This window comes from Hippopotamus amphibius, chromosome 9 (genome assembly GCF_030028045.1).
Source record: "Hippopotamus amphibius kiboko isolate mHipAmp2 chromosome 9, mHipAmp2.hap2, whole genome shotgun sequence".
NCBI lineage: Eukaryota > Metazoa > Chordata > Mammalia > Artiodactyla > Hippopotamidae > Hippopotamus > Hippopotamus amphibius.
In genome coordinates this window covers 54,343,820-54,415,908 of record NC_080194.1, presented here as the reverse complement: position 1 = coordinate 54,415,908, position 72,089 = coordinate 54,343,820, and positions in this window count along the sequence as shown.

The following is a 72,089-nucleotide window of genomic DNA, read 5'->3' as shown; positions in this document are numbered from 1 at the left end:
TATCCCAGGAAAATCAGGATGGTTGATCACTCTAATATTTCACTATAATTAGAAGTAACTGTTAGCATCTAGTATGGAATTGGTCATTTTAATTTATAGTTATAAATGACTTAAGGTATGCCCAGCCACTCTCAGATTAATCAAATTAGAGGCTTTAAATTCAGTTACCCTACTTTTCAACTATCAGTTACAGCCAAGACCTAGGGCATGTTTTAAAATCTGTCAAAAATAAATATGATGTTTGCTATTTTAAGCATGTATGTACATTATTTACCCTATTATTTTAACTCACGTATCAACATAACCAATGTAATCTGTGTTTTTTACAACATAGCAGAGTCTAGGAAACAGAATTCTACCTGATGCCCAATTCTAAAAAAGAAAAGGTCTCCTTTTTTAAATTGGGGAGTAATTCTAAGAAATCAATATTTAAAAAGTTGAAATGAACCCAGCATTTTGACACAAATAGTCTATGCCTTGCAATGCAGCACTTTCACATACATCTTAATGTAAAAACAGACATTGTTCTCATTGAAGTGATGGTATAACTTAAAAGCAACCCATTGTCATAAAAAAAGCCATAGCATATGGAACACAGAGCATGCATTCACACACACACACACACACACACACACACACACACACACACCCTACTCTCTTTTTTGGAAGTGCAACAAGACCCAGGTAAGCTGCTCCAAAATAACTACACAATGTAGCAAGTCTCTCTCCAGAAGATGTCTTCTCCCTTGTCTAGTGAAAGGAAATATAGTTTCTTTTTAAATATTTTTTTTGGAGATTTATTAAAGAGCAGGGCGAGTCAGACTTCCTTCACCAAGTGATACTATGCGTAGGTGACTGCCCTTGGCTAGCAATCCAGCTGGACTACCATAGGTAGTTTGTCTGCATCTTAGGTGGCATTCTGGCTCCATTCTTTTCTCTCTGTGTTCCCCCTCTTTCTAAACCACCTAAAATAGAACATTATCTTAACATATGCACAAAATTAAGAGATTACTTTTAATTAATGATCTAAGGATTATGTACATTAAGTGAATTTTTGAAGTTCATGTTCTATAAGAAATTCTAATTACTACAATAGAAATGAGTGGGAATAACATGGGGAGTTGAGGAATACTTCTCTCACAAGGCATATCACACAAGCAAAATTAAGTTCATAGCCAAAGCAAGCTCATTAAATCAGTTTTTGAGTGAAAAGTAGCTTCTGTTCTCTACTGCCAGTGCCAACTTCCTGAGCCATATTGGGGTATTAATATGCAAATATAGTTTTCAATTAGCTAGGTATTTATTAATAGGGAAACCTTATGAAAGACTGAGAAAAACACAGATACCAGCAAATTTTTAAAATAATATACATAATACACACAAGAAAATTGCTCTGGGTCATGATTTTTCTTCTATTGTGAACTAATCGTGTGACCTTGAGGAAACTCAGTTGAATTCTACACACATGTGTACTTATGAAGCTAAAACAAGTGTGCTTTAAGGTCTTTCCCAGGTTAAAAAAATATTTAGGGTTTATAACTTCTCTTGTCTTGGTCAGTTACTCTTTATTTATACTTCTTTGGCTTGCAAAAAGGAAAGCAAAAATCCTAGCAAGTTAGCCTCTCTTATGGGCACCTGTATAGTCCTGACAGAGTTCCTAGCACATTTTGTGTCAGAGCATATTCAGGTTTATTTCAGATGCACCTTATAAAATCACAGGTTCATTTCTTTGATATTGCAGTAAGTCCATATTTTAAAATATTCTCTCTGATTTCCTACCAGAGTTCAGTGATTTTTAGTTCTCTTGCTACCATTTATTCTGTAACAAAATAAAATGTAAAAATACATATATTTTTACTTCACACATTTAATGGGAGACTGATACAAATGCAAGATTTTAATTGTTTTTACTTTTCTTTTCCTACAGCTGTTTTTCTCTCCCTACCTCCATATGAATAATGTCAACTTCCTCAACCTACACCAGGTTACCCATGTCAAGAATCTGAGCAATAAACCTGTAACTGGTTTGCTTTCATGTTTTCACATTTCCCTTCAAGTTAACAAAATAAAACATTCATGTCTTTAGTTACTAGATTAAATATATGTGTAATTATGTACATATATATATAGAGAAAAATGTGTTAATGAACATGTTTATAGAAAGTTATACATATTAAATCTCCTCTTTATAGAAGGATGCCAACAAAGAAATATAATACATATAGAAGGACAAAAGAAATCACCATTTTGCATCCAATAATTCATTCAGACAGGTTCCATCATTACTTTCACAAACAATTAGAGGTAAAGTCATTGGGAAACATATTCACAGTATTATTTCATAGATTACTAGGCAATAGCAAAAGGAAAAACAAAAATTTACAATGGTGAGTCATCACTTTAACCAAATGTTCAAATTGTGGTTGCCTTCAGACAATGGATAAAAGTGGACATTACTGGATATGATTCTACACTAAGTAAACAACATTGCATATAAAGTTGTCTTGTCAAAAATTCTTAATCTGAATCTAAATTAAATCTCTATCCCAAACTAACTTCTAATTCAGAGAAAATTTGGAGGAACAAGTTAAATGAAATCATGAGGAAACAGACAAATCCAGAATAGGAGGCGTTCTTAAAGAAAGCTTGTCTGGACATTTGTCAAAATCAATGTCAGAAACCCCACGTAACTGGGAATACCTATTTATCTTAAAGGAGAGTAAAAGAGCATAAAAACCAAAAAGCAATATGTAAATTGTTGATTGGATCTTTGTTCAAAAATTGCAATAGAAGGTATATTTTGGGGACAATGGGGGAAAATTACATATAATCAAGATATTAGAGGTTTTTAAAATTTTAAGTGGTATTTATGGCTTAAAATTTATGTTATGTTGGTTATATATATGTACATATACACATATTAGGTATATGTGTATATATACATATATACATCCATGCATAAATATAAATATTTTTATATACGTATAATGTTACAGTTATGTCAGGAAATGTCTTTAAACTTCAGAGATGCCTGCTGAAATATTTAAGGGAAAAATATGTAACTTGCTTTCAAATGGTCAGCATATATAAACATGCTTTTCTGTTTGTGTGTCTGTGGAGAGAGAAAGTTTATTAAAAGTATATATTTAACTCTGTCTAACCTGCTAATTATTATTTATTGAAATTTAGATCTCAATTTGTATTTTAGAATGTCAATTTTGGTTCTTTTTTAATCCACTTGTTAACTTTTATCATCTCTCTTCATTTAGTCATAATTTTATTAATTTATTTTATCACTAAGCATATTAGAATACCTATTTATTAGTCTGTATCTCAGCAAATGCCCTTAGTTAGGTTGTATCCATGGCTTCTTAACTTTCCTCTCCTTTCTTTCCGTTCTGCTTGTGGCTTGACTATTGGGATTTCTCTTAATTTCTTGAATGTGTATATGTATGTACTATGTATTATATTTGGAGGTTAATTTCAGAATATGTATTTGGTCATATTGACAGACATAAGAGTCCAAGCTTTATTTTCAAAATCATCATCTCTTTCTTCATAATCACCCAACTCTTGCAATTGTACTGAAATTTTATACTAATAGTCTCATTCACCAGTAAAAATAAAGCAAAGAAACAAATGAGTATCTAATGAGGACCAGGCCCTATTGGTAAATGTGTAGATGGACTCTTTTGTTACATAACCCTGTGGGGTGCCAAACACAGGCCCACATGCATGGAGTAGGTAGTAAGTAATCTATAAAACCTTAAAACAGGCTACTATATGGGGAGTATAGACATGAAAATAATCGAAGTAAATACTTAAAGTTGGAAGAATGTTTTGCTTAATTCAAATCAATTTGTTTGTGTACATCTGTTCTGGTATTTTTCAGAGGAATTAATGTGATAGTATCTTTGGTAAATTGTCTACTCATAGGTGGTAGTAGATAATCCTTTATGGTTACTATAACAATTTGGTTAATACTAACCACATGCCTTAAATTTAACCTGCTTAGAATTTTATTTCTGGAAATATGATCTTAAGTTACATTCTTTGGTTGTTCAAATTTAAAATAATTTCTTATGCAGTAGAAGTCTATGATTATTAACAAGTTTTACACTAACTATATTATGTGGGTTTGGTGTGATATCACACAGAAAATGTAACTAGAACAGATGTCTCTGTAATACTTTTATATTTTCCTTTGATTTAATGTAAAGTCTCAAGCAGAAACAGAAAATAGAAAAATATAAATAGAACTCTTGAGACAATTCAAAACAATAGTATTTGTAATTAGTCTTTTACCTAATGACCTCAATGACTTTTTCGAGATTACTAATACATAAGTCAAGGTTTCATTTCATTTTTGAGTCTTCTCAAATAAAAAGTGAGATAACTAGTTTTTTTCCCTGTTAGATAATTGTGGCACTTATTTCTTTTTTAATTTTCATTTTAAATCAAATACATATAAGTTTGTGTCACCAATAAACGTGAGTTCCCCTGCAAATGTATCCATGATCTGATTAGAAAATCTTTCTTTTCATGTTATTAATTTAACATATATTTCAACCCAATTATAAATTTTTAAAAATGACTGAATTCCGCATAAAACTAGTGTGTGTGTGCATGTATGTGTATGTGTGTGTGTTTTCCAGTGCCTATCACAGTTTATAGTGTATGGTAAGGCACTCAATGAATATTTGATTAATGAAAATATGAAAAACATTTAAACGATTGACTGCTCTTACCTTCAGACACTCTTCCTATGGCTTCCATGATATCATCCTCTTCTTATTTTTCTCTTTCCTCACTGGTACTCTCCATCCCATTTCCTAGCTTACGTACCAGTGGAATACTATGTAGTTTTAGCTTGTCAAGCACAATGATATTCATGTACATTAATTTAAGTGTAACTAAGTCAATGATTTAAATCATAAGTTTTCAAATTGCTTTCTATATAGCAGTAAAAATTTTCACAGGTGCATTGGGGGTTTCCAAGGGACTCAGACCAGAACCTCTGTGCCTCTACTAAAACTCTAACATCTCTAATTTGGCTTACTTTATAGTTGACCGGGATGCCCCATGTTTGAATATAGCATATAAATAATCCAAGACCAATTTCCTCAACTATCCCAGGTTAACACTCACACATGAATGTCCAGATCAGCAGAAGGTCCCTCTGTTTCTCAGGCAAACACTTCCCCAGAACAAAAGCATGCTATCAGAGAGACTGCTACTATTTCACTGATATAGGTTGAATAATCCTCCTTGACAGCTCAATTCAGTTCTGAAATCAGTGCTGTTATTCTTTCCTTTCTCTATTCTCCTTTTCTTTTCCTTCCACCTCCCTTCCCGACCTCCTTCTTCTTTATATTACTGGATTGATTATTTTTATATGAAGAACTTCATTGTCCTTTCCTATTATATCTGTTAGTGCTACACTAATGCATCCCCCAAAGTTCCAGTAATCTGTTCAATGAAAAAAATTTGTAGTCTTAATACCTCTGTACTCAAGTTAGTTATGCAAATTTGTATATCCCTTCAGCTACAAATCCAAGTTCTATATATCAAAAGTTTTCCAAATGTAAAGAAGGAAAGGGGAAAGTGGGGAGAGTGGGGAAAAATATAAGAAGCAGAGATTGCAGACCCACAATATTAGATATCTATTTAGTTATCTTTCTCATTACTTTTTTGGGACACCATAAGAGACATTTATTTGAACAAAATGTCCTTCTATTAGGAAAATTTGAAAGCTTATGATCTAAATTCAATACCTTCAAATTTGATGACTTTATTCTATCTAACTACAATATCCACCTTAGAGTTTCACATATATAACTATACTTTGTCTGTTTCATCATTTTCTCTTATTTTCAGCTTAAAAAATACCCTCTTTGTAAGACATTGAAAAATATAGATGCCTATAACAAAAGAAAAATATGCCTAGCCTCACTATGAAGATAAATAGGAATTTTTATGATAGTTTATTTCAACATTAAATCAGAATGCAGCCTTTTAACTTACTATTTCTTCATTTTCTTTTCATAAAAGTTACTCTTGAAAACAAAATTTGAAAATGTTTTATATTATTCCATTATGTAACTAGCCGTATTTTAGTTATTCAAGCTTGTGAGAAAAATTCACAATCTCAAATATGTTTGCTTATGCATGATTAGTTGAAGTCCTAAAACTTGAAAAGGAAATGATAGATAAAATAATACACATTTTTAAGGTTCTAGGTATTTTAAAGGTTTAGGATTTCCTACAAAGTTTACATAATATAGTCATAATCCTTGGGCTTAAATTTCCAGTTTCTTGATAAGTCCAATACCACAGAATATACTTTTCTTGGGCTTATATAGAGCAATCATTTTCTTCATAACACAAAACAAAAGGTAATTTTTTTGAACTTATTCAAAATTTATCTGCTTACCAAAACTGAGAACTAAATTTCTGCCTTGTCACTAACCCACATTACTGTTTCTCATTCCCTTTTTTTCTGTGACACCTAATGAAATATAGGAAATAACAAGATCAGCTTGAAAAATCCAAAGCAAGTAGAACTCTAAGTTTGTTATACATTGATATACCAGCAGATAACCCCTTAAGGGTGATCTTTGCTCTTGTGGAGACTAGATCACAACATTTTGGACATTTTCTTTCTGGAATTTCAACTGACATAATTTAAGCTATATTTGCTCTATTATTAAGATTACTTCTTTCCCTTTAGTGACTCCACCCATACACTCTTGCCATCCCAAATTAAAACAACAGCAGCAACAAAAAACAACTTTCTTGAAGAGAATGCCGAAAACAGAAATCCCATACAATGTTTGCTTAGGAGCTGAAAATATGAGCAATGAAAACTTTACAGCTTAGGGAAAAATAGAAAGTAAATTTTGGAGAGCATATTTCTGTAGTCCACCTGCTCACTGAATAGGAAAGAAGGACATTCATCTTGAAAGCTGTCAGTCCCAGTCTTTTCCCAAACATGACATTCACTCACTTATTTTTTTTCATTGTCCAGATACTTGAAGACCCCACTATGTTTTTTTTTTTTTTCCCCCTAGGAAACTGACCTCTACTTTTTTTTTTTTTAATTAGGATATAATTGCTTTATGCTGTAGTGCCAGTTTTTGCTATACAAAAAAGTGAATCATCTGTATTTATACATATACCCCCATATCCCCTTCCTCCCATGACTCCCTTTCACCTTCCCTATCCCAGCCCTCTAAATTATCACCCATCAACTTGATCTCCCTGTGTTATGCAGCAGCTTCCCACTAGCTATCTGTTTTACATTTGGTAGTGTATATATGTCAGTGCTACTCTCTCACACTCACTCTTCTAAATGAACAACAGCCAAAACAGCTCCACTGAGCAATATGCATATTAGTTTCTGCATTGTAACTCACTAAATAACAGGCAATAAAGGATTTCATTACTTGCCATTTTAGTAGTCTTCTTTGATATTAGGCACTGCTTTATTTCTTGAGTCATGGTGAACAGGTTAAAATATTTACGAGAAAAAAAGCTAAGCCCTCAATTAGGAGTAAAACATATAATTAATGAACAAGACATACAATAATTCTGATTGTAAATTCAAGGAGCTTGAATTATAAACTTGAGTTATGAAAACTTTTCATAGTGATTTTGTGCTCAGCACCAAAGCATCAAGGTGTCCTGAAAGAACACTACTGAAGTATTTAGAATATTTTAGCTTATCTTTCTGATTACAGCCAAAAATTTTCCTTTCTGCAAAATTATTTTTAATCAAACAGCAAATATGCTATAATTTCTACAATCTTAACACAAGTCTTCTCTTTCTATATGGTATCCCTCTCCAACAACTGTCTGCTTTTCTGTTCCTTTCATAGCAAAATTCCTTGAAGGAATGTCTCTACCCTTTATCTCTATGCCCTCATCTATCCTTTTGAAACATTGCAATTAGGTTTTAACCTACAATTCTCCATTGAAACTGCTTTTGACAAGGTCCTCAAAGATCTCCACACTATAAAACCCTATAGCCAATTCATAATTATCATATTTCTTTTCTGTTAGCAGCATTTAATCCAGTTGATCCTCATTCCTCCTTAGAGATCTTACTTGCCTGAGTTTTCTCCCTACCCTATCTGGTCATTCTTTCTCTCTTCTTCTGTTCATTAATTCTCATTAATATTGAGATTTAATGAGGACCCAGGGTCTACCTTTGAACTCTTCTCCCTTTGTGATCGCATTCAGTCTCATGGTCATCTACATGGTTATAGGTCCAAAGGGTGTGCCTGATATGGAATGTTCCCCTGAACATCAAATTCATGTAATCAACTACTGACTCAATATCTTAACTTAGATGTCTAGAAACATTTCAAAATTAATATCTCTGATGAGAGCTTCTGATCTTCCTCATCATTGTCCAAATCTGCTCTTCCTACAGTCTTCACTTCATCAGAAAATGGCAAAGTATTCCAGTTGCTCAGACAAAACCAAACACAACTTTTTAAAAATTTTTTTTATATTTAATATAGTTTTTAAAGGTCACATTTCATTTACAGTTATTACAAAATATAGGCTATATTCCTTGTGTTGAAGAACACATTTTGCAGCATATCTTACACCCACTAGTTTGTACCTCCCACTCTGTCACCCCTATATTGCCCTCCTTCCCACTGGTAATCACTGGTTCTCTGTATCTGTGAGTCTGATTATTTGTTATATTCATTAATTTGTTGTATTTCTTAGATTCCACATATAAGTGACATGATACAGTGTTTGTCTTTCTCTGTCTGACTTATTTTACTTAGCACAATGCTGTCTCAGTCCATCCATGTTGCTGCAAATGGCAAAATGTCATTCTTTTTTATGGCTTAGTAGTATTCCATTGCATATATATATCACATGTTCCTTATCCAGCCAGCTGATAATGGACATTTAGGTTGCTTCCCTGTCTTGGCAATTGTAAATAATGCTTCTATGAATATTGGGATGCATGTATCTTTTCTAATTAGTGGTTTTTTTTGGTTTGCTTTTAGATGTATAACCAAGAGTGGAATTGCTGGGTCATGTGGTAGTTCTACTTTTAGTTTTTTGAGAAATCCCCATACTATTTTCCAAAGTGGCTGCACCAATTTATATTCCTACCAACAGTGTAGGAGGGTTCTCTTTTCTCTACATCCTTGCCAACATTTATTATCTGTATTCTTTTTGATGATAGCCAATCTGACAGGTGGGTTGGTAATATCTCATTGTGGTTTTGTTTTGCATTTCCCTGATGATTAGTGATGTTGAGTATCTTTTCATGTACCTATTGGCCATCTTCATTTTCTCTTTGGAAAAATGTCTATTCAGTCCTTCTGCCCATTTTTCAGTCATTTGTTTGTTTTGTTTTTGTTTTGTTTTGTTTTATATGTTGAGTTGTATGTGCTATTTCTATATGTTGGATATTAACCCCTTATTGGTCATATCATTCATACTTTCTCCCATTCAATAGGTTGTCTTTTCATTTTGTTGATAGTTTCCTTGCTGTGCAAAAAATTCTAAGTTTAATTAGATCTCTTTTGTTTATTTTTGTTTTTACTTCCTTTACTTTAGGAGATGGATCCAAAAAAATGTTGCTGAAATTTATATCAAAGAGTGTTCTGCCTAAGTTTTCCTCTAGGCCAGTCTTACATTTATATCTTTAATCCATTTTGAGTTTATTCTTGTATGCAGTGTTAAAGAATGTTCTAATTTCATTCTCTTCCATGAAGTTGTCCAGTTTTTCCAGTATTGCTTATTGTAGAGACTATCCTTTCTCATTGTATATTCTTGCCCCTTTTGTCATAGATTAATTGACCATAAGTGTGTGGATTTATTTCTGGACTCTGTATCTTGTTCCATTGATCTATGTGTCTGTTTCTGTTCCAGAACTATACTGTTTTGATTACTATATCTTTGTAGCACAGTATGAATTCAGAAAGCCTGATTCCTCCAGCTCTGTTCTTTCTCAAGATTGTTTTGCCTACTCAGGGACTTTTGTGTTTCCATACAAATTTTAAAAAAAATTTGTTCTAGTTCTGTGAAAAATGCCTTTTGTATTTTGATAGAGATTGCTTTGAATTTGCATATTTTCTTGGGTAGTATGGTTACATTAATAATTTTGATTCTTCCAATCTAAGAACATAGTATATCTTTCCATCTGTTTGTGCAATCTTAAATTTCTTTCATTAGTATCTTATGATTTTCAGAGTACAGGTATTTTGCCTCCTTAGGTAGGTTTATTCCTAGGTATTTTATTCTTTTTGACATGAAGCTAAATGGACTCTTTAATACTATACCTCCAATCCATCAGCAAGTGTCAATTAGTCCAAACCACTGTCATTTTTCCAATGAAGAAATAGCTTCCTACCTGCTCTTTTGCTTTTGCTTTTGTCTCCACAGAGTAGCCAGAGTGTTTTGTTTTTTTTTTTAATCTTATCATGTTTCTACTTAAAGAAAAATTTTCTCCAGTGGTTCCCATCTAATTCAAAGAAAAAGAAATTCCCTTAAGTTCACTGCAAGTTCCTTGAAGAACTGTCCCCTCATTCTCACTTTCTTTGTTAATTCTTTGATTTCATCTCTACTAGTCACCTCCTGAGTCACTTAGCTGGATGCAAACAGATCAGTTACTGTTCTGGAAAAGGTTAGAAATTTCTATCTTTTTTTGTTTTCTGCCATATCCGCAGCTCTCAGAATAGTGCCTGGGATATAGCAGATGCTAGTAAATATTTGCTAATTATAGAATAAATGAATGAATGCATGTTGGATGGATAAATAAATTCAATTTCACAGTGAATTTCTGCTTTTAGTAATGACATTTTTTCAGATATAGCTAACATATGTGAATGTCATAAAAATAGTGATGTCTCTAACCTAAAAGGATAAATTTTGATAAATTCCAGCAGAATTTCCATTTAAAGTTCTAGGTTCAGTCTACAAATAAAGCCTGAATACCTGCGGCTATCTATGTATGTCAAAGGAAATTATTACTCATTACATTTGTTCCAAGTCTTTGGATATTTCAAACAATGCATTGAAGAAACCAACACATGGACACTTGCTTGAATTATCTGCTTTTTATATGACGATAGCATCAAAACTATATTAGTTAAAATATCTTAATTTGCATATGCTCTCAAATCCCTATGTGAGTGGGTAAACTAAAAAATTGTGAACCCATTGTCCCTAAGTAGCTTAGAGCAAGGCAATTCATTGTGATCAACAGAAATATAATGAAATGTTGAGGCTAATGTGTTTTACAAAAAGTTAAAATTTAAATTTCCAGTGAATACTTATTATTTTTGTTTTGTTTTGTTTTGTTTTATGAAAGCATTGCAATAAAAAATGGAACTGGGAAATATGTAATGGAGAATCTCATGCATGCACCCTTGGAAGAATGGAACTTAAAAAGTAAGAGACATATTTCTTGTAAATACATGATTTACAGAAGAATGGGCCTTATCCTTATGTACTGATCGATAAACATTTACCAAGAATTTCTCCCCATCCTCAAGCCAATAAACTTATTGCTTGGACTCTGGCTGGATTTCCCCCTCTTTTCATTCCTTGCCCATAAATACAGTCTGCCCCAGACACTCAATGGACTCATTTATAGCTTGGGAGAACATGGGTTTCCTAAATTGCCATTCTTCTGCTATTTTCAAATAAACTTAATTTCTGGTCATTTGAACTTGCTGCTGTTTACTTCTTTATTTAGGTGGACAGTTTATTTATTTATTTTAAAATTTAAATGTTCTTTGTTTCTCTCCTCTCACCTACTGATATATTTCCACTCTTTCTAGTGGAAGATTTGACTATTTCTCATGCTATTTATTCCATTGCCTTACATAACAAAAATCTCAGATTATAGTGGCCTCTTTCTTCCACAGACAATCTTGCAGGTAAATACAAATTTTTACAGAACTAAAAGGAAAGCATTTCACACTCTCTCATTGTTAACAATAGGATGGTATAGTAGATATGGGGAAGCATGTGTATCAGGTTAAATACATGTCTTCCTTGATTATACTAAGCCAAACCAAGTAGTAAACAAAGCTAACCCAAGAACAGCAAATGCACCAATATTTCAATTTTGTGTGTGTGTGGTAGCACCAGAAGTCAAAAATATCTAGATAATGTATCCCAGTACAGAGTCCACTTTTAGGTCCACTTTCCCTATCCCACTGTTTTGTTTATGATCCATTAAATACTGACTATAACATTCCTTCTGGATTTTTAATAAAGGCACTCTTGCTAACTTGTTTACCCATGTGACTCTTAAGAATCTGCCTACATCACCCCACCAACCTTCCTGATCAGCTTTAGAAGCTACTCCCAGTTCACACCAATCTGGCCAATATCAAAATTCCCTCAAATCCTCTCCAAAGGTCTAGTGTCTGTGCTATATGACTACTTAAAAAGACAGGTTCTTTCAAAGTGGGATGGCACTGATTGTTGCTGGAAAGTTTTTTTTTTTTTTTAATCCCTAATGGAATGTATGTATTATTCCCCAAAGGAATATATGTATTATGATGTATAGCACATCATAATAGCATACAATTTTACATAATGTTCACTGCAGCACTATTTACAACAGCCAGGGCATGGAAGCAACCTAAATGCCCATCAACAGATGAATGGATAAAGAAGATGTGGCACATATATACAATAGAATATTACTCAGCCATAAAAAGGATTGAAATGGAGCTCTATGTAATGAAATGGATAGACCTAGAGTCTGTCATACAGAGTGAAGTAAGCCAGAAAGATAAAAACAAATACTGTATGCTAACTCATATATATGAAATCTAAAAAAAAAAAAAAAAAGTATTGATGAACCCAGTGACAGGGCAAGAATAAGGATGCAGATGCAGAGAATGGACTGGAGGACACGGGGTTGGGGGGGTGGGGGGCGAAGGGGAAGCTGGGACAAAGTGAGAGAGTAGCATAGACATATATAGGCTACCAACTGTAAAAGAGATAGCTAGTGGGAAGTTGTTGTATAACAAAGGGAGATCAACTCGATGATGGATGATGCCTTAGAGGGCCAGGACAGGGAGGGTGGGAGGGAGTCATGGGAGGCAGGGAGTATGGGGATATATGTATAAATACAGCTGATTCACTTTGGTGTACCTCAAAAGCTGGTAAAAAAAAAAGGTTGTTATAGTGATCAAAAGATTACACACAAACACACCTATGCACACTCTACTTGGTACATTCTAGAAACTCAATAATCAAAGTATTTTTGGATGTGGTGATCATAAGGGAGCAGATCATAATTATACATACAGAGGCAGCAGTCCACTAACTGCATACCTAAGTAAACTGGCCCAATATAAATATAACTGGTGTCCTTCTAGAACATGCAATGTATGGCAACTTTCCACCAGCTAGGATAGACTGTTGGCCTTGATTAATCAGAGTATCTCCTTTTTTTCAAGCTACTGATATATTAGGTAATGTTTTCATAAATGCTCATCATGGTTTTAGATATACAGATTTTTGCTATACAGTATTAAAAGTTTTTAATTTTAAAGTTAATTTTTAATTTTAAAGTTTTTATATTATTATTCAGAGGAAATGATGGCTGATTATGCTAAGGGAAATTCTCTCTGACATTTTACCATCAATCAGGATGTGAATCTTACTTGATATTAGTGGGCTTATCTGAAGAACAAATAAGCTGATGACTGTATAGTAATAATTAATATAGAACTTAATAAGATGTGTGACTTAGAAAATAAGCAAATTGGAATGTTTACACCATGGAAACTGCAATTTTATTAGAAATACGTTCATAATTTAAACAAGCAATATCCTGTTTCATACTGTTATAGCATATTGCTAGCTTCTGTATGAGATGAGGATAACTCCAATTTATCCCAGACTGAGCCACACATTTTCTTTTTCTTCCTTGCTTTTGTCTCTCTTACTTTTTTTTTTTTTTTTTCTTAAGTGTACATATTCCCTACACTATGACACAAATAGGAGCTGACACTATTGATCTCCTGGTAACAGACTTCTCTGGGCCTGAATTATTTCTTCTAACTTTACTTAACAAGAAAAAGGAAAAAAAAAAATGCCTCAGTCTTCTTTATGTGCTCAACTTCTCTCTTCTGGGGTTCATTTGTTTGCATTCTTCCTGTAGTTTCTTAACGTGTTGGGGATTGCTTAAAATCACAGAACAGAGTTTTGCTTCTGGCCACCCCTGGACATTCAAAATGGAGTATAAACACTATCCATCCCAAGCATAAGGGAAAGAGCTAAGTTGGTCCAAAGCCTCGGAAGAAGAAGAAAAAAATTATTCCCTAGTGAGATTCTTACTCTGTTTGTAGATATCTTGCTTATTTTTAAAGGAGAGAATCCTGGATTGAGTCAGCAGTAAATTTATATGTCCTTTAATAACTTTTATACTTAACCAATAGAAAATTCGTAGAGCAGCCATGTTAATTAAGTATTTCTTAATCACTGACCATTCTTACACAATTACACCTAGTTCTAAAATGTGGAATTAAAGTGTGTACCTGAAAAAAATGTGTGTAGTATGTATTTTCTTAATAGGATGTATGTTTCATGTAAATTATATGTAAGGGTGATATTATACTTAATTTAGTGTTTACACTAAATCTGCTTTAGCTGAGACCAAATTTTTAAAAATGAACAAATTATAAGGACATTCGATTATAGTTTCATGTTGAATTGAAGATACATGCATCTCCTTTCTTGACAGGTCAGTTTTACAGAGCAAAGATATAGTTTTAAGTCTCTTTTGGATTATGTTCTATTAGTGTAATATTGTATATTGCTCAAAATAGTTCTGCTCAAAATAGATACTGCTCAAAATAGTCTCTATTGAATGAACTAATGACTATATGAATTAATAGCAAGCAAACAATATCATAACACACGTCATAGATGTATTAATGTGAGATATATGAGCATATAAGCATAATTTGTATAAATTTAGCTGTGAAACCAAGTCATATAAAACACATCTTATTCAAAATATTTTTAATAGGTTGCATCCTACACATTGTACTACAATTAAATATGATTGGCTCTAGCATGAAGTTATTAGCTACATGGACTATGGATTGAGATAGGAGGCCTGATTTCAAAATTTGCTCTCTGGTAATTTTGGTTAGGTTATCCACTCTTATATACTTCATTCATAAAACAGTGATAACAAGCTACACTTCGATAATGTTGATGATTTAAATAAATATCATGTGAAAAATGCCTAACACTACATTTAGTACAATAGGCCCTAATAAATAATAAATGATAGCTCTTAGTGCTAATTGCAGACAAAAAAAAAAAAAAAAACAACAAAAAAAAAACAAAACCTGAGGCTCATTGAACTTTAGTTATTTTCTCATGATTATTATATAAGTAATAGGAATGAATGTGGATCAAGAACTGGGTCTAATGAATTGTAATTCAGTCATCCTCTGACTTCACATCACTATCTCTCTCTGGCTTATCCAGAAGCTCAATATTCCACAGCAACACTTATGTTAAGCAGACTTTCTAATATCCCTCAACATAAAATTCCAATTTGTTTTTATTAGTGAGTTATTTAAGTTTTCATTAATAATTCACTAGTAATAATAGTATCCTAATTAAAAACAGTATGTCCCAATCCATGTTTAATTTAAGCAAGTATTTTCTATCTCATATTTGACATACAACACAGTTATCTATTGTTGCTCAAAAACAAACTGAGACATCTTTAAATAAACTGTTTAGGATAATATGCCATCCTTATAGAAAAATAGGAAATTGGACTCCAACCTCATTCTATCCCCAAATTAATTGCAGTTGGATTAGAAATATTCATGTAAACCACAAAACCATGAAGATTTTTAAAATATATATTATAAAATGATATATTGCTTACCTTGAGTAAGAGAAGGTTTCTTAAGCAAGACACACAAAATGCTTACCCAATTAAAATTCCTTTTTGTTCAAAAGACATTTTAAAGAAAGGAAAAAGGCAAGGCACAGATGAGAGAAAGATATTAACAATACATATTACTGAATAAAACTTCAGAATATATTAAAAATTTCTGCATATCAATAAGAAAATTTCATAAAAGCTGAAAGAAAAAAATATAGGCACATGACTTTTGTAGGTACCCTATAAATGACTAGAACATATATAAAACAATATTAATCAGGAAAGTAAATTAAAAATCACAAAGAGATGCTACTACACAAATCAGGTTGACAAAAATGGAAATGATAAGGATTATCAAGATGGAGAACTTTTCTACATTTCTAGATACAGTATAAATAGGGAAAGAGCTTGGCTCATCTAATGAAGTTGAAAGTGGATGTCTCCTACAACCTAGAGAGACTTGTGTACAGATAGTCAAGTAAACGTATCCAAGAATGTTTTTGGCAGCATCATTTATAACAGTTAAAAATAGAATAACCCAAGAGTTCATTTAAAAAAGCATGAATAAGAAAATTGTGGTATAGTCTTCCAATAGAATTTCTTATATAAATAGAAATAATATAGATAATGCCACACAAAACAAAATGACCACATCTGTAATAAAATGTCAAATGAATTAAACAAATTAAAAAAGAATACATACAGTATGGTTCTAAGTAAAAATAAATCACAATAGAGAAAATTAAGTTATATTGTTTAGAGTTCTATTAATAATTGATGAAACTACAAAGTAAGGACAGTAAATGGGGTTAAATAATCAGCAATGGAGAGAAAGGAATGGGAAATAGGCTTGGTGGAAAGCAATAGGGTTAGGTTACCTCTGTTTGGGTATTTATTTCAATTACTTAGTATACTTTATTTCAACAAATATTTAAAATTCTGTGCTCAGAATAAGAATTAGATACTGGATATCTACAGAGAAATAAATTCTTAATGAATTTGAAAACTGATAAAAGTAGAGAAATGAGGAGAGTAAAAGACAGTCTTTCATAATGAAAGATCTGATAAGAAATGCAAAGAATTATGTATATAAGGTAGGAAAGCATTAACATGACTGGGAGGAAATTCACTAACCCATTACATTCAGTCATAGATAAATTTACTCAACAAACACTTGTTAAGCTTCTATTCTGAGACTTTGGATTAGGGAGGAGACAGTAGAGAAGCAGACAATAGATAGGCCTGTAACATTTTGGATATAAAATTAATGGGAAAAAATTTAAAAAAATAAAATTAATGGAGATTTGGTGGTGGTCTGATGTGTAGCTGGAAAGAAGGTGATAGTAAGGATGATGCTCAGGCTTTCTCTCTGCACATTCCTAAGAGTGGGGGCCATTCATGGGGATAGGATGATTGATGAAGAGGCAGATTTGGCTGAGGAGAATGAGGGAGGGGGCAGGGTTGTAGAAAAAATAGAAAACTGTGTGGTTTACCTGCAAAAACTGAAAAATACAGAAATTGATTGTCCTGTTGTACATGTGTGTGTGGAGTCCTTATGAGAGGAGCAGCCTGGAAATATATATTTAAGGGTTATCAATATAGAAATTCCATAAAATACATAAGAATGGATAAATCACATAAGTAAAAGAGTTTCCATTTTGCCAAGTTCTGAAGAAATCCAATATTTAGATGTGAGATTAAGGAAGAAGATCTGGCAAAGGAGATGGAAGAGATAGAAAGCTAGGAGAGTGTAATTTCATCGAAGGCAATAATATTTCAGGAAGAAGGGATTAAGGGGAGTTACCTGAAAATTTCTTTGAAAATTTGATATTTAAATATTGCCTAAATCACAAATGGGATTCTGAATGGTTGATGTGGTAGCAAATGGCTCTTTCTGGAGAGGAAACACTGAGAAGGGGGACAGAAGTGGAAACTCACATAACCTGTCTCATAAATATTTGAACTTGGATGAATGTTATCTGAACTAGAGGGAGGCATTCTACATACATTCAGGTGAAAAAACAAATAAATAAATTTATACTTTGTATGTTTAACTATTTTTTATGATTTTTCTTTTATTTTTAAAACTACACAGCTAAGAAAGGGGGAAGTCAGAAATTAGAGTAAAGAAGAATGGAAGCTGTGATAAGAAATTACAAATTTCAGATAATGCAATACTGCACTGTAATCACTATGCATTCATGACAGTGTTTGATGAACCTCAGGACTCAGATATTTTAAAGGACTGAATACATCTGAGTGCAAAATAAATACTGATCAATGGATTGATTTTTCTACATTTTTCTGAATTTAATAGGGTCTTGCTCAGTGATACCAGATTTCCTCTCACAGTTTCGCAATCTATCTGAATAGACATACTAGCAGTGCCTCTATTAATAAACAATAAAACTTCCAGTAGTAATTTAGTGTTTGAAACAAAAATGTTGTACTTAGCTATAAAGAAAAACCTGTTCATAATATTTTAGGTTATACATAAAATCCTCAAATTATGTTTGTCAACATCAGATATAAAGTGTATTTGAGAATGTTCATATTTAAGTGCATTTGTGATTCTTCTTCATTTGCCAGATAGATTTGGGGGGAACTTGGAGCTTTTCATCACCCAAAAATAGTAAAAAGAAAAGCTTTTAGGACTCAAAGAACTGTGAAAAAATGTTTTCTGCATTTTTATCAAAATGTGTCTACAAAATATCTCTTTAAATATCCTTCTCCAGGTTTATAAAAGACAGGATAGTGTGATTTAAAGATCAAACCTTGCTGGCCAGCTAGGAAATACATTGATAATGTTCCTGTCATTTTGGAAATTGCTCAAGAATTATTACATTTTTTGACAGATTGCTCTATGAGTTTGAAAAATTATTTTTCTGAGTGCTTTGTATTCTCACTCTACGTAGTTTTAGGAATTATAAATGTTGGCTTGATTTTTGCTGCAGGATACCAGAGAGAATTCTTTGGATGATGAACCAGGTTTCTTTTCCAAATGTGTTTACAGAATATTTTTTTCTGTAAACAGAATTATAATTTTGTTAGACTTACCCCTTGACGAAGGTTTCATCTGCTGACAATAATGTGGTCAGAGATGCTAAAAGCAGTAGATGTTTCTATTACCCAGTAGGTGGTGCTTTCAACCAGAGATCGACAATTCTGGCTTCATTTCCATTCTCTAGATCCTCATCTTAATAACTGCCCTTCAAAGACACATTTGAAGCCAATTGATTTGAAAAAGTACTTGGCTTTCCATGGGGAATCTCAAAAAGTACATCAATGATAAGGAAATAAGTTTAAAAATAACATCTAACTAAACACTTTTAAAAAGAAATAAAATACAAAGCAACAAGACAATAAAAGTAAGAGTCTCCCTTCCTTGTTTCTGTGTTTTAACTTTTATCTTAATTTCTTTTGTATGACCATTATAACTACAATGAAGAAGAAAAGTCCTTTTTCATGGCATTTATTTTACCTGTTCCTGATGTATTTATCAAATTTTCCTTCACAAAAACAGATTCTTGGTGCTTTGGCAAAAACAAAGAAAACTTTACCCATTTCCCACTCAAAATTATTCTTTCTGAGAACCGAAGGTTCACCTCCTCTGGTGAGCCATTCTAATCGCTTTCCCCCTCATTATAGGAGTATGTGGAAGAATTCATTTTAAAAATAAAAGTATGGGAGAGAAGATAGGAAGAAGTTGGATGGCTTTCATTTATCTTGTATTATGAAATACCACATATAGTTTAGATTAGAGAAATTAGAATGGACAATGAGTGGTAACTTTTATTTACATTTGATCTCAAGTCTCCTCTATATCTAATCAATATTAAGAAAGACAAGTATGATTTACACTCTTAATTTCAGCCTGAAACCATTGATGCCTAATTTTTTTCCTACAAATTTGGAACTTACTAATTATAAACATGTGCGTGTGTTCCCTGGTGATTCTCAAACTTGGCTCTGTCTGAGAAAGACCTCTGCTTTCTCCTTCACCCCTTGCAATCCAAATTTTGAAGCTGCAAACTCAGAATGCTTATTCAGTAGATCTGATATGGAACCAGATTGAGGGGTAATTTTGAAAACTGTATTTTGTGAACTGAATGCTCATCATGTCATTTTTCACCAATATTCTCAGAAAATCAGATTTGTAAGATATTAATAGAACAACACACTTTTCTCCAGTCTTTCCAGGAAGCATCTGTTTTGTTTCTGCAATTGCATTTCCATGTTTTCCAGTAAACTTTTACAATTATTTCCTTCAGGTTTTGGACGCACTTGAAGAAACTCAATTAATAGCAACACCTCCACTCCAAGTGGCTAAACTAATTTACAAAACAGAGAGGTTAAGCTATCAATACACAAATATCAACTACTATTCATAAAATTTGATTGAAAAATATGTATTATACTGCTGGACAAGTGGTATTATAACATTGGATCCCAAATTAGTCACAATTATCCACCCAGTAATAAGCAAGGCTAGAAAATTGCAGGCTTTCTCAAGTGAGGAGCCCACTCCTGTCATTGAAGGCACAAACCAGAATACATGTTCAGTGTAAGCAAAAGTGCGAAAAATGAGCCAGACGATAAGTTTCAAATTTACCAATCAGATTAAGTAACTCTTCCATTATTAGGGAAGAATGAGTTAAAGGCAAAGAGAAGCAAGGAACTCTACCCAATTGAAAAACAAAAACAAAAAACACAGCAGGAATGGGGGAAAAGCCTCTCTTTATGGTACACTACATATTTGTTCTTATAATTATTTGTGTACAACAAATTCAACAAATTAGGTCGTGATTCAACCAGTCTAAGGAGATGAGCAGTTTATCAGGATATTTCTGGAAACTTTGCTTCAGTAGTTTAATTTTCTCCAATGAGGAATCTGAAATAAGTCAGAAGAGAATATTAATCAAATCATTCTGTATCCAAGGTTAAAAATTCACTCTATATTCTGTTTTCTATCAAAAATTATGTCCAACCATATCATCCTAGACAGGCTACCAGAAATTCTCCAGCAAGATTAAATCTTAACTAGATACTTTAATAATAAAATGCCAAAGCAAAGATGGTCCAAATTTGAGTATAATTCCTTTTCCATTATCAAAATCTCAAGGAAAATTCAAATTCAAATATTATATATTCTTGCAAATCAAATGTCTGAGACATAAAATTGCAAAAGAATGAAATTCTAAATCAAAGTATCTTGACCTTGAGAGTAAAAAAAAAATCTAAACAAAATTGTTTCTTTATATTTTATTATCTTTAGTCTCTGATAGAAGTACTGGCAATGTCTGAATTCAGTGGGAATCTATTCAACAGTTTCAGCCTTTTTTTTTTTTTTTCTGTAGTGGACTGAATATAATTTTTTCAAGGTTCTAAAGTTCTATTATTTCAGTACTAAGCTTCTACATCAACTTTAAGAAAAATTTCCCTCTGTGCCCTAAATGTGCTTTTCTACAACATTCCACTCCCAATGCATGACACTATAATGTACTCAAATGTCCAAAGAAAACTGCCTTTTCTATAATTTACTTAACCCTCTACAGCCACTCACTAATAATTGTGACATTATTCACTCCCCAGTTCCAGTCAAGAACTCAATCTTGTTAGCTGATTTACTCCCTATATCCAATCACTAATTTAAATTCACCTACTTCTCAAATCTCCAAATTTCTCTTTTTATCATGAATGGATGTTGAATTTTGTGAAAGGTTTTTCCTGCATCTATTGAGGTGGTTGTGTGATTTTTTTTCCTTCCTTTTGTTAATGTGCTGTATCACATCGATTGATTTGCAGATGTTCAACCATTCTTGCATCACTGGAATAAACCCCATTTGATCATGGTGTATGATCCTTTTTATATATTGTTGAATTTGATTTGCTAATACGTTGTTGATGATTTTTGCACTTATGTTCATCAGAGATATTGGTCTGTAATTTTCTTTTTTTGTAGTATCTTTATCTGGTTTTGATATCAGAGTAATGGTGGCCTTGTAGAATGAATTTGGGAATGTCCCATCCTCTGTAGTCTTTTGGAATAGTTTGAGAAGGATAGGTATTAGCTTGCTTTATTATCTTTCTCTGTCTCTATGAAATTAAGTGAAACAGTTACTGTTAGTGGTCTTGTATGGGTGTCCTTATATGGGAGCATCCTTATGTGGTCTGTGCCCAGTGGCTTTGTTGGGTGAGTTGGATTTGATGTGAACACAAGTCATGTCTTTCCTCAGGGTGTGCTAGTAGCTATCACCTTTGTAGGAGGTGGGGATTAAGATGGAGAGGCTAGGGCCAGGGCCAGATGTGAGGTGGGGCTTTCCCTGTCCTCTGTAGCTGTCACTGCCCTATTATGGTTGAAATCAGTTCCCAAGTTGCTGAAGCAAAAGCCCTGAGGGTTGGTTTCAGGCTGGCTCCATTCCCTTTTAGTGTGTGCTCTACCACTTCCCAGTACTGGTACCCTCACCACAGGGAAGGAGCAGTGCTGGAGCAAGAGGGACAGGTGTGGGTGTTCAGCAAGGGTCTGGACCTGAACTGTGATGGTTTGGTTGCTGTCAGAGATCTGGACTGCCTCCATTTCTCCCCTGTGCAATTGCTAGTAATGGCTTCCATCTCCATGTTCAGATGCTATTCAGGGTTTGATCCACCTCAGCACCTCAGGGCCAAGATTTTCCTTGATTGTGGCAGCCTCAGCTCCAATATGGAGTTGTGACATGAGGCAGGTAATGCTAGAACATTCTCTTGGCTCAGGCTAATGCATGTTCCTAGATGGTCACAAGAAACCAGTCAACCACTCATGAGGTTTCAGTTTCAATCTGCTCTCTCTGCCCTGCTTCAGTAGCAAGCTAGCATTTGTGTGCTCCTCTTGAGCCAAGTCCAAGCTCCCCACAGCCTCCTGTTATTTCCACAGGCCCTCCTACAAGCCAAGGGAGCTCATCTTCCATTTGTCAGACCCAAGGACTGAGACATCCAATATGTGGCTGGAATCATTCACCCCCCCAGGGAGGATCTACACCCATGCAATCTCGTTTTTCATCTAAGTCCCCTGCTAGGGCACAGGTCCTGAGCTGATTGTTTCTCTTCCCTTCTTATCTAATCCCATGTGGATCTTTGCCACAGCCTTGGTTGTACAGAAGTCTTTCTGCTAAACCCCAGAGTTTTCAGGGAGAATTGTTCCACGCATGTAGACATGATTTGATGTGTTTGTTGTGGGAGGTGAGCTCCACATCCTTATTCTCCCCATCTTGATTCCTCTCCCTGCTGTTGAGCTCTTTTACTTCATCTCACATTCTCTCTTAAGATTACCCAAACTCTCATACCCAGCATTTTGGTAACTGTTCAGGTCACTGTCCCATCTTCCTTCCATATTATCAAGCCCAATAGTCAATTATTAGTTATTACTAAGTTCCCACATTCAGCAGCATTGTTATACTTGATCATTCTTTCCTTCATGAAACATTTTGTTTAATTAGCTATACTACCTTGAAATTTTTTTCCCTGCCTTACTCATTCTCTTTCTCTCTCTTCTTCTCCAAATCCTCTCCCTTTTCCAACACATTGTATTTTCAATAGCTCCAGGGCTCAGTTTTCAGACTTTCTTATTTCCTTCTCTATTCTCTGTTCTACTCTGATCTTATCTAGTGTCTTGGCTTTAAATAAATTATCTAAGGATGACTTCCATATTTACATATTCAACTCTGGCATCTTGCCTTAACTTCAAACACGTATTTGCTACCTATCCCACATTTTCATTTTGGTATATAGTAACCATCTCTAACTTAATATTTCCAAAAGAGACAATCTGTTTCTATTTATCCCATATATTTAAGTATATCCAGTTTGCCTATTTCAGTAAAAGGCATGACCATTCCATGCAACAACCTATCTATCCCCAAATTCTTTTGTCTTCCTTGTATTATACCCCAAATCTTCAAATTATACCAAAGTCTGACTAGTCCTTAACTTCTCCTGAAACATCACACTGTTCTAAATCACATTCATCTCTTAACTGAATTAACATCATGCCTGTTAGTTGATCTTTCTGCTTCCATTCTTGCATCATTTAGTCAAAAGGTATATATTTAGAATTTTATTTTGAAATGATTATAGTCATAAGAAATTGCTGAGGTAACAGAGAGAGGTCCCATGTATCCATTATGCAGCTTCCCCCAAGGGTTACATCTGACATAGCTATTGTATGATAGCAAAGCCAAGAATGTTAAAACATATGTGTACAGCTTTATGTCACTTTTATCCCATGTGTAGATTTATGTAACCACCACAACAATCAAGAAACCAAACAAGAGTTAATTTTAAAACCTAGGATGATTATGTAACTTTTCTCTTAAAAATCCTATAAAAGCTTCCATTGTACTCTTTCCAGACTCTCTCTCTCTGTCTCCTTACCCTTTTGTGTTTTCATCCTATCATTGGTATTATTATGTTGCCTTAAATTATATATCTTTTTTAATACAATTGCTGTCATTTTCGCCATGATGGACAGGTGGTGAAAACCATTTGTCTTGCTGCACTTCACCATCACTTAGAATATTGCCTAGTACAGAGAAGGCTTTCATTAGTCAAAACATTCAAGCTAGTTTTCATAAAAGAGCTAGGTTTACTTGTGCAAATTACAAATTTGATCACCTAATATTTTTGCTTCAGAATTTTTCAGTGACTCCCCAGCATCCTTTGAATAAATATTTAGCTCCTTAGTAAGGCACACAGAGCTTCTAATGCTTTAATCCCAAACTATTTCCTAATATTATTTCCAGTCACTTTCATCTTATATGTTATGCTGCTGTTCTCATGAATCATTTACTATGCTGAGACAATATTTTCTTTCCTGGGCTTCTATTTATATGTGACTTTTCCTTTGCCAGAGGAGCACACTCCTAACTATTCACCTTTCTAATATTTTCTTTAGGACCTGGCTTATTTGTCAACCCCCAAAGCTGAATTAAGTTTCCTCTTATGTACTTCATCAGCGATTTATATTTCTATTGAGCCACTTATTATACTATATAAAAATGCATACCAAATCAGTTAGGTTCTAATCACAAATAATATAAACTCACTTACCTAGTTTAAACAAAAATAATTTTAAAGAAATCATTAGATACTTAGAAAATAGAAGTTCTAGGAGCAGACATATAATCTTATCTATGACTCAGACATAAAATTTTCCACTCGTCTGTATCTCCAGATCCATGTCTTGCCTGCTACAACCTATAGCAGTAAAATGGATACCTCTTTGCTGCAATATCTCCTCCTACCCAATCTGAGTTCAATTCTATATTTGTATAACTACATTTGATTGGAATCTCACTTATATCTAAATCCCAAACATCAAGAGAGACTAGAAAATGCATCTATTAGTTTTACAATCTTTTTGTACAGGAAAGCACATCAGAAGAAAATTGGAATAGATGTAGAAAATTCAATCCCATGTATTCTTTTTTTTAAACAATTTTTTATTTGTTTTATTATTTATTTATTTATTGGCTGCATTGGGTCTTCATTGCTGCACATGGGCTTTCTGTAGTTGCGGGGAGCAGGGGCTACTCTTCATTGTGGTACATGGACTTATTGTAGTGGCTTCTCTTGTTGTGGAGCACAGGCTCTAGGTGCATGGGCTTCAGTAGTTGCAGCACACAGGCTTAATAGTTGTGGCTCACGGGCTCTAGAGCGCAGGCTCAATAGTTGTGGCACACAGGCTTCGTTGCTCTGCAGCATGTAGGTTCTTCCTGGAGCAGGGATCGAACTCATGTCCCCTGCATTGGCAGGCAGATTCTTAACCACTGTGCTACCTAGGAAGTCCCAATCCCATGTATTCTTAACCTATGTTTTGTTTTCTGTTTTCCCATTTGATTCTAAGTTCTATGACTATTTTTTTCCTACTAAAAAAAATCTATCCTCAGCATAAAATGCAGTGCCTTGAATACAATATGTCCTTAATAAATAACGGAAATAAATTGAATCAGACCTTTGGCTTATTTCATCTCAGACCAAGATCTTGTACTCTAAATTTATTGTCACAGAAATTAGCAATTAAAAATCATGTTTGATCTGTTCTAGCAGAATTGTCACAAAATATAACATAAGGGAGTCAGTAGTTTTATAGTCATCACTGGCTATCTGGCCTGGTCTCCTAAGTCTTGTCTGGTTCCCGTTAACTACACCCAGAGATCAGGAAGCTACTGCAGAAGTGGTAGAAAGAGAAACTCAATTAACTTCACTTCTAATAGCCATATTGCTATAGTTATTTCTCAGCTTGTCAGAGAATAATTTCTAGGACCCAATGAGACCACTTTGTCTTGATAATTCTCTTAGAGTCTCTGCTTAGTCATTAAAATACCTAAATTTCTTGATAATGCAGTCCAGAGCTTCAAATAATATTCAAAAATCTTATAACCATTAATGTGCTCTTGTCAGGATTTTTCAGGTACAAGTTACAAAAAGACAGCTCAAACTGAATGAAGCAAGAAAAAAAGTCAAACACCTGAAAAACAGTAGTAGTAGCTGTGTGTGAGGTATTGGTGTACAGATAATCAATATGTTCAGAATATTTCCCTTTCATTTTCTCATTTTTCCTTTTCACTCTGCTAGGGCCATTGTCAGGCATGCTTCCCCCAATGTTGGCCTTCTCATCAACTGGCAACACGAATAAAAAGGAATGGTCACTTTAACATTAGTTCCAAAAGCTTTTGAGAATTAAATATCATTGACCGTGCTTGGATCCCATCCCACTACTCAAATAATTCACTGTCTCCTGTAAGCAGCATGTAGATGGCTCTTGTTTTTTTTTTTTTTTGTTTGTTTGCTTTGTTTTATTTTATCAATTCAGCTACTCTATGTCTTTCAATTTGAGAATTTAGTTGACTTACATTTAAAGTAATTATTCTTGGCAATGTTCCTGTTGCCATTTGGTTCATTGTTTTCTGACTGATTTGTAGTTCCTCTCTGTATCTTCTTCTCTTGCTCTCTTCCTCTGCAGTGTGATGACTTTCATTAGTGTATGCTTAGATTTCACCTTTTTTTGTGTCTACTATAGTTTCTTTGCTTTGTGGCTATCACGAAGCTTATATACAGTAACATATTTATAGCAGTCTGTTTTATGTTGATCACAGCATAAGTCTGAGCTGTAAAGGAACACACAGATTGAAAGTGAAGGGATGGAAAAAGGTAGTTCCTGCAAAAGGAATCCAAAATGCAACTGAGATAGTTATACTTATGTCAGACAAAATACTCTTTAAAATAAAGATTGTAATACAAGACAAAAGAGAGAATTGCATAATGAAAACGGGATTAATCTAACAAGAGGATACAACATTTGTGAATATGTATGCACCCAATATAGGAGCACCTAAATATATAAAGCAAATATTAACAGACCTAAAGAGAGAAATAAACAGTACAAGTAAAAGTAAAAGATTAAAAGTAAGGGACTTTAATACCTCACTTATATCAATTGATTGATCATCCAGAGACAAAATCAATAAGAAAATACCAGCCTTAAATGACATATTAAATCAGATGGACTTAACACACCATTTGTATTTAGTTTAATTTTTTCTAAAAGAACTCTATGGTAGAAAGGTTTCTTCAAATTAAAAAGAACACATTGGAAAGATAAACAGTGTTGATTTTAGAAATCATAATTTAGGAATGCAATGTAAAATTTTTAAAAAGAAAATATAGGAAAATAACTAAAATATATTTATTTTTTCTGACCAGAATGAAAGAAGAGAATGAGGCAGAAACAATAGTTGAAAAGATGATAACTGAGAATTTTTGAAAACTAATGACAGCTATTAATCTAAAGGTTCAAGAGCAGAATAAATAGCAATAACTACACTTGTGGTAGGCTGAAAAACCCACCCGCTCCAAGATATTCATTTCATATTCAGAGAATCTGAATTTTACTTTATTTGGAGAAGGGTCTCTGCAGATGTAATTGAGGTAAGGATATTGCGATGAGATACTCCTGGATTATAAGCATGAGGCATAAATCCAATGAAAAGTCTCTTCAAGGGAAAGGTGGATGGAGATTTGAGACCATAAGTGCAGAACACAGATACACAGAGGAGAATGTAATGTGAAGATGGAGGTGACTAGCATGATGCAGCTACAAATCATGGACACCCAGAAATGCTGGGGCACCAACTAGAAATGGATGAGGTAAGGAAAGGAATCTCTGCTAGGGCCTCTCACACCTTGACTTCAGTCTTCAGGCCTCCAGAAAGATGAGAGAATTAATTTTTGTTATTTTAAATCACCAAGTTTTTTGCAATTTGTTACATTAGCCATGGAAAGCTAATACATATATTTCATGTTGAAAAAATAGCTAAATAGTAAAGACAGTGAGAAGAAATATGATTCCCTAAGGCCCTGATTGAGAACCGACTTCTCAACTGTAAGAGAAGACAGTGGGGTGATATATTTAGTGGTTTGAAAAAGAAGTAACTGACAGCCTAGAATTCTATATCCATATCTTTCAAGAATAAAGACAAAATAAGTAAAGATGAAAGAATTCTTAATAAACTGCATACATTGCAGGATGAAAGACAATAATTCTAAGTGGAATTTTTATGATGCAGGAAGGAATAAAGAGCAATGAAAGAATTGTGCTTAATCTAAATGATTGCAAACAGAATTATAATGTGCAGCTTACAATATATTTTCTATTAAAATATATGGCAAACATAAGATAGATATAAAACAGTGGGTAAGTGTAATGAAAGTGTTGTAAATTTAATAATTATCAGGGAGTAGGGTAATGTAGCAACTTGTATTAGACTGTGGTAACTGAAATATAATTATTAAAATCTCCAGGGTTACCAGTAATAGAACAGTAAAAGAGTGTATAACTTCCAAACTAACTGTACCAAAGCCCTGTATAAATGATACATCTAAATGAAATAGGAGTAAAGAACAAACATCAAACAGAAAAAAATAAAAAATCATTATGCAAATACCAACAAAAAAGAAAGTTAGATCACCTATATTAAAGCCAATAAAAATTAGTTTAAGGCCAAGAACTTTAATATTAATGAATCAGTTCACTGTATAAAAATAAAATGATTCTCCAGGAAGACTTAACAACAACTTCATTAAACATTTCAAATAATATTGCGCAAAGTATTTAAAGGAAAAAAAAATGATCAAACTACACCAACAAATAGACCAAAGCCATAATCACAGCAGAAGATATTAAAACATGACCTTCACTAATTGATACTATAAGAAAATCCAGTGTCAGTAACAGTGCAAAATATCCAAATAGCATAATTAATAAACTTTAACTAATAGAAGGATAGAGAAAATTCATGCAACAACTGCATAATAAACAATTGTTTCAATCCATTTAAATGTCAGTAAATCTCAAAGGATTTAAATAATAAGAATATTTTATTGAAGTCTAATTAAGCAAGAATGCATAGCTAAACTTCTTTGATGAATTTCAACTTTAATCCATGATCAGAACAGTTCTTATCAAACTAGGAAGAAAAGGTAACATCACTATTTAGCTAAAGTATAACTACAGAGAATCAACAGCAAACATTATAGTTAATGTGAAGCTATCAAAGCTTTCCTTTTGAGATTAAGAACTGATTCAACATTATACTACAGATCATAGGCAGTAGTGAAGAAAATAAAAAACAGGCACAGTAGTTGGAAAGAAAAAAAACCTACAAATAAATTACTTCAATTAATACTGAGTTTTATCAATGTGTTTGATATAAAACAATAGATTCAAAACACAATTGTATTTCCAAATCAAGATCACCATGAGATATCATATCACACTTGTTAGGTTGGTTATTATCATAAAAACAAAAAAGCAAGTGTTGGTGGTTGTGTGGAAAAATCAGAATCCTTGTACACTATTGATGGGAATGTAAAATGGTGCATCCATTATAGAAAACAGTATGAGTGTTCATCAAAATATTTAAAATAGAATACTACATAATCCAGCACTCCCACTCATGGGTATATATCCAAAACAACTGTTGAATCTTGAAGAGATGTCTACACTCCTGTGTTCATTGAAGCATTATTCATAATAGCCAAGATATGGAAACAATCCAAATGTCCACTGACAGTTGAACAGATAGAGAAAATGTGGTGTATACATACAATAGAATTTTATTCACCCTTAAAAGAGAAGGAAATCCTACCATTTTCACAACATGGATGCACCTGGAAAGCATTATGCTAAGTGAGATAAGTAAGTCACAAAAAGACAGGTACTGCATAATTCCATTTATATGAGGTATCTAAGATATCCAAGATATCTAAGATAACAAAACTTATAGAAACAGAAATTACAGTGGTGATTTTAGGGGATGGGGAGAAGAAGAGGAATTATTTAAAAGAGTTTAAAGAGTATAAAAAACAAAAGAGCACAGGAAATTTTGAAAGTGATGGATGTATTTACTACCTTGATCTTGGCAAGACATAGTATCACTGATTTATGTATATGTCTAAATTCATCAAATTGTATACATTAAATATTTTTTGGTTATAAATCACATTTTTATATATCAAAAACAAAGAGAAAAATAAGTGTAAAATATATCACAATAGTATCAAAATATTAAAGTGGTATGTAAGGATAAGGTTATCTTGCAATGGTCTGGGATATCTTTATATTTATCTTCAGTAGACACAAAAGCTTGATCTTGACCATTGGTGAAGATAAGGATCACCTGATCTAGCTAGTGATTTATAATATACAATGCAAAGTTGAAACTCCTCTGAAAGTACAGTATTCTAGGTTATTTACATTATTCAAAGATGTGTGGATTTGTGGGTTTCAGCTGGTTTAATCATTTACACAGTCTATTTTTAACTATACAAGAAGCAGGGTATACAATCCCTCAGTAAAGTTGTCCATAAGCATCCCTGGAACTAAGATAGCAAACACATAATCCAAAGATTAAGTACATTCTGTGCTACTGAGAGAGAACCCAGGAGACCGTGCCTGGAAATCATGAACTTCTCAACAATTGCCAATACCTTTTTTCTCCAGCTATACTGTATCTGTTATCATTATTAAAATCTTATGTGAATATGCCATGCTGAGTTTCATGAGTTTTACTATTAACTGATTCTTTGTAATAGTTAGACTTAGTAATAAATATAAAAGTTAATATGGGCCAGATTTCTACAAAGATAATTAGAAAATTTAAAAAATAAAATTAAAATGAACATAAGAGAAATACAATGTTCTTTGATTGAAAGTCTTAATATTATAAAGATGCTAATTCTCTTCCAGCTTTTCTATAGTTTAAATTCAATCCTCACAAAAATTGAAATAGCAGGTTCTGGTCAAGATATTTTATAAGTACAGGATTTATTCTCATATATTTAAAAAATCATAAAACCAAACAAGGGACTTCCCTGGTGGTGCAGTGGTTAAGAATCCACCTATTAATGCAGGGGACACGGGTTCCATCCCTGGTCCAGGAAGATCCCACATGCCATGGAGCAACTAAGCCTGTGTGCCACAACTATTGAACCTGCCCTCTATAGCCTGTGAGTCACAACTACTGAGCCCACACACCACAAATACTGAAACCTGTGTGTCTAGAGCCCATGCTATGCAACAAGAGAAGCCACCACAATGAGAACTCCACACACTGCAATGAAGAGTAGCCCCCACTCGCCACAACTAGGGAAAGCCTGTGTGTAGCAACAAAGACCAAACACAGCCAAAAGTATAAATAAATAAATAAATAAATAAATAAATAAATAAATAAATAAATAAATAGAAATAAAAGCTGAAGAAATTAAAAACAAACAAACAAAATATACGATACAATGATATTCAGATAAAGAGCGGGTAGCACAGGAATGTCATCCATGAATGGAGGGAAACAAACAAGGAGGATCTTATAATTTCCCACAATTTACTGCTTCTCTACAGCCTGAGAAGGTGGATCCAAAACGAAGTGAGCATTCTTTTTTAGTTTAGAGGAAAAACAGATTGGATTTCAGGGAGGATAAGTTAGCTAGACCTTTCAGAATTAGCTGGAAATTTCAGGAGAGCAGAGAGTTATGCACTTGCACAGACATGCAGAAGAATTTTAAAAATCAGCAGAGGGTTTCTCTCAAGGATTTGGCTTTGAATGAGTGCTACACTTGTGCAAGGAAAATATGCTAGACTGGAGAAAGAACCATTGAATAACAGTAGATCAAACAGTTCCCAGAGTTCAAAAAGGGCTAAGGTCTTTTGGAATTTCCATCAGAGTGGAAAGGGTTCATCATATACAGAGTATCAGGTAAAATCTTCAGAGGCTTATTTTAGTAACAGAGTTAAATTAGCTATAGACCAATAGCTGCTTTGGAGCCACACTAGCAAACCTGAAAAGCAAACTTTGAAAGTGTGCAGTTGATTTCAGGTAATCTAACTCTGTGCCTAAACTAAATTTAACACGATGTAATACAACATAAGGTAAGAAACAATGAAAAACTTAAAATTCCTATAGTCCAAACAAATTCTAAAGCATGAAGAGAAGCACAAAAAGTATGACTTATGACCATAAGATAAATCCATCAATAGAAGCAGGTCTAGAAATTACAGGGATGAAAGAACTTGCTGAAAATGAAAAAGAAAGATACAACATTAAAGCATAAAGAGATGGAAAATGGAGACAGATTGAGTACAGAGAAGCAAATAGATGATAGCAGATTTTTCAGAAACTGAACAATTGAAAATTAAATGAAGTGACATATTTAAATAACTGAAAGAAAAAAAAATCTTAGAACCATTACCTTGTAGAAATGTCATTTAAAATCAAAAACAAAATAAAGATGTTTTCAAACAGAAACAATTAGAGATAATTTATCGCCATAATATCTGTATTATAACACATTCTGAAGGAAGTTGTTCTGGTAGAAGAAAAAGAATCAGTTGACCTACATAAAGGAATGAAGAGAAACAGAAAAGGTAAATATGTGGATAAATGTTACTTCTCATATTCAAAATTTTTTCTTAAAGATAATTGGGAGAATACTCCAAATTATGGACATTAAATAGAGTTGGCAATTCTTCTTTGCAAAAATAAGTGTAAATAAAAGTAAAATTGATGAATTATAAGTACAAAGTAAGTATAAAATAAGTGTAATAGTTATATCAAATTGCAATCATATCTTGGCACTGGAAACTGATCAAAAGCAAACAACAAATCAAGAAGAATTAACTCTTTAAAAAAATACTAGGGTTTTGTGTAATAACAGTGAAAGTATGCTGTCTTCCTGTCTGTCCCCACCACCAACCCTAAGCTTAGTCAGTAACTTTACCAGTGTGCGACAGGCTTGATGTGACCACCAGCAGCTTTGCTGGAAGATGTGATGGGTTTTACTTGAGCCTTGAACAAAAAAACTGCATCACTGTCAGAAAAATTGTTAAATTTGCTTTTGAACAAATGAGAGAAACACTGCTTTGATTTCATAAGATTGTGGTCTAAATTAGTGCAAGCAGTAGACCAGAGAGAAATTTATATGGGCAGATCCTGGGTATTAGAGAGACACAGAACAACAGAGATGAGTTCTGTTCACATCTCTGGCTAACTGAAAAACAATAAGCACATGTAGGGAGAACCTGAGAGAGCCCAGTGGAAAGTAAACCCCAAGGGAAACTTGATAACTTGCTACGACTTGGAAGGCATCAACCAAACCACACAGATACTAGGTGGAAGAAAGTGGAAGCCATACAGGCATAAAGTGTTTGAACATACCCTCCTCGAAAAACACTAGCTAACCAATATGCTATCTAGACACAGAAAGAAATCCTACAAAGCTAAAATAAAAAATGAGGATTTAAAAGTCTCAGCATATATTATGGGGAAGACAGATAACTTTAAGTGCAGGCAAGTTACAAAAACAAAAACAAAAAAATCAGAACAATAAAATAAAATCCAGTTTCTATATTGTATTTGTAAATTCGCATTTTTAACTAAAACTTGAGACATGCACTAAAACAGGAAAATGAGATACATATTTAGGGAATATAGTTAATAGAAAGTAACCTTGTGTGGGCCTAGATACTAGATTTCATAGAAAATGACTTTAAAACAACTAGTATAAATAATCAAATATATTTTTAAAAGACTGTCCAAAGAAAATAAAAATATGATCACAATTTTACAACAAACAAGATATCTCAAAAGAGAAACAAAAACTATAAGTGAGACCAAATGAAAACTCTAAGTGGAAAGTACTACCGAATGAAAAAGAAAAAAAAGCACTACATGAACTCAATAGCAAACTTAAGATGAGATAAGATAGAATCAGTAAATATCAAGATGAATCAACAGAAATTATCAAATATGAAGCAATTAAGAGAACAAAATGTCAAAAATACTGAATAGATCCTCAGAGAACTCTGGGACAATAATAAGCATATTAAAAAAAAAGAGAGAGAATATAAAGGAACAGAAAGATATTTAAAGTAATGACTGGAGAGGAATCAAGATGGTGGAGTAGGAGGACGTGCACTAACTCCCTCTTGCAAGAGCACCAGAATTACAACTAACTGCTGAACAATCATTGAGAGAAAAACACTGGAACGCACCAAAAAAGACACCCCACATCCAGAGACAAAGGAGAAGCCTCAGTGAGATGGTAGGAAGGGTGCAATTGCATTAAAATCAAATCCCATAAATGCTGGGTGGGTGACTCACAAGCTGGAGAACAGTTATATCGCAGAAGTGATGGTTCTGAGCCCCACATCAGGCTTCATAAACTGAGGGTCCAGCAATGGGAGGAGGAATCCCTGGAGAATCAGACTTTGAAAGCCAGGGGATTTGATTGCAGGACCTCCACAGGACTGGGGGAAAGAGAAACTCCACTCTTGGAGGGCACACAAAAAAGTGTACTCACCAGGACCCAGGGAGAAGGAGCAGTGACCCCATAGGAGACTGAACCAGACCTACCTTCTGGTGTTGGAGGGTTGCCTGCAGAGGTGGGGGGCAGTTGTGGCTCAATGAGAAGAGGGCACTGGTCACAGGGGTTGTGGGAAGTGATCATTGGCGTGAGGCCTCCCAGAGCCTGCCATTAGCCCCACCAAAGAGTCTGTAAGCTCCAGTGCTGGGTAGCCTCAGGCCAAAAAAGCAACAAGGTGGGAACATAGCCCCACCCACTGGCAGACAAGCAGATTAAAGTCTTACTGAGCTCCACTCACCCAGCCCAACCCACCACCAGTCCCCCCCATCAGGAAACAACCACTAGTCTCCTAGATAGCTTCCTCCACAAGAGGGCAGACAGCAGTATCAAGCAGTATCAGCAGTACATCATCTTGTGGAACTGTAAACCACAGCTACAGAAAGATACAGAAAATGAAAAAGCAGAGGACTTTGTACCAGATGAAGGGACATGATAAAAACCCAGAAAAACAACTAAATGAAGAGGAGATAGGCACCCTTCCAGAAAAAGAATTCAGAATAATGATGGTGAAGATGATCCAGGACTTTGAAAAAAGACTGGATGCAAAGATTAAAAAGTTGCAAGAAAAGTTTACCAAAGACCTAGAAGAATTAAAGGACAAACAGAGATATGAAACACAATAACTGAAATGAACAATACCCTAGAAGGAACAAATAGCAGATTAACTGAGGCAGAAGGACAAATAAGTGACCTGGAAGACAGAATGGTGATAATCACTGATGCAGAAAAGAATAAAGAAAAAAGAATGAAAAGAACTGAAGACAGCCTAAGAGACTTCTGAGACAACATTAAAGGAACTAACATTTGCATTATTGGGGTCCCAGAAGGAGAGGAGAGAGAGAAAGGATCCAAGAAAATATTGGAAGAGATTATAGTTGAAAAATTCACTAACATGGGAAAGGAAATACCTACCCAATTCCAGGAAGCACAGAGAGTCCCAGGCAAGATAAACCCAAGGGGAAACATGCCAAGACATACAGTAGTCAAATTGACAAAAATTAAAGACAGAGAAAAATTATTAAAAGCAGCAAGGGAAAAATGGCAAATAAAATACAAGGGAACTCCCATAAGGTTAACAGCTGATTTCTCAGCAGATATTCTACAAGCCAGGAGGAAGTGGCATTATATATTTAAAGGATTGACAGGGAAGAACCTACAACCAAGAATACTCTACCCAGCAAGGATCTCATTCAGATGTGACAGAGAAATCAAACACTTTACAGACAAGCAACAGCTAAGAGAATTCAGCACCACCAAACAAGCCCTACAACAAATGCTAAAGGAACTTCTCTAAGTGGGAAACATAAGAGAAGAAAAGGACCTACAAAAACATAAACAAAACAATTAAGAAAATGGTAATAGGAACATACATATTGATAATTACCTTGAATGTAAATGGACTAAATGCACCAACCAAAAGACACAGCCTGGCTGAATGGATACAAAAACAAGACCCATATATATGCTGTCTACAAATGACTCACTTCAGACCTAGGGACACATACAGACTGAAAGTGAAGGAATGGAAAAATATATTCCATGCAAATGGAAATCAAAAGAAAGCTGGAGTAGAGATACTCATAGCAGATAAAATAGACTTTAAAATAAAAAATGTTACAAGAGGCAAGAAAGGACACTACATAAAGATCAAGGGATCAATCCAAGAAGAAGAGATAACAATTATAAATATATATGCACCCAACATAGGAGCACCTCAATACATAAGGCAAATGCTAACAACTATGAAAGAGGAAATCAACAGGAACACAATCATAGTGGGGGACTTTAGCACCCCACTTACACTGATGGACAGATCATCCACACAGAAAACTTATAAGGAAACACAATATTTAAATGACACAATAAATCAGCTTGATTTAATAGATATTTATAGGACATTATATCCAAAAACAGCAGATTACACATTCTTTTCAAGTGCACATGGAACATTCTCCAGAATAGATCACATTTGGGGTCATAAATCAAGCCTTGGTAAATTCAAGAAAATTGAAATCAGATCTAGCATCTTTTCTGACCACAGTGCTATAAGATTAGAAATCAATTACAGGAAAAGAACTGTAAAAAACACAAACACATGGAGGCTAAACAATTCACTACTAAATAACCAAGAGATCACTGAAGAAATCAAAGAGGAAATCCAAAAATACCTAGAGACAAATGACAATGAAAATACAATGATCCAAAACCTATGGGATGCACGAAAAGCAGTTCTAAGAGGGAAGTTTATAGCAATACAATCCTACCCCAAGAAACAAGAAAAATCCCAAATAAACAATCTAAACTTATACCTAAAGAAACTAGAGAAGGAAGAGCAAACAAAATCCAAAGTGAAGACACAGAGAGAAATCATAAAGATCAGAGCAGAAATAAATGAAATAGAAACAAAGAAAACCATGGCAAAAATCAGTAAAACTAAAAGCTGCTTCTTTGAGAAGATAAAATCGATAAACATCTAGCAAGACTCATCAAGAAAAAGAAGGAGTGTATTAAAATCAATAAAATTAGAAATGACACAGGAGGTTACAACAGACACCACAGAAATATAAATCACCATAAGAGACTACTACAAGCAACCATATGCCAATAAAATGGACAACCTGGACAAAATGGACAGATTCTTAGAAAGGTATAATCTTCCAAGACTGAATCAGGAAGACATAGAAAATATGAACAGACCAATCACAAGGAATGAAATTGAAATTGTGATTAAAAATCTCCCAACAAACAAAAGTCCAGGACCACATGGATTCACAGGTGAATTTTATCAAACATTTAGAGAAGAGTTAACACACACCCTTCTCAAACTCTTCCAAAACATTGCAGAGGAAGGAACACTCCCAAACTCATTTTATGAGGCCACCATCACCCTGATACCTAAACCAGACAAAGATACTACAAAAAAAGAAAACTACAGACCAATATCACTGATGAATTTAGATGCAATAATCCTCAACAAAATACTAGCCAACAGAATCCAACAGCACCTTCAAAGTATAGTATACCATGATCAAGTGGGTTTATCTCTGGAATGCAAGGATTCTTCAATATATGCAAATCAATCAATGTGATACACCATATTAACATATTGAACAATAAAAACCACATGATCATCTCAATAGTTGCAGAAAAAGCTTTTGACAAAATTCAACATCCATTTATGATAAAAACTCTCCAGAAGGTGGGCATAGAGGGAACCTATGTCAACATAATAAAGGCCATATATGACAAACCCACAGCAAACATCATTCTCAATGGTGAAAAACTGGGAGCATTCCCTCTAAGATCAGGAGCAAGACAAGGATGTCCACTCTTGCCACTACTATTCAACATAGTTTTGGAAGTCCTTGCCACAGCAATCAGAGAAGAAAAAGAAATAAAAGGAATCCAAATTGGAAAAGAAAAAGTCAAACTGTCACTGTTTTCAGATGACATGATACTATACATAGAAAATCCTAAAGAGGCCATCAGAAAACTACTCGAGCTAATCAATGAATCTGGTAAAGTTGCAGGATACAAAATTAACACACAGAAATCTCTTGCATTTCTATACACCGACAAGGAAAGGTCAGAAAGAGAAATGAAGAAAACAATCCCATTCGCCATTGCAACAAAAAGAATAAAATACCTAGGAATAAACCTAACCAAGGAGGTAAAAGACCTGTACTCAGAAAACTATAAGACACTAATGAAAGAAATCAAAGATGACACAAACAGATGGAGGGACATAGCATGTTCTTGGATTGGAAGAATCAACATTGTGAAAATGACTATACTACCCAAAGCAATCTACAGATTCAATACAATCCCTATCAAATTACCAATGGCATTTTTCACAGAACTAGAACAAGAAATTTTATGATTTGTATGGAAATGCAAAAGACCCTGAATTTCCAAAGCTATCTTGAGAAGGAAAGACAGAGTTGGTGGAATCAGGCTTCCTGACTTCAGGCTATACTACAAGGCTACAGTGATCAAGACAGTATGGTACTGGCACAAAAACAGAAAGGTAGATAAATGGAACAGGATAGATAGTCCAGAGATAAACTTCGGTCAACTAATCTATGACAAAGGAGGCAAGGATATACAATGGAGAAAAGGCAGCCTCTTCAATAAGTGGTGCTGGGAAAACTGGACAGCTACATGTAAAAGAATGAAATTAGAACCCTCTTTAAACACCATACACACACAAAAAAACCCTCAAAATGGATTAAAGACCAAAATGTAAGGCCAGACACTATAAAACTCTTAGAGGAAAACATAGGAAGAACACTCTTCAACATAAATAACAGCAAGATCTTTTTTGATCCATCCCCTAGAGTAATGGAAATAAAAACAGAAATAAATAAGTGGGACCTAATGAAACTTCAAAGCTTCTGCACAGCAAAGGAAACTATAAGCAAGATGAAAAGACAACCCACAGAATGGGAAAAAATATTTGCAAACAAATCAACAGACAAAGGATTAATCTTCAAAATATACAGAGTTCATCCAGCTCAATATCAAAAAAACAAACAACCCAATCAAAAAATGGGCAGAAGACCTAAATAGACATTTCTCCAAAGAAGACATATGGATGGCCAAGAGGCACATGAAAAGCTGCTCAACATCACTAATTATTAGAGAAATGCAAATCAAAACTACAATGAGGTATCACCTCACACTGGTTAGAACTGGCATCATCAAAAAATCTACAAACAGTGAATGCTGGAGAGGGTGTGGAGAAAAGGGAATGCTCTGGCACTGTTGGTGGGAATGTAAATTGATACAGCCACTATGGAGAACAGTACAGAGGTTCCTTGCAAAACTAAAAGTAGAACTACCATATGACCCAGCAAACCCACTACTGGGCATATATGCAGAGAACACCGTCGTTCAAAAAGACACATGCACTCCAATGTTCATTGCAGCACTATTTACAACAGCCAGGACATGGAAGCAACCTAAATGTCCACCAACAGATGAATGGATTAAAAAAGCTGTGGTACATATATACAATGGAATATTATTCAGCTATAAAAAGGAATGAAACTGGAACATTAGTAAAGACATGGATGGACCTAGAGACTGTCATACAGAGTGAAGTGAGTCAGAAAGAGAAAAACAAATACTGTATATTAACACATATATGTGGAATATAGAAAAATGGCAGAAATCAACCAATTTGCAAGGCAGAAATAGAGACACAGATGTAGAGAACAAACATATGGACACCATGTGGGGAAAGTGGGAAGGGTTGGGGGGTAATAAATTGGGAAATTAGGATACCAAATTGTATACTCTAAATATATGCAGTTTATTGTATGCTAACTGTATCTCAACAAAAGTACTTAAAAAAAAGAATCTATAGATAACTCCAAATAGCAATAAGGCATCTAACTTCTAAAAAAGAAAAAAAAAAAAAAAAAGTAATGACTGAAAACTACTCACATTTTGCACACATACATAAACACAAACAAAATCTAGAGATCCATGAGGCTAACAATGCCAAACACATTACTTAAGAGGGAAACACATGTTGTCATATTGTAATCAAACTGATGAAAGCTTAACACAAAAATAATATCTTGAAAGAGTTAAAACCAAATGGAAATAACACCAGACAGTGACTTGAACATACAGGTAGGAATAAAGACCACCAGAAATGGTATATATAGGATAAAATATAATATTTTTCTCCTACTTATTTAAAATTGTAATTTTATTTGTCAATAATTCTTTGTATGTTTATGCATATGTGCATGTAATAGTACAAAGGAGGGAGTAATAAACAGAATTATTATAGTTATATTGCATTAAAGTCGGTATTTTTTCCTAGCATTAACTTAGTATTAACCAGAAGTAGTTTTGGTAGTTGAAGATGCTGGTTGTAATCCTTAGATCAATCACTAAATCAATGTAAAGTACATAGGAAAAATAAATAAATGAACTTTAATGGCATGAAAAAAATAAATTTTTAATCAAAGAAAACAGTGAAGAAGGAATAGAGAAATAGACATTTCTAGAAAACAAATAGCTGAGTTGCAGATAAAACCACAATATTAATGATTACATTAAGCATGAATCAGCTAAACATCTCAAAAGTCAGAGAGTTCAAAATGAATAAAAAAGCAAGATCTGATTGAATATAGTAAGTCTCTATGAAAGAACCTTCAAGTTGTGTACTTTAAAAGATGCAAATGAGCTTTGACATGTCCAATCATGTAAGTTAGTCCACGTGTTTGGTGTGCATTGGCATAGGCGTGCATCCTCTACAAGTAGTTGTGCTTTTATGTACTTTACTATATAGTACTCTACAGAGTACAGTAGTACAGTATTTTTATTTCAAGCACAGGATGTCCAAAAGCAAGTGTAAAAGCAGCAGTGATGTAGCTGGTACTACCACGCCTTTCAAGGTACTGTATTGTAAGATTAAAAATGTTTTCTTTATTTTTTTGTGTTTTTATGTATTATTTGTGTGAAAAGTATTCTGAATCTATTATAGTACAGCACTTTATAGCTGATTGTGTTAGGTACTTAGGCTAACTTTGTTGGACTTACAAAGAAATTGGACTTACAAACTCACTTTAAATGTAGGAGACTTACTGTAATGTCTAAAAAGATACTTTTAGATTCAAATAGATTGAAAGTGAAAGAATGGAAAAATATATATACCATGCTAAAGTAAATTTAAAATAAAATAAATTCTCTTCCTTAAGAGGATGGCTGTACTATCAGAAAAAAATAGATATATAAGTATGATTACTACTAGAGGAAAAGGGGATAGTTTATAATGATAAAATTGTTAGTGCATCAGGGATTTAGATATATACCAACAAAACTCTAAAATACAGGAAGAAAAAAGTCACAGAATTGAAGAGATAAATAAAAAATCTATAATCACAGTTTAAAGATTTAAATACTCTTAGTATTTTATAAAACTAGACAGAAAATCAGTAACAAGAAGACTTCAACAACACTATTAACAAAATTAACTAAACTGACATATAGAATATTCTACCCAACATTAGCAGAATACAAGTTACTTTCATGTACACATGGAATATTCAGGATAGTAATATAATAGGTTATAAAACACATCTTAAATTTAAAAGAATGAGCTCATAAAAAGCATTTTTTTCAAATACTATGGAATTAAATCTAAGATCAATCAAAAAATATATAGAACTTTACTAAACATTTATAAATACGCATGTCTAAATAATCCATTGGTAAAATAAGAATCAAAACGGAAAAACTATATATCCTAAACTGTATCACTAGAGTGATAACATAGTAAAAAGAAGCTTGCTGACTAAATCCTAAGCAAATGGTAAATACTTGTTTGAAAGAATAGAACTGTGATTACTAGTACATCTCATTCCCTATTTTTTTCTAACTTTTACCCACTTACATATAGTATATTTCAAGTTGTATGGCCTTAGCACTTTGTATCTGGGCATGTGTGTATTTTTGTGTGGTTTATGAATTGGTGTATCACTTTTAAAACCACTTTCAAAACACTTTAGATGGATATTTTTTACAAAGATTAGCAGGAAGGGATGTGAATTTTTTTAGATTAAGAAAAAATTAACAAGTTGTGATTATTTTATGTTAGGTTGACATTTTCACTTTGTAATTTTGAAAATAATAAGTGCTTTTATATGTACTGTTTAATAAAGAAGAGAAATTAATTTCAATGCTAACTTATATTTAAAAATTTTTACTTGAAAATATATTCCAAAGTTAAGAGGTTGGATATTATGAACTGTCTCTAGAAATTGAAAATTTTATTTAGCAAGTTGAAAGGAGCTACAAAAATTTCCTACTTACAAATAGATTTTACTAACATCAACCTTTTTAGTGTTCCCTCAAAGACTAAATAGAAAGAGCAACACCATATTAATGACAGTAATGAAAAATGACAAAGTGAAAAATCTTCTAAATATGAGATAATACCATTCAAAATTCATACATATAAGAGTGTTATTAGCACTCTCCTATATAAATTTACTTTCTACATGTGGTAGCATAACATTTTTATGAAAGATCAGTGTGCAATCTGATTTTAAATGCCTTTTGCCTAAAATACATAAGAACACATGCTGAAAGCATGCAATGTCATTGAACATAATGCACTTAAAATACTTAAAAAGTAACTGTAGGATGAAATATATGCCATGTTTCTGACAAGTGACTGCTTCCTGGCACTAAAAGTTAGACTTTTCAATTAAATATATATTTGTTTTACAACAGTGAGTTCATAACTCTTATCTGATGTTAGGCAATTAAGTTTACATCAGCTGACACATGTTTTCATCTCTGAATTGAATGGCTATCACTTGAGAAAAGAAATCTAAGTCAACTACAGGTTATTGACTATTGCTATGATTGGCCTTTGGATATTCAGTAAATTAGAAGTAAGCCAATGTGTACATGGGATATATGAATGTTTTTAAAGTCTATCACATGGAACCATATATCTTAATGAGTACTTGAAAACCTGTACTGAGGAATATATAGTTAGACCAAACCTTTCTTCTTTGTAGTTCAGTCAAAAGTAGGAAGAGTATTGTACATATATACACACGAAAACAGGCCAGTGTGAAGGTTAAACTCTATGAGGTTTACCTTCTGTTTAACTTTTAAATTTTTATTTCCTGATGTAACCCCTATTCATAAAATAGTGCTTTCCTTCTTTTTTCCTTTTTTCCTCCCTTCCTTCCTTCCTCCCCTCCTTCTTTCCTTCTTCCTTCCTCCCTACCACCTTCCCTCCCCCACTTCCTGCTTTTCTTCTTTCCTCTTTACAAGTTATCATTTATTAAGTACCAGGAACTGTTCTTGGTACTGAGGATATAAAAATAAATAAAATATACATCCTGCATGAAGGGCCTAAAGAATGTAAACGAATAAATATAATAATACATGCCAGGAATTATACATATATGTTTCAAGTTCATTGGGAATATAAAAGACAGTAATAAATTACAAGTGCATATTGGGGAGGGATATCACATAGGCAATATGAAGGAGCTGACTCAGGAGAATTTAAGGAATTTCCTTGGTGAAATATATGTCCACAGTAATAATCTGAATTTTGATAAAATATTGTTATTGCTTCCTAATGTATTAAATATTTTATAAACTAACAAAAGAGCTCTACCAAGACATATTTTCATTTATGTAAAATGAACAATATTGGTGAATTAGATATCAGAAAATTTGGTCCCAATTTTAAATGCAAAAAAAGTTGGGAGCAGAAAAAAAGTCACACAGAAAGTAGAACTAGGATTGACCCTTGAATTATTGGTTAAATTCAAATAAGAGAAAAGAGAAAACATTCTTAGTAACAGAAAACAATAAATGGTTATTTTACATTACTGATTTTTTATGGTTAAAGTGCCTATTATAAGAGGGATAAATAAATTGTAGAATTATTGGTTGAGTGAACACATGAATATCTATAGACTTCCTTTTAAAACACAGGTCTCTCACTTAGGGGTATACATTAAGTGCCTAAATACATTATTGCAGTTGAATCAACCACATTCTTCTCAACTGGGTTTAGAAGAAAGAATAGGAGGGTTTTTTCAGTGTGACAGAGTTTGATGCCTACATAGCCAAGATGCTGAAGAGGACAAAAGAAGCCTGAAAATAAACATCATGTTCTCATGAAATGTCCCTAATAACAGTCTATGTATCAGACTTTTCCATTGATATTCCTTGTACCAAATGACATCTTGGGCTAGTAATGAACTTCCACATTACTTCAAATACTCCTTTGTTTTGGTACAAGAAAGCTCTTTTATGCTTCTTCAATTGTGTAGTCTCATATTCAAGTATTTATTGTTTTTCAAGTTTGAGTAATTTTTCATATTATGAAACTTCATTTTTATAAAAACTCTTACATTTTAGAGCACTTAAGAATTTGAGTTGTTTGTATATGTACTATTATTTGGAATTTATAAAAATTATATGAATTAGGTAGGTCATATCCTGCAAACTAACTCTCTTTCCTTTACCATTTTATTGATGTGTAGTTGAATATAATATACTGCACACATTTAAAGCCTATCATTTGATAAGTTTTGTCTTATGTATATACCATGGAAACCATCACAACAATTACAATAATGAAAATATCTATCACCACTAAAAGTTTCCTTGTGCCCTTTGTAATTCCTCCTTGCCTTGTCTCCAGGCAACTGTGTATCTGCTTTCCAGCCTTATAGTTCAGTTACAAATCCCCCTTAAAAGTAGTTAAGATACTTGTCAAAAATCACACAGCCTATATACAGTGGAATTAATACTTGAATGATATGCTGATTTTTAAACTAGTGCTATTTTCATTACTTATTTTCATTATTTCATTACTTATTTTCATTGCATTATTTTTATTACTCACAATTGAGTAACTAGAACTTTCCTGAGAATGTCTGCATGAATACAAAGGACCATGGATATTTTCATTATTGTGATTGTTGTGATGGTTTCCATGGTATACACATTCCCCTAATGTTGGAAAGTTTCTTATTAAGGAGTACAGTTCTGTGAGCAATGATGACCTAGTGAAATGAGTTTAGGAAAAGTTGAAACCACAGCACTCAATGAGATTGTTTATGTCCCTACATTTGAACTTATTTCCAGCCTCTTTTTCTCCTCAAACCTCCTCTGACACTCTTCTTGACTGACTCACAGCTGATGAGGTTGCTTTAAAGTTCGAAGAGAAAATAAAGATAGGCACATGTAGAGACTCCACATCTTCTCTATAATCCATATATATACTTGATGAAACTGTAACTATATTTTTGGCTTCCCTTCTATAATAATGAAGTATCCTGGCTTTGATCAAAATTCAAAACTTTCATTGTTTTTTGGATTTACACTCAGTCGCTTAGTTAAGGATACCATTCCTAAAATTAATGCTTCCTCTCTTTTGCACCTGGTGATATCCAATCTCCTGCCTTGATTAATTCATCCCTCTCCTGAGCACTTCAGTTATATCTCCTCAGCATTCTCTTGCTCTAGGTTTTTGTCACTATAAATTCCCTTTCTTAATTGCCTTCATGTGCTACCTATCTATGGAAAATATTTTGCATTTTGAAAGAAGGAGAGAATCATGCTTTTATCTACATTAAAAAAACAGTATATGAATAACAAATTTTTCAGCTTGATGTCACTGTGATGCCACAAATTTTAATTTTTAGAGTTTGAGGAAATGGAATAAGAACCTTATTTTATTTATTCAAGAAGAAATGACCACATCCTGTGAAACAAAACAGGAATTACCACTCTTGGTTTTTCACCTCTAGACATGTTGAAAACCTGATCTATATAAGACCTACAGGTTTCTGTGTCATTTAGGATAGATTTGTGATGCTTGTTCTCTTTAACACCTGCAGACATGACTGTTAACTGGACAGTTAGAGGGTCATGTCTTATCCTTAAGTACTTAACTACTATGTTGCAACATAGCAGTGAGGTGAAAGATGCCTTTGTGGTTTATTTAGGAAGTTTAATTGATAGAAAATGGTCACGGATGAATACATATCTCTTCATTCTGAGTAACTTGGCCAGTGGGAACTGATCAGTGTCAAAACAATCCCCAGTGACTTGTTATCTCTCTCCTTCTGGGAAGTTAATATACTAATCTGCCCTTGTTCACAAACTGATCTGTGAAAGATAGTTGTCAGGTTGGAATGTGTGGTGTCAGTAGCACAAATAACAATCTCCCTTTTATATGTTATCTTTCTCAGGGCAGGCATTGACATCATCCAACTTCCCTTCAAAAGATACCTGTGATGCAAACCCAAGGACAAATGCTATTATCTTTGACAATTTGATAAAGAAGCATAGATACTGCGATAGCAAGTGACAATCCCAAGGTCATCCTAATGATGAACATGTGAGATTTCTCCCAATTCTAATATCTTACCTTGTAAACTCTCCATATAGCAGCTGAAGAGATCTTATCAAAACACAAATTAAATGATGTTGATCCTTGTAAATGCCTTCCCATCTAAATTCTAAACTCTTTTCCTTAAACTATGAGGCTTTATATTAATTGGCCTCTGCCCACTCTCCACACTCACTTGTACCCCAGATTCATTCTGTTCTTAACTCCATGCCTTTCAATTTCCCCTCAAGTTTGACACACATAGAAAAGGTACACTGAAGTAAATTTAAAAAACTGCTAAGGATAAGTGAATTTGGGCCCGTGAGCTCAGGACATGCACCATGCCCAGCTGTCTTGAGGAATAAGTGTGTTGATATCTCTGTACGTCTCTAAGCCATTTGCCTCATTGCTGTTGTGGCTTGGTCCATTTGGGAAGCTGCTCTGGTCTTACTGCCCTTCTTTCTATTGCTCAAATGTGCTGAGCTTATTTCCCTGGTTAAAGTATTTGTACCTACTCTTTCCTTTGCCTTGGATGCTTATTTTATGAAAACTTGCATAATTCTCTATTAATTCAAGTCCCAAGTCAAATATTAGCTTGACAGAGAGATATGTGTGATCCTCAACCTAAAGAAACCCCTTAATCATCTTCTGTCACATCTCTTATTTTGCCTCATTTTCTTCCTAGTGTTTAGGGCTACCTGAATTTATGACGGTGAGTCAAAAATTACCCCACACTCTGGTTACATTAAAACTTCTGCTGGCACTGTCTTAGCGCTTTCTGTTCAAGGCTACTCTCCCCTCAGTCACTGCTGTGCAGGTGTGAACGTGTTTCATTAGCTCATTTGTAACTGTGGTGCTAGCAAAAATGGATGCCCCATTTGTGATTTTCACAAAAGAAGAGTAGCATGCATTGATTTGTTTTTTGTGGTCTGAGGGTGTACCTGGTGCTGTTATTTATCGAAGACTTTGTGCACAGTTTGGAGAAAGTGTTTTGTTGTGAAGAAGTGTTTACAAATGGATAGAGAAGTCCAAGGAAGACTGTACAAGTGTTAGCCATCAAGAAGGAGCCAGACACCCATCCAGGTCCATGGCTGATGACAACATTGAGTGTACACGTGAAATGGTTCTGTCAAATAGACAAGTGACAGTGGATTTTGTGGAAAATCATTTGTAAATCAGCCATGGCTCAAAGGTTCAACAATCAACAGTGCTCATTACAGTGATATGCTTATTGAAGAATGAAAGCCTAAACTTCAGATCAAATGCAGAGGACTGCTATACAAAGGTGCTGCAATCTTGCATGACAATGCATGTCCACACACTTCTGCCCACACTGTCGATACTCTGCAAAAACTTACTTTTGAGGTGTGAGAGCATCCTCCCTATAGTCCTGATCTTGCTCCATCGGACTTTCACTTGTTTGGTCCCCTGAAAGCAGCCCTACAAGCAGCCCTACAAGGATGAAGATTCACTTCTGATGAAGAAGTGAAGACAGAGGTGCATTCATGGCTTACAGCTCAGCCTAAAATATTTTTTAATGAAGGAACATGAAAGCTTGTTGACAGATGGAGAAAATGTGTTGAAAAGCAAGGAGATTATGTTGAAAAATGAAGCTCTTGTCTTTTCTAAAAGTTAATTAAAATAAATTCTATAGCTAGAGTGTGGACAAATTTTGACTCACCCTCATATATTTGTTTCCTCATTTGTTATCTTTCCCTCTCCTATAGAATGCAAGCTCATGAAAAATGGATCCTAGTTTGTCTTGTTCAATGCTATGGTACAATTGCCTATTATGTTTTATGGAATATAAAAGAGGCATAGCATTTCTGGAATTTCCAGAATTCCTGCTTTGCAATAATATTTCTAGTCCTCACAAAACAGAATACTAAAACACTGGTGCGGATAGCCATTGGTCCTCCACTGAGTTCTAATAGGAATGGATGATTATATCTGTAATGAGATGGATTTTTACTATGCCATAGTGTTATAGATCATAAAGTTTTCACTGAATATACATGGAAAAATCCATCTTTCTATGGAAAATGAATGCTCCAAGTCTCCAGGACAAGTTCACATTCGTGTTCTGAATATTTAAACACTTCCAAAAGGGCAGGACCTTGACTCATTTCCTGATTAGATTACTTGACTGTTATAAGGGCTCCCAACTTCCCTAAGCATCTTTCACGTACTTTCATCTCTAGGCAGGTACTAAGAGTTGATATCAACACTGTGGGCTCTAAGAGCAAGTACACTACAATCAGAGTCAAGATTCTTAGCTACTAACCCTGGCTGTGTTCTAACTGGCAAATTGGAAAAGCAACCTAAGAACATTTCCCTCACCCCTGACCACCCCCCAGGATGTTCAACTGTAAGTTTAGTGATTAAGATTAAGGTATAGATAGGAATGGCCATGACAAAAAACTAAGTAGTATACAGAAAGAATATTTTATGGGTATAAATGAATGCAATGCTATCTAAGTACAAGTAGTGCCTTTCTTAAATAAAATAGCTTATCGTTTACCTTACCCCTCTGACTATAATTCTAGCTAAGTGTGTGGTATAGTTCAGTTTCATTTAATTTATTATGTTCCTCAGTTTCATGTGTTGAGATATGGTTTGCTTTCCAAAATGTTTAGAATAGCTAATGTTTTCACAATATCTTAACAACTTAAAATTTTGTCAAATTATTTCATGGCAATCATTGAAAAAGTCAAATAGTACTAATAATGAAGGCTTATAGTACAAAGAAGTGGTGCCTTATCTTCAATCATAACATAGACTCTCCTCTCCTCTTTACCATACTGTGCCATTCCCAACAGGAAAACACTCTCAAATCTTTTGCTCTTAATTTCATACTCCTAATTAATATTAATGTATGGTTATATCTTCATTAATTCCTTGAGAAAAACTGATCTATCACTTTTCAGCCCAGGCATTTACTATCAAAGTAACATAGGGCTTACTATTTAACCTCACTTTGCATCAGTTTCCTCATCTGTAAATGAGGATATTAATTTTAATCCCATCTTTCATGTGGATTAATTAAGTTAATGTGTTTAAATTAGCCAGAACATTATATAACTCATACTAAGCAATCAACTGATGGTGGTGGTAGTGGTGGTTGCTCTTCTTCTTTTTTCCTAATCTATACCCCCTTTTCCTTAAACCTCATCCTCCCAATAAATTATATCTCATATTTGGTTAAATTTATTGTTTCATAATGTTGGTATAGTTATCCATTGTTCTCCCAAGTAGTATATTAAATACATTTTTCACGCAAATTTTAGGCATTTTTTCTGGATTTAATCATTCATATTCCCCTTCTCGCTCTCCTTTTTGTCTCTCTCATATGCTGTGTTTTCAAAGAAACATGAAATGGCTATCTGATAAAGTTTTTCCTTAATGTCCTATAGCTCTGTAAACTGTTTCTCAACTCAATCACCCATAGGTTTATATCTCACAAGTAATTTTTCATATTACTTTGCTTTCTGAGGAATAGTTGTTCTGGAGTCCTCTAACCTTCTGCTCCACTCTAGCCTGGTAGCTTTTGAGAACTGCTACGTAGCGATCATCCTGGGACTTTCTATTTTACTGTCATTTCATGAACATTCTTAACCTCATTCTCTTCTTCTATATATCATGTCTTCTATATCTCAATTTTAGCTAAGTTTTATTGGAGTACATTGTCTAGTAGCTTTCAAAAGTTGATTGGAATATTTTATTTTCTTTCTTTTCTCTTTGTTTGAGAATGCCATTAAGATAGGGGCCCTCAAGTTACTATTACAAAGTGAGATTTCCACAGTAATGGCCTTATTTAATTTCAAAATTTTCAGTGACTTCAGATAAGTCTCACTTTGTTATTGCAAGATTTTGTTGTTGTTGTTGTTGCTTGTGGGTAAGTGGGGAACTGCAGAATCCCTATCCTATAAATAAACCTTCATTTTATTCCTCTGTTCTCTGTGCCATATCTCACTCTCCTTTCTATTGCATTTGCCATAAAGAAACCTAGTTTTAGGTGTTCTAAGCTAATGGTTGTTAACATGTTGTCATCTATCTTCCTATTCCAGACATTTGGCTACAAAAAAGCATGTGACAGTGTGTTTGTGTATTTGTGTGTGTGAGAGTGTGTGTGTGTAAACTTGGATGTATTAATGACAAAACACAACATTTTCAAATGTTTATATACCTACATAAATTAGTAATATAGGAAAATGCACAAGTATACTTGTCTGTTAATAGCTTTGATAGCATTACCATTTTACTTATTTCTCAAATAAAAATTAAACAACATATTTTCTCTGTGTCGCCTCTTAGGCTACCACAATTTATACAAAATAATGACTGAAAAAATTAAATTCATGTTTTATACTCCTATCGAAATGGAGTCTGCATATGTAAGGACGGTAGTTGGCTGATACTAGAATCACTTTGATGACATTTAAAATGCAATGCACAGGATAAACTCATAAGTATTTTGAATCAAGAACAAGACATCTGTACTTTAAAAAAAATTCCTCAACTTACACTGATGAGTTTTTACTGGTATACTGTAGATAATGGTTATTTTTGGCCATCATACATTCATGTGATTTCATAACCATAGTGTAAATGTTTCTAAATTGATTAACTGTTCTAAAGAGTTGCAAATATTTTTACAAGCTATAATTTGTTCCTATATAACCTTTCAGATTATATTTTTATTTTTAAATTAAATAACCAAATTCAGTATTATTTTCAGGAAGTATGAGTCACATTTTCATATCATCTACATTTTTTAAAATACATGATCAGCAGGATAAATTTCTTAATTTTCCACTGCTAGAGACTTCTTTTGGAGTATGCTTGTTCTAGGGACTTCCCTGGTGGTCCAGCAGTTTTTTGCTTTTTTTTTTTTTTATTTAAGTGTTGGCAGGTGTGGTTTCATTTCATTTTATTTAATTAATTTGTTTATTTTTTGGCTGTGTTGTGTCTTCATTGCTGCATGTGGGCTTTCTCTACTTGTGGAAAGCAGGGCCTACTCTTTGCTGCAGTGTGCAGTCTTCTTGCAGTGGCATCTCTTGTTGCGGAACATGGGCTCTAGGCACACAGGCTTTAGTAGTTGCAGCAGGCGGACTCAGTAGTTGTGGCACTCGGGCCCCAGAGTGCGTGGGCTTCAGTAGTTGTGGAGCATGGGGTCGGTAGTTGTGCTGCACAGACTGTAGACTGAAGGCTCAGTAGTTGTGGCACATGGGCTTAGTTGCTCAATGGCATGTGGGATCTTCCCAGACCAGCGATTGAACCTGTGTCCCCTGCATTGGGAGGCAGATTTTTAACCACTGCACCAGCAGGGAAGTCCTGGTCCAGCAGTTAAGACTCCAAGCTCCCAATGCAGGGGTGCAGGTTCAAGCCCTGGTCAAGAAACTAAAATTCCACATACCACAACTAAGCCCGCTTGCTGCAACTACTGAGCCCTCTCACTCTAGAGCCCATGTACAGCAACTAGGGTAGCCCGTGCACCGCAGTGAAGAGCCCACATGCTGCAATGAAGACCCAGTGCAGCCAAAATAAATAAATAAGTAATAAATAAAAATAAATTTATGTAAAAAAGAACTCTATAAAAAAAAGAAATGTATTTGTTCCATCCATAAAGAGAGGCGGTTGTTTTAATGTGCCCAGTGTTTATACAATAAGTTTTAGTTTCTTTTATGTTTAATTTTGCTAATTGAAATTACTAAAGGGCAGATAAACTCAACTTGCCATGTGCTACTTTTGCATATACCTCTGTATAAATGAACTTATTATCTTGGTAACTATGAAACATCAGTTAATAATAGAAAATAAAATGGTTTTATTTTAACCTCCTTAAGAGTTAAAAAATTCAGTATGATTGGATTCTCCTAAATTAAAAGATATTTAAGAACTAACCATATACCTTTTAGTTACTTTTATCTTCCCTCCATGAGTGTCCAGTGCTGTAAAGTGAGAGGGAATAAGAAGGAACTTATTTTTCATTCAGACATCACTAGACTTCAAGCTGTGAGGTTTGCAGTCTCATTCAGCTTCCCATATCCTTGCTGGAAATCAGAAAGAAAAAAAAAAAAAGAAAAGAAAGAAATAGCAGCTATATTCTGAAAAGCCAGTCTAAGATTCAAAGGTTGATTCATGGCTCTAAAAAAATGTGTGCTTAAAGAAGGAAGATAACATGGGCTTAGAGGATACCAAATCACATTGTGAGGGAGGTAAAGTTAAGAAATGATGGAGACAAGCAATGATTTAAGAAAGAAAGACTAAAGGAGGGCAGGTGGAGGAGCTTAATTTAATTTTGTTTTGTTTTGTTTTGTTTTTCAGAAGCAAGATGATTCTATATACTAGAATATACATGCTGTTTTAAGTGCATGGTGTCTGGAAGTGACTTACAGAATACTTGATACAAAGGAGACCCTCTATAAAATAGTTTAGAATAAATAAATGAATAGATGATTCAAAATATATATTGATTAACTCTTCCACAGGTGAGAGGTAAAATTCTTGCTTGTTGCCATTTAGAAATTTGGTGAGAAACACATGCCATCAATACTCTTCTTCATCAACATTCTTCTCACTCTCATTGTTCCTCTTAAGGAATACTAGACTACAGGCCCATTAATGAGTAAAATATATAAAATTTACCAATTTTAGAAATCATATAAAAGCTATTTAGCATACTATGTTTTTTTTCCATGAAAATCAGTCATTTGATGACTGAAGCCAATTTTTGTGTTTTAATGGTTTAGGTTTATTTAGATTGTAGATACTATGATTTGATGATTTATTCTTTTTGAACAGTATGTACGTTCTGGCCATTAAGATATAATTTAATCAATTGTATTCAATTCCATACTAGTCTTATAAAATAAAAAAAGGATTTTGCCTAATTTAGCTTTATTTTAGATCACGTTATTAAGTTAAAAATATTATTACCTTTTTCATGAAGTATGTGTGTGTGTATGTTTAACCCATTTCCCAGGTAATAAGTGTATAATTAAGATTCTCAGTTATTGTCATTTTACTAGGTACTATGCACTGTGGGTATCAAAGTCAGACACTAAATGAAAGTGACACTTTCATAGGAGATGTAATTTAGATTCAAGTCTAATACTTGAAATTGTAGAAATGAACCAGGTTTTGTAGACAAAGCTCTTCTCTGTTTTTAGTTATCTGAGATCAGTAACATTGTCTTGATTTCCAGATTTCAGGGAGGATGGCTGCTGCTGTCAATCCTTGAGTGGTACAAAGAGAAGACTGTCAGCACCAATGAAGATACAATAGACCATTTGGAAAAGAAACCCTTCAGGCATATTTTCTTTGTAGGAGGAAGGGATTATCAGGCCTGTACTCCAATGCTTTGTCAGGACAATTTCTCAGAACTGCATTAAATGGAATCCATCCCTGAAACAAAGCTCTGTTAAGGAAATATTTGAAGTAATGTTAGTAGAATTCTAAGCATACTACATTGACAATTATGAGAAAAATCCATTTGCTTACACTAAAGAATACCTAGTAGATTATAAAGTTCTAAGTAATTTATTATAAAAATTATAGGAAATAAGGACAGTAAATATCCATGAGGTCACATAAAAATAAACTACTCTCTCCTGTTACCCTAATTTCCCTAATGTGTCCACTGAAAGAAATAATTTCTGACATTGAGCTTGAAATTTCTTTGTCACGTTTTTATCATCTCCTTACCAATTTTTAATTATAAAACCTCAAAATTATATTCCATATAGTTAGAATTTATGAGCTTCAATTATCAGCACACAAAATTGGCATCTCTTTCTAGCTATTGCTTAGCTAAAATATGTAACTTCTATTGTAAAAGTGGACTCATAAATATATTTTGTTGTTTTCAAATTAATTGTTGTTATTCATGGAGTGGAAAGAGCACTGTGCTGGTGATCAAAATCCACAAATTATGACCTTGGATCACTTATGAGTTTGATTTTCAGCAAGAAATTCATTTCAACTTTCTGGGACCCGATTTTGAAACTTATTAATGTATTGATCTAGAGAGACAGAGACAGGGAGAGAAAGAGAGAGAAGAGAGAGATTGAATCAGATTATATATTTGATTTTCATTAATATTTTTATTCAAATTTTGGAGGAAGGTTTCATACTACATATACCATCTTTCTCCTTTCAAGTATGTGTAGGGTGTACATAGGACACAATGACTCACTTTGCCCAACTTACATCTGGATTCTTGAATAATTTTTAATAGTGTCTACTTTTATTCTCAAAAATGTTTCAGTTTGGATGACAAATTATATGCTAATCTTAGGTTTATATACTACTGCAAGATAATTCCTTTGACATGCAACTCAGGCCAAATAGCAAATAAGGTAAAACTAACTAAATAAAACTAACTAAATAAAATAAAATGTAAGAACTTTTTATTGTACCCTGCAAACATCATTAGAATCTAGTTTTTGAAAATTTATGGGTTTTGAAAATTTGCATCTGTATGTTGGTGGGTAAACCTTATATACTAATAAGAGAGAATAATGGAACCAAGTAAGTAGCCATCTTGAACCCTTCCCACCATTAAAAAACAAAAACCAACAACAAAAAACCACTCCATGATTGGAAGGGGTCTGCCATCTGTTGTCATGACCTCTAGATTTAAAAGATCTATCTTGTGTTCCCAATTTCCATGCATTACTCTATACACTTAATTTTTTTTTAATCTCAGCATATACAGAAGTAGAGAAAATTTTATAATAAAATTCCACATATCCACCATCTCCATTCCACAATAGTCCAACATTTGCCAAACTGTTTTATTTGTTTATTCCTCTTCCTCCATCATGACTTTGGTGTTGTTGAAGCATTTTAAGGAAAATCCTAGACCTAATGTAATTGCACCCATAAATAATTTAATATGCATCTCTGTCTAATAAAGATAACTTCTTTATCTGTAATTAAATTGAGAGTATAAATGAAATCCTGCAATGCATTTTATGCAATTTCAATGTGCTAAATAGAATTTTTTCCTCTATGAAAACCTCTTACCAAATTCTAGAAAATAGTTTTTCGCATGGCCACATTTATTCAAATGTTCCCATTTTAATCTCCACAATATGTCCAGAAAGCAAGTAGAGGAACATTTTTTTCTTACTTTTGGTAGATATAGGAAGAAGATATGTGATCTTAAGCCTAAATTCCTGTTCCTAACTGGTGTTTTCTCCATCATTCTTTCTAAAGTCAGACTCAAGCATTCACATTCACCAAAAAAAAACCCTAATATTTGCCTTTTAGAAATTCTTTCCGGATGCCATCTCCCCAAAAATAATAAATTAATGCATGTGCTTTTTTGTTTTCAAAATCTTTAGCATATATAATCATATTTAATCATAAACATCACCTTGTGAGGTAGATATTGTTTCTTCACTTCATAAATGGTGAAAACTAAGTCTAGGAGTTCCACTTATGGGATGTCAGTATAAAGAGTTCCATAGATCCACTCCGCAGCAAAACAAGCAAAGCTAGTACAAACTATTAAAAAATCAGCCATTCAATCCCCTCAAAATTGTCCTAAGGATATGCAGCAAATGAAAAACATTTATTAAAAAAAAATCTACTAAAACTCAGTAAGGAGAACAAGATTCTTTGGTATTTAAATCATGACCCTCTCCTCCTGCCACAGACAACTCAGACTGGCAGAAACTACACCCTAGCTCTGGGTGGGTGTGGCCAAGGGATGTTTCACTATCTCAGCTAAGGCTTACTCTACATCAACGGAAGAAGCAAAATACCAGTATTTTTCATCTCCTCCAACTCCAATTTGAAGATGTTAAATTCCTGGGGAGTACAGTTGAGAGTTGGAAGCTTCTTTCTGCCACCCAGCCCTTACCAACAAGATTGAGGCTCTACCCCAGGTGAGATCAACTCAGAAAAATGAGGTGAGGTCAACTGAGAAAAATGAGCTCTTGATAACTTTCATTTCATAGAGTGGAGGTTTCACCCATGAATGAGAGGACTAAAGGCTTTTGCCCTGCCCAGTGCTCAAAGTATTATTCAAGGTATGACTTCAAAAGTGATTCCAGAGGTCACATGGGAGGATGGGCGCTGGGTGCAGGTTGCGCACGTGAGCTCACACGCTCTTGTGAGATGTACTGGGGGTCTCTTTCCTGCCACATTGGGACCAGCTGCCTTTATGCCAGCCAGGTCAGTCTCTGCTCTTAAAAAAAAAAAAAAAAAGAAGAAAAAGAAAAAAGAAAAAAAAATTCCAGGAAGAGAGGTGTCGATAAGAAATGGAGCTCCAATACTCTCCCCAAAGGAACTAACTTTATTCAAAATAGAGTGTGAGGATGGTGAAGACTAACCACATTCTCAAAAACAATAGCTCATCTTAATTAGGAGCAATAAACTAAACCATAGATAGTTTAGCTAGTTCACTAGAAAGAACCAGAGAGACAGTGATGAAGAAGCAGGCTGGAGTTATAAAAAACTTCTCATAGACTGGCCTTAATAACTGCCTTTGCCCATATTTGGTTGGATCAGATTGCTGAGAAATTTATGCTCCAGGACATTGTCAGAAACAATAAAGTATTAGGCTGATAACTAGTGGAAACACATGTGGGGTGCAATACTAAATGAAGCAGGCAGCTTAATGGAAAGGTCCAGGAGTAAGATAATCAGAGATCCCCTACTGAAACCACTGTCATCCCAAAGTGACTGCGTACATTCCCAAGGTTTGGACCTCTGATGAGCAAGACTAAATGCTTCACTATGTGGGTAAAATATACTTCACTGAAATAGCCTAACCAAGTAGCTAAACAAGTAAACAAATACCAAAAACGAGAGGGTAGAGGAGTTATTATCCAGAGACTCTATAAAATATTACTTAAATGCCCAAGTTTTCCATTAAATGACATACAAAGAAACAGGAACACATGACCCATATGTGAGATAAACAAATAGACAATAAAAACTGCCTGTGAGAGGAACTAACTGTCAGATTTAAGAAGTGGCCATTAAAATTTGGTCAGATACATCTAAAGATGTAAAAGAAGGTATGAAGACAATGTATAATCAAATAGAGACTATTAATGAAGATACAGCACTTATGAAAAAGAACCAAATGTAAATTTTAAAGTTGACAGGAGCAGTAAGTAAGGCTAAAAATCCACTTGAGGGGTTCAAGGGTAGTTTTTAACTGGCAGAATAAAGAATCTGTGAACTTTAATAGAATATTAATATATCACATTGTTTTGCATCCCTTCTCTTTGATTACATGTTCTTTGAAGAATAGACCATGTCTTCTTTATTCAGATTTTTTTTTTAATTTTTAGTGTTTTCAAAGTAAAACTTCAAGATAATCTTCCCTAATATACAGTACACTAACATGGAAATAGGTATACTAATACATAAATACTAATTTTTATTTTCCTGAAGGAAAATGACAAAGGAAGAAAGATAATATATCTACTTCACAGGTAAGGAAATGTAGGTTCACTGACTTAGGAATAATCACTCTAAAGTCACCCAGCAAGTAAACCAAGGTGATAGCAAAAGCAATGAATTAAACCAGGTCACAAACCTGGTCTCTAATCAAAGATTTGTTGGAATGACACTTTAGACTTCATTCATGTTTGTTCCACATTACTACCGAACAGGCAAAATTGCAGACCAGATAAGGAAACAAATGAGTGAACAAAATGCTCTGATGTCCCCTTAGGTCTTCAGGAAGGTGTATCCAGGTCTATCTGCAAACATGGTTTAATACCTATTAAAGAACTCACTATAAAAGAAAAGCTCAGAACTGAGGCCTTTGACTTTTAAATCATTATTCTAGGGTAGTTGCTAAATCATACCCAAGTTTCTAATTTAAGACTATATAAAGGGTTCCTTGCTATATCATGTTACATAATATTGGGTTCTCTTTTTCCAGATCATCAAGAGGCCTAGCTATTGCCTGTCCATCAAGTTATGATCCTAGCATGGTGTTATTTCAATTACACTGTTTACATTTATAAGTAATTTTTTAAATCAAGCGAATCAAAATTTTAAATTAGTGTCTATCAACTTCTATAGTTTGTTTTTCAACTATAAATTCCATTGAACTACTTGTTTTTCTTAAGTAGTTTCTCTGCATGTAATTAATTGTTCACCCTTGACTTGCAATTTTTCAATTATTAAGAAAAATAGCTTAAAACAACAGTTTGACTTAGAAATTTCAACTGCATATAAACTTACATTTTTACTCCATTTCCAGATTTGGAAGGTACTTGAGTAGGAGAGACTCTAATTTTTTTTTCTGAAACTTTGTATCCCATTAATTTAAGTGAGCATATATGGTAATTGTATAAATAAGTCACTGTGCTTCATAAAGGGCCATTTGCAATCTTTGTGGTTTGTATGTGGCACTCCATGACATCCTTATAGGAGAGTTGCTATGTTCCAAGAAAAGCTGTGAGTCAGTGTGTTGGGTAGGAGTGGTGCCATTTTAACAGATGCATATACTTGTTATGTGTACAATATGGGCATTTGTTATGGTTTAGGTAAAGAAGTCTGGCACATAGCAGGTGAGAGTAAATTTCCTTTACTTGGATGTTGCTGAAATTACAGAGCAGTGAAGGAGAAAAAATAAGATTAAATATCTGAAATAATAAAAGAAAGTCATAAAGATGTTCCTGACTTTTTTTAGGTTTCATTGTTACTGTCCCTGACTTATATCTAAAACAAAATAGCTTCAACTAGCTGTATCTGATTAACCCAATCTTCCTTTAGCAAGGTGTTTTAAATTACCGTGCTAAATTTTTTTTGTGAAATTCCCTAAAACATATATAATTAAAAGACATTCTGTGGTTCAAAGTCAGTTTTAAATACGGTAACAAATTCTTCCATTTCATTGAGTCACTCATTCAATAATATTTTTGAATGACTATTATGACCAGACTTGATATTAGGAACACAATAATGAAAAAAGAATGAAATAGTACAGGATGGCACATGTCAAACTTTGAACCCTGTGCCTCCTGTGTGACATGTAAATCTTCCTATTCAACTACACATGCTAACTGTGCTTAATAAGATAACAGTCTTTGCTTGTGATAAGATTAACATCTCCTATGAAAGTCAACTATAATAAAAACTTGAATGCAAAGTTTAAACACACACAGATGCCTGTAGACATATTTTTCATTCTTATTGAATTTCTTTGCCCAATTTTTTGAATCACATCTCCTTCCTCCAACTTTCTCTTTATTTTATGTATCTTCTCAATTTATAGACCTAATAACATTAACGGTCATCAGGAATTGAAAACCAAGAACAAAAATTTCAAATTCTATATATTTGACTTTATGTAGAAGTAAGGATTGTCTGGTACAATGTAGCTAATAAATACAACATTTAACTATTCTGAAACTTACTGTTTAACTGGCTGGGAAGAAAGGGCTGGGGGGCTCAGCCAGTAAATAGGCTGGTGCTTCTGAGCAAGATTGGGATCAATAAATGATAATTGCCCTATGACTGGTGCCACTTTCCTTTTGAAAACGAACATAGTTTTTCTTGGTTGCAAATGAAGGATATGTGCTGAGAGAAAGCTGTGGGAAAGCTTGGCTACTTGAGAAAATGTTGCAGGCACCTAAGCAAATAAAGAGAGGGGAAAGATAACAGTAAGAAAAAGGCATGTAAATAAGGTGAATCATATGAGAATCTGTTCAGAGAAAGAAATATTGAAGGATGATAGCAGGAAGAGCAGAACCTAAGCCTCAGCACTTCCTCCTGCCCCCCACATTTTCACTCTGGCGCAGCTCAAGCCAGAGACATGATGAACAATTTTGATATGAAATTATGGGAAAAAAATGAGAGGGAGGAAAATATCAGTAACTCGATAATGTGTAGAATTGGAGGGAAAATTTTAAAAAATGACAATACTTATTTTGGCTTTACTTACCACAAAGGCTATTATAAATGAGAAATTCTGAACAAAGAGACCTCTTAAAATGGAAAAGAATGAGAGGAAGGACCCTGATGTTGAGTACCATCTGTGGAATACAGAGTTTGACATGTTTTATATATATTATTAATTTTCAAGACAACTGTGAGATACAGTTATTTTTCTTCCTATTTTTATATAGGAAAAATGAAGCTTAAGAGATTTAATTTTGTTGATCATACAATACACCAAATTTCAAATGTGTTTATTTGTCTAATGAAGAAGTTAATACTATCACTCAGTAAAATCCTGTAGTGTTCTACTCAGAGTAGATGGTAGAAACATATTCGGTGTTCAACTTGATTCATTTTATCTACCATCCCACATTCACCTCCACATAAATGTTTAAAAAATAGAACAGGGTCATGAATATTGAGCTCTCAATTGTTTGTTGAGCACTCCGTGTGTTGCTATAGGCTAAAGATGGGGGAGGGTGGGATATGTTTTATAATACAAAGTTTATGGATGAGTAACATGGATAGCTGACAACCTGGAGGGGCCCTGAGTGTGTCCTAGTATAATTTTAAAGAAAATTGATGAGTCATGTAAGTCTTAAATTACATAACCAGGCTACATGAATGGTGTCTAGACTACAATTCCACATTTATTTTAAAAGAAATTAAGATTTGCCAGAGCTAATAAAGTGGTACAGCTATTCCTACAACATAACTGAGACAGACGTTAGTTCATTCTTTCATAAATTAAACTGTTATTGAGTACCTTCTACATGACAAACCAATGTTAGCCAACTGGAGTATAATCATGATTAAGGACTGAGACTGACTCTTCTAGCTATTAAGGAGCACACCATCTAGTGAGAGAAAAAGGCACATAAACTTAACTATTATGAGATGTGTTGAACATAATATTAAAATATGAGATCAACAAGGAGAAGCATCAACTCATTTGTAGGAATTTAGGGACAGTTTTATCAGAAGGAATATATATTTATGGACATAGATATAAGTATGTAGATATTTATTTCAGAGAGAGATTAAATTTTAGTCAAATTAAGGTGATGGAAAAGAACATTCTAGATAAAGAGGACTTTAAGGAGGAAATTGGGGAATTCTTGGCTGAAAAATGCAAATATGATTTGAATTTTTACTCTGCCACTGAGTAAATTTGAAACCTTGGTTAGTTTCTTGACTTCTCCAAATTTTAATTTCTTCATCTATTAAAAGATTACACATGGGGAACCTTGCTCAATATTATGTAACAACCTAAATGGGAAAAGAACTTGGAAAAGAATAAAATAAAAATCATCTGCAGTGTTGGCACTGTCACACATTAATCTTTTATAAGAATAAGTCTGTTTTTTGGCTCTTCACTATGTTTTAATGATAAATGTGTCTATCCCTTAAATGGTATCATGGTGTCTCAACTGGTATAATGTTATAAAAAGTATTGAAAGCAAAAAAGGATCATAATAAAACCCTCTATGGAAAGTTGTTTGTGAGAAATAACCAGTGTAACTCACTAGGAAGTTCAGACTACTATATATGAAACTTGGTGATGATTTTTCTCAATACATGTTGCCTCCATACATCTGATGTTCTGAGAGTCTAACCTTCAATATTGTTTGAGGAAGGGCAAAACTAAAGGTATTTAAAAATTCTGTAGGTTACTCACTACTATGCTAGATGGACCATAGCTCTGATTTAGTATGATAATTCCTTTGCATTTAGACCTGTCCTTCTAAATTTCTTAGATTCAAGAAATAGCCTGGGTGAATGTTTTGCATGTCATGTACAAACAGCCACATCACATGCCTTGTTTAACTTTAGAATCCTTATATTAAGAGATGACACAACACAGCTACCTTACTTCAGGAAATGGTGTTGTGACAGCTGAGATACATAAATTCTGAAGCAAAGTGAGGAGCTTAGGGGACTCATTTGCATGTCAAAACCCAAATTTTGCTTCTTCCTCATTTTCATTGACAATGAATCTGTTTAGCTAATGGGAGCAACCTGAAAGAGTTAGGCATTTCAATGAGTTCTCTAAATGCTTTGATATAGTAATGTCTGCAAATTAAAATAAAATTTTAATCATGTAGCCGCCTCCAAGTTGTAGAATAATAATAATGATTAAGGACCTTGGTCTGCTTTTTTATTCTACAAAAAGAGCTTGACATCCATAGTGGGGGAAAACAAAAAACTTCTTTCATTTCTTTATTGGCAGTTTTTATTGAAATCTTAGAGTCCTAGGAAAACCTGGAAATCTGCCCACTTTCTTTATAGTCAGAGAATACATTTTAAATTTCACCATCTACATGTGCACGTTTTTCTTGAGAAAAACATCTTTATAAAACTACTTATGAACAGTGCTTCATTTGTCATATATGTTAATTTTGAAATTGTAGAATTAAGGTATAGATGAGGAAGAAATAAATGAAAGAATACTAAGTGGATAACCAAAAAAATCCACTACCCATTCACAACATTGCATTATTTAATACCTCACTGATCATAGATATGACATTTTTTCCTCTGTATTTCATGGTTCCACCTTGGACACTACAATAAAATAATCTTCCTTCTTTGCCTATATCAAGAATCATTGTATACTTCAAATGAGCTAATACACATGAAAATTCCTTAAATTTTGCCACATGATATAAAGCATGCTGTTTAGTTAATGTCTTAAAGTTAAAATAAGTAGATATTTGCTATGATTGTGAAATAATAAAGCAAAGACAATGCAAATTTTGCAACTGTGCACAATAGTAATTTTAAATATAAAGGTAAAATTATAAATGGTTTAAAAAATGGGACCAGGTATCCTTAGTTAACATCACTAAAATTTGGGGTCAGCAAGTTAGGTAATATCACCCTTAATTAGACTAGTTAAATGGCATTAATACCTGGCTATTAATGTGGCAAGAAATTGGGGGAAGCAGTACCCCAGCAACGTTCTTGTGAAATTATCACTTGTTTTCATTAAAGGATATTACTGTTTGGTGCATGTCTAAATTTTGCCTTGGCTCCTGAACCTGAAAACAAAAGAATTGTTGCAATGTTCATCTTCATTCTAAAGTGAGGGTCTATACATTTTTTATACTATTTTAATAGGGAAGAGAAAATTCCGACTCCATTTTGGATCTGTTTCTTTGACTTTAACCTTTGCTTTTCATTGCTTTCCTTATTATAAGCATACATAATGGCTTGCCTCAGCTACCTGCCCCTCTGCCTGAATGTTAAACTAAAGTGCCTTTGTTCAGCTCACATGAAGACAATCTGACCCTGCCTATCTGTAAATGGTTGTAGAAAAGAAGAAATTAACACATCCTCTCCCCATGCTGGCCAAGCCAGGCAGAACTAATGGCCATTTTACTTTTCTTCCTCACCTCCTCCCCTTCTATATTCTATGAAAGAAACTGAGATCCAAACCCTCATAAGATGGTTTTTTGATGACACTAGTCCACCATCTTCTCAGTCTGCTGGCTTTCCAAATAAAGTCGCTATTCCTTGCCTCAACACACTGTCTCCCAGTTTATTGGCCTATCATGTGGTGATCAGAACAAGCTTGGACTTGGTAACAGTATTTCAAAACAAAAATATTAAAAAATGAGTTTTGAGACACTTAGCCCAATACCCAACTTTAGGATGCAAGATGGGATTAAGGGAACCTTCTCTACTCCCAATCTGATGAGCCCTGAAGTGAAACAATGCAAGGTGTTCTTATTCCCCTTGATTTGGGTTGCCAAATGGTAGTTACACGAGTTTTGAAAATAGAAATCAGCTACTCCCAGGCAACATATTATTTACATTATATGACTTTTTCAGCTATCGTCACATAATTTTATTATTCCACCTTCTCTACCAACCTGATTTGACTATTTCAGGAAACTCTTCTAAGAAAGATAAACAATTGTCAATGACTTCACTGTCCATTCCAAATGCCCCCTCCAATTCTCACAGCTACCCTTGCAAAGACTCTCCCATTGACCAAAGTTGAGTCTGGCTCCTCTTGTTCTTCTTGTCTACCAGGCTCTGACCTTGTCTTTGCCCAGTTAGTCCAGTTTTAGCAAGAATCTTGCTGAGTTGAGATGACAACAAAAATCCCCCACCCTTGCTATCTGATCACCCTCCTCATCTGATCTTATCACTCTGGCCTACCTTCAGCAAGGATCCTGTGAAGTTGGTTTAGCCAGAATCCTACTTACTCCTGATGTTTCTTCTTAGTAATTTTTCATTCACAGACCCCTATCCTATTCCATGTCTATAAATTCTCACTTGTCCTTATTGTGTGCAGAGTTAAGCTTAATCTCTCTCCCCTTTTACAAAACTTCCATTGCTATAGTCACTCTTTAATAAAGTCATTCTTATAGCTTTTAATAAGTGTCATGAAAAAGTTTTCTTTAACAACTTCCTGCCAAAAATTTTAAGTCAACAGCAAACTTCAATCTATATGTTATAGACAGCATAAAAGGACTATTTATTCCCAAGCCTCTTAGAAACCCTTGTCTTAAAATCCTTCTCTTGTTGTGTTCAACACTCCCAATTTCCTCATTATATTTTCTCAATCCTAATCAAGCCTTCATGTTGGAATACATACTTTATAGCAGAATCAAAAAATATGTAAATATTCCAGATTTGCCCAAACTTGCCTAAGACACTGAGAATTATCAACGCAGTTCTCTCCTTTACTGTACTAAAAATAAGCTCATATTATGTTGTTGGCAAGTTATTTTGGTGGTATTTTGTGGGAGCCAGTGTTTGACAATCTCAGTTCCCATAAAAATCTAACTGAAACCTTCTCAAAGCCACGGCCCAAGACTCTGCCTGGGAAATAGTACACTCCTCTGAGGCCCCTTGAGCCTCCCACCTGGGGGACTCTATGGCTGTTCCAGTGACATGTCTCCTATTGGATCCAAGTTCTGATTTCTTTCTTCTTTCCTTTTTCCTTTTCTAATTATCATAAATATTTTTATCTTTCATATGCAAGATCTGGACAAGCCACTGCAGTTCTAGCTCAATGCCATGATAATCATTAGAAACCAGAAGCTTATTATAGTCTCACTCTTGACCCATCTTGCATAAGGAAATACCCACAAACACAAAACTATTGGATGTATCTGCTAACTGGGTTTTAGGTTTTTTGTTGTTGTTGTTTGTTTTTAAGATTCATGTTTTCTCTGTTGCTTACTGTCATGGTCCGAGTGCTGGTTGGAGAAGAATTTCCAGACACAAAGTAGTGAAGGAAAGAGCAAGTTTATTGAGAACAGAGAACGGAGACGGTGCCAAGGGCACTGGGAAAGCAGTGGGCCCACTTCCTGGCAGACCACGGAGAGCTGACACTCTGGTGGGCTCACAGCCAACTTTTATAACCCCCAAACAAGGAAAATTCCTGCTAAGAAAATGACACTAATCTATTGGTCATTGTGCCAAAGGCGACAAGTGTCATTAGGTGCTAGGCTAGGGTCCTATATGGTTAATACCTTCCTTAATACGGGGTCACGTTATTGGCTAGCCAAAATCATGAATCAAAGATTGCTGAGGGTGTCCAGATAACTCCAGAATTTGGTTGCTATGAGGGTCGGGTTAACTCTGGAATCTTGTCTTGTGAGTTTGGTATAGGACTTCACACACTGAAAATAACACCATGTTTCTCAATAAATAAGCTTACCTCCAATGAAATTCTGTTGCAATTTCTCATACATTTCTCTTCATTATTGTAAAACTTAAAGCCCTGAATCTTTTCTTTCATTATCTGATAAAGAGAAAACTCATAACTGTCTAGCCTCTATTCCTGGCATAAACAGGTTTATTAGAAACTCCTTAAATTACCTAGATTTAATGTGTTTGCTGGTGGATCACATGTGAAGACTGAAACAGGAAACTATTAAGCAGAATATGTTGTAATAGATCTCAGTTTACCAGAATAATATCCCTTACCACAGGCAAATATTCTCAGGTAATTAATTGCACTCACCAAAAATTTTGGCTACTATGTCTGTCTAAGTCCAATCATAAAAAAGAAACCACATAGTGAGTTAAATGCGAAATTTAATGAAAAGAGTTCTTAACATTTGATTGGAGAGGAACTATAATGTAAAGAGAACTTTAAGGATTTCCTCATTCTGAGAGAGAGTACTCATGAAGAGTTAGATTTGGAAGTGGGACCATGAAAAACAGGCCACAAGTCAGATTTGGCAAGTGGGTTGCAGTTTGCTGACTTCTGACCTAAGTAAGATATTTACACTGGCTTCAATAACAATAATATCAACTCCTCTGTTCATAACTTTTCCTTTATGAGTTAGTATACGGTTGACACATCTAGAGAGAGTTCCTATTCTCAGCTCAACAGTATTGCAAACAGGCATGGGAAAATACTGGAATAAAATCATGCAACATATCTAGTCTAATTAATAAGAGGTATGCTTAATTTTTCCTAAATTATGAAAAACTTTGTGTTCAGTAAGAAACATCAGTGAAAAACAGCTCCTAAATTTTGAAGGAGAGGATTCTATCAAATATTAACAATTAGTACAGCAGTGACATTCCTACAAATTAACCCTTGGATTTGTATATCTCAGTTAAAAGAAATATATCATTCTCACAGAATCACAGAAAGTTGATCCCCACCAGAGACCTCAGACTGAAATTATCAGGAGTCCTCCATCTATGCAGACTTTTTGGAAGAAGACAGCTTATATCCAAGAATTCTAGATTAATTAGACAGCTAAAGTATTTGTAGAAATCTTTTCCCCAGGACCCATAGAACTCTAACACAGATAGTGACAGTTTAATATGTATTAATTTATTCTTTCTGCTGTGTATCCTTGTGCTTTTCTCTATTCAAAGTCTACCTTTAACTATCTTCCTTTTAAGGACAATATACTAAATATTGTTTTCTGTTTCCTTAATTTCTCCTTGGTTTGAATACAATATCTGGCTCAAAATTGCTCATGAATGGGCTAAAGCATACAACCAAACTGGTGATATTTTACACATCTTCTTATGGGAGTTCTGTATCTTCCCTTGGTAACAGTTTTTGTGTTTTTGTTTGTTTGTGTCTTTTTTTTTGTAATGAATTAGTTGTTTCCTGGGTAGTAGGACTCAATTGTTAGGTGATATTTTAGATGGCAAACATTACAGTTAGTCAGGAAGGCCAAAATCTAAAACTGGCTCTCACGACATTCTTAGAAAGAGGCTCTTTTCTCTCCTGAATTAATGATCAGGGACCTTCTGGGGAAATAATTACTGTAATAGAACTTTCACAGAAATAGTAATTGAAAGAGAACTAAGAAAAGCTTTTCATAATTTCTTACATTTGAAGGCTGCTGTAATTTTGTACATCTTAAAAGTAAGATGTATTACTTCTTTTTTGTTTTAAAAATACCAAATGATCTCAATAGTACAGATTTTGTTGCCTGCCACTGGGCCATTCTTAATAAATAAGAGTTGTTAAAACATTACAAAAACAGATTGTTGGTGGCCCCCAGTGACTGGTATGATTTTTAGCAAAAAAACCTATTGGCTACTACCTGAAACCTGGAAAATTTCATCTTAACACTGTAAACTAATAGCTGACTTCAGGAGAGTATCTGACCTGACATCACCCAGAATCCATTTTGGCCTAGTATTATTTCCTCTACAAAAAGAAAGTTATTAGATACTTCAATTGAAGAAGTAAAAACAGAAGAAGGAAAATCTACATTTGAGAAAATCTACCCTAACTACTCAAGATGAATTCTGACTCTTTTTTCAATCTTCAAGACTCTTACTTCATGCTTTATAAGAGGCCCAGAAAGTAGGAAAACTCTTATATTCATGAATGTATATCAGAGAATAGCAGGAAATCTAGACAATGCTTCAACAGCTGCTGAACTCCTGAAACATGAAGTTAATGAAATCATGCAGGGGGTATTTTAAAATAGAGCCATTTTAGATACATAATTGGCCTTAAAAAAGGGAGAGACCTTGCTGGATATTTGTAATAGATACTGTTTGCTCTATAAAGTTGGAAGTGAGGTCATTGATAAAAGTAAGTGGGCATGATGGTAGGATAGGGAGATCAAAGAGAGCAGAGATATTTTGAAATAGAAAATTTGATGAGCAGAAGAGAAGACTAATTAGGGACATTCTGGAACATACCAAAGGCATTGGAAAACCATATGGGTTTGGAGGTCTTACATTTTCAGTGTTCTAGTTAGTTGTATCATATTCTAGCTGTATCATATGTCCTAGTCTGTGCTGTTCAGCTTACTATCTAAGGTATAAGATATAGGAATGAAGTAGAGGGGCAGAGGGAAAAATAATCATGCTTGTTTTTAGCAACTGATTATGCTGTATGTCCATTTAATATTAAATGTCATATTAATATTAATTTAATTATTTAAGTCAGATATGTACCTATAGGAATACTAAAGTCTTTAAACATAGGGGATTTTAGTCATCAGTACCCTACAAAATTTTTGTTGGGCCTGAATTTTAATGCTATTTTAACTTTTAAAATTGGAGTATTAACAATTTTAATTTAATTTTTGAAGAAAAACTGAAAGAGCTTGAATTCTTAAGCATTTAGGAGACCCTGCTTAGTCTTCAAAATAGATCATCAACAAAAAAGCTTACAGTTCAGTTATGATCATTTATTTTATTAATGAAATCAGAAAACTTTAAAAAGTCAGATTTATACCATTTTTGTTATATTCACTTCCTTCCAAAGACTAAAGCTTTATAAATATGAGGAAACAGATGTGCCCCTTCAGCAAGAGTTCAGTAATGCACATAGTCATGCATACAAATACACACACAAATGTTCATTTTAATGGATTCAAATTTTTTTTTGAGAAATGAATACAAAAGAGTTACTATGAAAGTTATGTGGGTGTCATAGGTCTACATATATGCACTTACAATCATTAGATTGCTTTGATTTCTAAGATATTGTTCTTAGTGAGCTTAATTCAAATTAAAGGGGAGTCTCAAAATTAAGCATTTGGCTAATATTAGTTGTGATTTACTTTTTTTACTTACATATTTTACATGCTCTACTATAAGGCTTACAACTTTACTTTTCACTCCATTAGTTTATGAATTCTTGGAGGAGGGACAAGTTTTCTCCATATTTACATAATCAGTGCTTAGCATATGGCTAGCAGAATTAGACATTCAATAAATGTTTCTATTTAGGAGTTATATTAAGGAAAGAAAATTACAGGGATCAAATTATAGGTGTACAATTTTTCTAATAAAGATGCACTGAGTATGCAAAACTAACTAGGCATAGTACCTATCAGCTTTTACTTACTGGATGAGAAATGGTTGAATGAGAAAGGATTGAAACATTTCTAGGAGGGTTCACAAAAATTGTAAAATATTTTCATTATCAACAAAGCATTTGGAGTTGTTTACTGAGAAAGTATTGTTGATATTAAAACAAAATTGAGCAATTATTAAAAAAATACAAACTACAAAAGGAGAAAGAGATGGCATCTCACTATTACAAACAGTTGCTATACCAAAAATGATGTCTTGATCATGATGTTGATTGGAAATATGCAGATGAATTTTGAAGATTGGCAATTTTAATTATAATAACACTGACATCAGAATAGACAATTTTCATTTAATTTTTATTTTTATTTCTATATACATAAACACATGAATTGAAATTATTATGTATCAATTAGCCTTTTACTGTGGAGATGATTGATTAGCTTTTATGGTTATGCAGGAATAAGAAATTATTTGTAAATGATAAGCCTGTAAACCTCAGTACCCAGTTGAAACATCTTATATTTGTAAATGGATAACAGCAGGCTAATTGTCCTACTGAACACTTAAAATATTTTGTGATTTCAGAAATATTATTTTTAACAAACATTTATTGAGCATAAACATTTGAAGTGCCACATAGAAGAAAATAAAGGATGCTGTCCTCATACTATCTCAGATTTATTCCTCTAAAATAGACATTATGCAGTTATGCAGACATAAACTTTATGCTTAGGATTCAAATGGATGTGAGTCTATGTTGTTAATTAAACTAACTTTTCTCTCACAAAAACTCCAAAAAATCTAAAGGAAATTGCCTATCTTCAAGTAAAAGCTTTATGAGTTTTAGTTATTTTGTGTTCTCCCTCATAAGCTGTAGTCTATCACCTCTGTTGTACTATTAGGTATGGAATCCCAGATATGAAATAAATTCATGTAGTTGAGGAGATTTGATGAGATGAGAAATGTATTGATATTAAAACTAGTTTGAGTTATGTTTCCAAGTTTTACAGCAAACCACTGAACAAGCAATATAATCTGTATTAGGTCATGTCTCCTCACTTTTCAAAATTGCCTTGCTAAATTTGAAAAGTTTATATAGATGTGAAAATTATGGTTAAGACCAAGTGGCTGAGATACACTGAGAATTGGAATTCTTCCTAAAAATTAGAATAATGTAAGTATTGCAAAATTGTAAATGGAAACCTTTCATATATTTTAATGTTTCTTTTTTTATTTTATTTTTTATTTTTAAAAAATTTTATTGGACTATAGTTGATTTATAATGTTGTGTTAGTTTCAGGTGTACAGCAAAGTGAATCAGTTATGCACATACATATATCCATTCTTTTTTGATTCTTTTCCCATATAGGCCATTATATGGTATTAAGTAGAGCTCCCTGTGCTATACAGTAGGTCCTTATTAGTTATCTATTTTAAATACAGTAGTGTTTATATGTCAATCCCAATCTCTCAATTTATCCCTCTCCCCTACCCCCTCTGCTAACCATAAGTTTGTTTTCTACATCTGTAACTCAATTTCTGTTTTGTAAATTGGTTCATTTGTATCTTTTTCTTAGATTCCACATATAAGTGATATCATATGACACTTGTCTTTCTCTGTCTGACTTACTTCACTCAATGTGACAGTCTCTAAGCCCATCTATATTGCTGCTAATGGCATTATTTCATTCTTTGTTATGACTAATATTCCATTGTTTATATGTACCTCATCTTTTTTATCCATTCATTCATCCATGGACATTTAGGTTGCTTCCATATCCTGTAAATAGTGCTGCAATGCAGTGCATGTAGTGCAGGTATCTTTTCAAATAATGGTTTTCTCTGGATTTATGCCCCAAAGTAGGATTGCTGGATCACATTGTAGTTCTAGTTTTAGCTTTTAAAGGAAACTCCATACTGTTCTCCATAGTGGCTGTACCAATTTGCATTCCCACCAGCAGAGTAAGAGGGTTCCCTTTTCTCCAATCCCTCGCCAGCATTTATTGTATTTAAACTTTCCTAGGACGGCCATTCTGACTGGTATGAGAGGATACCTCACTGTAGTTTTGATTTGCATTTCTCTAACAATTAATGATGCTGAGTATCTTTTCATGTGCTTTTTGCTCATCTGTATGTCTTCTT